The sequence below is a fragment of the Medicago sativa genome, chromosome 1 (assembly GCF_051527215.1).
Source record: "Medicago sativa cultivar Bolivia chromosome 1, Bolivia_mono, whole genome shotgun sequence".
NCBI classification, from domain to species: domain Eukaryota; kingdom Viridiplantae; phylum Streptophyta; class Magnoliopsida; order Fabales; family Fabaceae; genus Medicago; species Medicago sativa.
In genome coordinates this window covers 50,493,552-50,565,640 of record NC_140749.1, presented here as the reverse complement: position 1 = coordinate 50,565,640, position 72,089 = coordinate 50,493,552, and the positions used below count along the sequence as shown (strand labels likewise).

General features: G+C 34.2%; 3 protein-coding genes, 1 long non-coding RNA gene and 1 other non-coding gene across 16 annotated transcripts; 1 reads left to right on the top strand and 4 right to left on the bottom strand.

The window, feature by feature from the left end:
- Nucleotides 1-2,011: 2,011 nt before the first annotated feature.
- On the bottom strand, nt 2,012-4,917 carry LOC146955134 (uncharacterized). The gene is made up of 7 exons (XM_085720234.1): nt 4,557-4,917; nt 4,049-4,299; nt 3,743-3,956; nt 3,571-3,662; nt 3,392-3,493; nt 2,981-3,298; nt 2,012-2,331 (listed from the first exon to the last, which is right to left on the bottom strand). The coding sequence occupies exons 1-7, from the start codon at nt 4,915-4,917 to the stop codon at nt 2,260-2,262; spliced, it is 1,410 nt and encodes a 469-aa protein (XP_085576360.1). The 3' UTR covers nt 2,012-2,259.
- Nucleotides 4,918-5,041: 124 nt separating this feature from the next.
- LOC146955133 (uncharacterized) lies at nt 5,042-19,755 on the bottom strand. The gene is made up of 4 exons (XM_085747757.1): nt 19,598-19,755; nt 6,724-6,889; nt 6,460-6,473; nt 5,042-5,757 (listed from the first exon to the last, which is right to left on the bottom strand). Exons 1-4 carry the CDS (start codon nt 19,753-19,755, stop codon nt 5,067-5,069), a joined length of 1,029 nt encoding a protein of 342 aa, XP_085603883.1. The 3' UTR covers nt 5,042-5,066.
- Nucleotides 19,756-26,417: 6,662 nt separating this feature from the next.
- Nucleotides 26,418-28,280, bottom strand: LOC146955132 (uncharacterized). The gene is made up of 3 exons (XM_085747743.1): nt 28,216-28,280; nt 27,523-27,943; nt 26,418-27,446 (listed from the first exon to the last, which is right to left on the bottom strand). The coding sequence occupies exons 1-3, from the start codon at nt 28,278-28,280 to the stop codon at nt 26,418-26,420; spliced, it is 1,515 nt and encodes a 504-aa protein (XP_085603869.1).
- Nucleotides 28,281-42,436: 14,156 nt separating this feature from the next.
- Nucleotides 42,437-47,978, bottom strand: LOC146955131 (uncharacterized). 12 transcript variants are annotated; one of them, XR_015016263.1, is made up of 10 exons: nt 47,573-47,976; nt 47,337-47,466; nt 46,785-46,862; nt 46,063-46,680; nt 45,799-45,966; nt 44,815-44,891; nt 44,108-44,711; nt 43,956-44,018; nt 43,802-43,865; nt 42,437-43,712 (listed from the first exon to the last, which is right to left on the bottom strand). It is a non-coding gene; the product is annotated as an uncharacterized LOC146955131 (long non-coding RNA). The 12 variants fall into 12 exon arrangements; XR_015016261.1 differs by having other exon boundaries at nt 47,337-47,976; XR_015016262.1 differs by having other exon boundaries at nt 46,791-46,862; nt 47,337-47,975.
- A 22,151-nt stretch (nt 47,979-70,129) lies between these two features.
- LOC146955130 (small nucleolar RNA R71) lies at nt 70,130-70,236 on the top strand. Its single transcript, XR_015025163.1, has one exon. It is a non-coding gene; the product is annotated as a small nucleolar RNA R71 (small nucleolar RNA).
- Nucleotides 70,237-72,089: the final 1,853 nt, after the last annotated feature.

Here is a 72,089-nt window from a genome sequence, read left to right as displayed (position 1 = left end):
AAATACAAAACAACTAATAGAGTCAGGACAAATCTGAAAAACATTTCACAAAGACAGGGGCCATTTTGAGTTATTAACAGAGTCAGAGAGCAATTTGAGAATTTGGTCCAAAGACATGGACCAATTTGATGGTTTACTCATTTTCCCACTTTTCTCTTGATTCCCTCACAACAATTTTGATTCTCTTGATTATGCATGATATTTGAAAGCTCAATTTGACCAATTACTTCCCGTATATCATAACGTTGCCGTGCCGTTTTGCCATTATTTTTGTAACGCCTTTTGAATTAATCTACCTATTTAATCGGCGATATTTGTTAAACTTAAATTATTTTCAGTGTGCTTTGGACCAAATTTTTTTTCCAGTGTGCTTTAAATATGCTAAAATAATTTAACTTGATATTTTCTCTGAGTAAGTAGGTGTCCCTTAAGTTTACTGATCGGGCACACTACTTTCATTTTCCTTTCCTAAATTTTTTCCTCTATTTGTGTTGTTATTGTTATTATTATTAACTAGTATGGAGTCCGTGTCAATTACGGGTAAATAATCCGCTATTAAAAAAATAATTTTTTTTGTGGGGAAAGGGATAATAATTTGGTTATACATGTTTTAAAAAGTCTTTGAATAAAAAAATATCAATGTTATAAAACATGTTCAAAATTAAATATGATAGAGTTTGAATGGAAAGTCTATGTTAGTTTCATACAAAATTGATTGGCGTGCAGTAACATATTTGTGTTTGAATGAAATTAGATAATAATTATATACCATATTAAATAAATTAAAAAAATTATAAATAATTTCGTCTAAACCAGTAGATAATTATTAGGAGGATGATTCAAGGTCTACATAAAAAGCAAAACCTTTTCTTTCCACAACCAATTTATATCTTAGGGTTTGAGATAAATCAATATCAACGAAAACCCTAGCAAACTGGCCAAATGTTCTTTCAATTATAGGCTTAGTAGTGATTAAATTAGTACATATTGGAGAACCAATACCACTCACAATTGAAAAAAAAGGATATTCTTTCTCGAATACTCTTGGGATAAGCCATGGATCCTAACCCAAACTTGAGCTCAAGGGCATTCAGATTAGAATTTGGAAGAGTTTTGGCATAGCAAGGAGTAAGAAAAGTGTGTGAAAAACGCAAGGTAACTCACCTATTCATAATATTTCAATCTGCATTAATTCGCTCAGCAGAATCTATTTCTCGTGGGGAATTCAACAATACAACACCATCCCCTCCATGTGGCCTCTGCCAATAACCCCATACAACATGTGCCACATGTTACTTGCAAATTGCTGGTTCGACGCCGTAAACTACCCTATTTCGCTTAGCGCTATAGAGCTCATCTAAAGAATCTACCCAAGCTGGTTTAACGAATTGCAATTCGCTTAGTCAAATATCTTTTTTCTCTCACAAACACTTTACCTTGTAAAAGTTCACTTCAACCTACTTATCTAAGATACTCAAACCATCACACACACTCCCACAAACCCTATATAAGATGTAATGCACCATTTGATCAATTAATGAGAATCTATTTCATTCATTTCTTCTTTGATAATATCACTACAAAAAAACGCGCCTAATTGCGGCGGTTTTAAGCATAGTTTGCGGCGGTTTTTAACCTCCGCTAGTTATTTTGTGGGATTTTTCAAAACCCCCGCATATACTAATCCCACAAATTATTTGCGGGGGTTTTTCGCGACTGCTGGTATTCATATCAAAAACCTCTGCAATATAAGTGTTTTATTTGCAGGAGTTTTTAACCTCCTTAGATACATTGTTTTTAATTTTTTTTTTATTTCCTTTTTGTTTGTTTTGTGGGAGTTTTTAACCTCCTCTAATACAGTGATGATATAAATTTGATTTTTTTTTTATCATTTTTTTCTGTATCTAATCTAAGTTGTTTTTAATTGCAATTAAAAGGTATTGTAAGATTTAATTTTTTGATTTTATCAATACACTCAATTCAAAAATAAATATCATCAATAACTTAAATATTTTAGTCTAAAATACCCATATATAATCTAATATCAATTGTGGCAATACAAAACATAATTAATAATAGCATAAAATATGTCTTCCTCTAAAAGGGATATATATCATCATAACAAAACATAGAGTCATTATCTCTTGTTCTACCATTATATATAATAAAATATGTCTAACTCTAAAAGGAATATATATCATCATAACAAAATATAGAGTCAGTATCTCTTCTTCTACCATTATATATAATCTAAAAACATCAGATGTTGCTTCCACCACATGATCCTCTTGCGTTCAAAGGCGAATTAGGCTCACTTGGAAGATTTGTCGACTGAAATTAAAAAAGAAAACACTTCGTTAGTTAAAATATTTGACGAAGCTTCCACAAAATTACCGAAAAAAAAATTAAAACAAACACCACACTAAACTGATCGTGCTCTAAACCAAACTGCTCAAGCGTAGTTGGTAGTATGAGTCAGAGTACAGTTTCATTCCAAGCTGCTCAATTTTTGCAACTCAAATATGAACACTTCAAGTATCAATTATGTGATAAAAGATTCTGGTTACTTAAATTAAATAAGTAAAGAAACAAAATCAAAAAGATATACACCGTCACTAAAAAAAAAAAACTAGTAAATAAAAAGACTCAAATCACAGAAAGTCACAAAAAGTAAATTGAAGAATTTCCCTGCAACAGAAAATAGTCAAAAATATTCTGCTATGGAAGGAAGATGGTTCAGCAGTCAGTCTGCAGGTGCAGAATTAAGTATTTAGGGTGTGCAGATACAGTTTATAATAGGATTATGGGTGTATTTTCTACAAACTCAGGGTGTGCAGGTGCACACCCTCACTTGTACATAGCTCCGCCAGTGCACATGATGTATTATTTAGTTAAAGAAAGGAAAAAATCCTTCAATCAGTTCACATGATGTATTATTTAGTCAAAGAAAGGAAAAAAGAAGGATCATAACAGAACTTACAATTGGACCAAAGAAGCTAGCTACTTCATCAGGAATCCTTCCTTCTTTCATTATAATGTAAGCTTTAAATGCTGATTCCAAGCTTGTAAACTTTGTTTTCCAATCGGTATCAGATGATGTAGAAGCAGCAGCTGAAATATTACTCAATTTTGAAAGTCGAACTCCTTTATTTCTAAATGTATTAGAAGGAACTGCTCCCATACCCATGGACCGCACTCTTCCAGAGTGCTCAGGCCCAAACACTCTTCCAATAACATCATCCGGAGAAATCTCAGATTCATCAACACTACTTTGAGTCAAACCCGTTTGAATTTGTTCCTGTTAGTATGCAAGTGATCACCAAGTCAAAAACATGCATAAACCAGATATACAACCATGCATAAACCAATAGTTTATTCCAATTTATCTTACAATTGTAGCCATTGCTGCATCATTTGCTGATGACTCTTTATCTGGTGGATGGGTTTCAAGGTATATTTCTCCACGATTTGGTTGTCGTCCCATTTCCAAGAACTAGAATAGAAAGATGTTAGAATAAATAGTAAATTGTATTAAATAGCAAAACATATGAAGTTAATTACTAAAACTACCATCTCATGTCTTTTTCTCGAAAGAGCTTTAGAACCACCCCTATGAGGAATCACTTGCTTGCGTCGATTTTCTTCATTTTTTTTTACAACGTGCCTATTAAAAAACAAATACAAATACATTTATTAATCATATAATTAACTGCAATAAATGTGTCAAACTAATCCAATTTTACCTGTGTTTCTGGTTTCAAACGATAGTTCACAAAATGAGCCCATTGAATTCGGTCTACACCATCGGGAACGCTGCTTATAAGTTCAGCCCTGGTTTTGGATCGATTATATATTTCTTTCCACATAGTTTGTCTATGCGCAGCCCACTTCTTTGAAATGTTAAGATTGCAATATCTCTTTGCTAGGTCTTCAGTGGTCATAAATTGGAATCGAGGCTTCAAAAAAGATATAACAATCACATTTTAAGCATTTGAATGATTATTTTAAATTAATATATAAATGAAAATCTATAAATGTATAATAATACCTTTAAGTCTGTTGCAAAGCAATTATCCTTGTATGCTTTTGGCATACCCGTTTTTCCATTCCACCTTTCAAAATTAATCGAAAATAATTGGTGATTTGTTGCTAAAATTCCACAATATCCTGAAAGCAAGGCTTGTGCTTCACCATATGGAGCATTTTGTTCATCAAATGGGACAATCACACGTTCTGCAATATGTAAGTTAACGACATCCCAAATCTGGAGTTTTATCCTTTTAGTAGCTCCTTGTGGGTCTTTTGCAATAAATACAAACACAAAAAGCTTCAACAAAGTTACAACAGAAACACACAACAAGAACACCAAGAACAACACAACATCATTCAGCAGTTTACATTTTTAAATTTGCATTCCAGAGGCCAGAAAGTGTAGTTAAATATTTAAATTTCGTAGTCCTACGTTGCACAACACAGCAGAAATAGCACAACACAAAAACTTAAAAACAGAAAACTAACAATAGAGGTATATTATTAATAAAATACAATGCATATACCTATTGCATCAACAGTCCAATGTGACGGAGACTCGCGCCCAACATGTTGCCTAGGTCTTTGAGATTGTTGTGGAATTTCATCATTTGAGGACGAATCTACCGGTGATGAAACATTCGTTGTAGCATATGATGAGCCTTCAATTGGTGAAGAGTTAATTGGAGCTTGAGGTAAAGAATTGGATGAACTTGAAGCTTGAGTTAAAGAGTTGGCTGGAGTTGTATTTTGAGGTAATGAATGGGCAACACTTGGAGCTTGAGTTAAAGAATTTGTTGAAGTTGGATCTTGAGGTAAAGGGTTGTCTGAAGTTGGAGCTTGAGATGTTGATTCAGTTGGAATTGTGAAACGCTTTCTCTTTGCCATGTCTGCATATTCATAAAAATGAGAAAACATATAGGTGAAATACAAAATGAACTATATTATGGCAAAATAAAAAACTGTATTTAAAAACTATTTACCTCAAAATAAAAAACAAATTATGAAAAAATTATCTACTAATATATGTGGGTATATTATTCTAAATCATCAACCACATCATCCATGGCCAATTCTACATACTCATCATCAATGTTATTGAAATGCTCAAGTACTTGCGCTTGATTTGGGACATTTTCATAAACTTCCTCGTCTATTTCTTCCCCCATTTCATACAAATCCCTTGGCTTTAAATGCACAGCAACACTCCATCCTTCATTAACCACATCTTCTACATAATATACCATTTGTGCTTGAGATGCCTCAATGTAGGGATCATGTTCTTCACGATCTCCAATATGAATCAATCTATCAAAATTTACACAGTTAAAATTCCAATTATCCTTTTTATAGCCTCTATCTCGTGTCGTATCTGCCCATTTGCATTTGAAAAGAGTAACCTTGAAATGACCAAAGAAGTTAATCTCAATGATGTCTTCCAACTTTCCATAATAAGGCAAATCTGCTTGTCTTAAGTTCCCATCAACACTACTTGAAACACAAGATGTGTTGGATGTCAAAAAAACTCCACTGTTCTGTGTTTTCAATCCCTCTTCTCGAGCTAAAGTTCGAAATTTGAACCCATTAATGTTGTAACCAGTAAATCTCCTTGCTTTGTCCATAGGGCCACGTGCTTTGTCCATAGGCCAAAATGCAAAATTGGTAAAATAATGTAAAACAGCAGGTTGGGGAGAGAAAATAACATAAAATTGGTTTCCTATGTCATTGCTGCCAGCATTATCAATTCACCATTAAGCAACAAATAATGTAAAACAGTGTAAAATAGAAGCATCAGACTTCATACATTCAAATATAGAATGTGAAGGAAAAACAAAGAGAGAAGTTTTCAATATTAACACCAAATCCATTTTAGCGTTTGTACGAAGATTTATTTTAAATATTTGATAAAATCTCAATGTGCAATAGAATGTGAAGGAAAAAGAAAGAGAGAAGTTTTCTACAAAACTGAACTATGACATTCTGAAAAATATAGTAGTAGCAGTAGTACAACTTACAATTATTTACAGTGAACAAAAAGCCTTCTACAATGATAACTATATCTGTAAACTAATAACTAACTAAGTAAACCAAATCTAACTAGCCAACTAGCACAAATGTAAAGAACTACTGCAGCGACGGTGATCAAGTGATGTGCATGACAGCATGAGTGTACTATGTGTGTGTGCTCCTAAAAGCCTAGGCATCAGTACATAAGCCAAAGTAATAAAAAGTGGAATAGGCTGAAAGAGGAAAATTTAGTCAAAAAAACAAACATCTTAATACAAAAGAACTTATGCCTAATTAGTCATGATGCTTAAACATGTTTGCAATGATAATTCATAAAATCAAACTTCATACATTCAAATACAAGTAACATATATAGAAAAATAATTTTACAAACAGTTAAATAAATTAGTATTAGTAGCTTACAAATGACATAGAACCTATGAAGCATGGGCACAAACAACAGTATAGAAAAGCAAATTCAACAGAACAAACAATGTCAAGAGAATCAATTCCAAATTTTTAATCCAGAACTATTATTCATTTAACACTACAGATAATTTACAGGTAGGAATTATCAAAACCGTTTCTAATTTCAATACTACTAGTTCCTTTCACCGATCAGTAAATCGAACATTACACAATTTCATACAAAATTAGAATCATAAAAGAAAGAATTAAAATCAATACCTTCTTTTCAACAGCGGTAGGTTCGACAGCAGCTGCAGCTCCACCACCAGCAGCAGGTGCAGAACCGAAAACGGCAGCACCACCAGCAGTGTCGGAGTTCAAAACGAGATGAGAGAGAATCAGCAAATGGTTCAAAACGTTATGGCTCAAATTACAATCCAAATCCCTAAAATTACAATCCAAAATTAGAATCAGCAAATGGCACAAAATCAGAACCAACAGTGAAACCCTAATCCCCAAAATCCCCAAAATTACAAGGCATGAGAACTGAAAAAGGAGAAAATACCTTTGAATAGAGAGAAGTAGAAGGCGACCTTGAAGGAGGAGCAGAAATTGCTTCCGCAGATGAGAGAGAGAGAAGGTCGCGTGAACCGCCGGCGAGAGATGTTCTTCGTGAGAGAGAGATCGTGAGAGAGAGAAGGGGCTTGTGAAAAAAGAAGGTCGGGAGAGTGATTGAAAACTCCACTGGTTCTAAGCTTGTGAACCAGGGGCTTGTGAAAAGAGAAGTTTAGAAGGGCTTGTGAAACTTTGTTTTATTTTATGCGTGAGAAAAGGAAAAAAGAGATAAGTTATTTGTTTTATGGAGAAATAATATTTAGATGGAAAAAAAAAGAGGGAAAAGGAAATAAATAATGAAATATTTAAAATCAGGAGCGGGTATGTGAAAACAAGGTCGCGGGAGAGTGAAATTGGAAAAAGGGACTTTAATTTGTGGGGGTTATTAAACTTAATTTGTGGGGGTTATTAAACTCCCGTAGAATAAGAGCCATATGTTGTCTCATATTCCCTTTTTTATTAATTTGCGGGGGTTTTTTATAACCTCCCTTAAATAACCGCCGCAATCAGGCGCGTTTTTTGTAGTGTATGGTATTAGATTTTTCTGTCAAGTGAGAGAAGTTTGTTACGATCTACATTGGGATTCACATCTTTTCCATTGCGTTCTTCCTTTCTTTCTTGCATTTTCTTCTTGTTTGCATCCTGTTTACTCACGGGTCTACCTTCTTTTTCTCTGCAATTTCTCTACATTAATGTATCTTTTCGTTTCTTCTTTAACAAGAATTTTTCCTTGCTATTTTCCCCCAAGTAAATCACTAAATTGTTCCTTGCCTTTGTACCGAATTCTCAAATTGTTCCCTGACTCTATTAGTTATTTTGTATTTTAAGCCATTAATGCACTAAATAAGATCCAAAAAGCATTATGCCATTAACCACTAAATAATATCCAAAAAACATTAAGCCATCAACACTCAAAATACAAAACAACTAATAGAGTCAGGACAAATCTGAAAAGCATTATGCCATTAACCACTAAATAATATCCAAAAAACATTAAGCCATCAACACTCAAAATACAAAACAACTAATAGAGTCAGGACAAATCTGAAAAACATTTGACAAAACAAAACAACTAATAGAGTCAGGACAAATCTGAAAAACATTTGACAAAGACAGGGGTCATTTTGAGTTATTAACAGAGTCAGAGACCAATTTGAGAATTTGGTCCAAAGACATGGACCAATTTGATGGTTTACTCATTTTCCCACTTTTCTCTTGATTCCCTCACAACAATTTTGATTCTCTTGATTATGCATGATATTAGAAAGCTCAATTTGACCAATTACTTCCTGATATCACAACGTTGCCGTGCCGCTTTGCCATTATTTTTGTAACACCTTTTGAATTAGTCTACCTATTTAATAGGCGATATTTGTTAAACTTAAATTATTTTAAGTGTGCTTTGGACCAAATTTTTTTTCCAGTGTGCTTTAAATATGCTAAAATAATTTAACTTGATATTTTCTCTGAGTAAGTAGGTGTCCCTTGAGTTTACTGATCGGGCACACTACTTTCATTTTCCTTTCCTAAAACGTTTCCTCTATTAGTGTTGTTATTGTTATTATTATTAACTAGTATGAACTCCGTGTCAAGCAGGGGTAAATAATCCGCTATTAAAAAAATATTTTTTTTGTGGGGAAAGGGATAATAATTTGGTTATACATGTTTTAAAAAGTCTTTGAATAAAAAAATATCAATGTTATAAAAACATGTTCAAAATTAAATATGATAGAGTTTGAATGGAAAGTCTATGTTAGTTTCATACAAAATTGATTGGCATGCAGTAACATATTTGTGTTTGAATGAAATTAGATAATAATTATATACCATATTAAATAAATTAAAAAAATTATAAATAATTTTGTCTAAACCAGTAGATAATTATTAAGAGGATGATTCAAGGTCTACATAAAAAGCAAAACCTTTTCTTTCCACAAGCAATTTATATCTTAGGGTTTGAGATAAATCAATATCAACGAAAACCCTAGCAAACTGGCCAAATGTTCTTTCAATTATAGGCTTAGTAGTGATTAAATTAGTACATATTGGAGAACCAATACCACTCACAATTGAAAAAAAAGGATATTCTTTCTCGAATACTCTTGGGATAAGCCATGGATCCTAACCCAAACTTGAGCTCAAGGGCATTCAGATTAGAATTTGGAAGAGTTTTGGCATAGCAAGGAGTAAGAAAAGTGTGTGAAAAACGCAAGGTAACTCACCTATTCATAATATTTCAATCTGCATTAATTCGCTCAGCAGAATCTATTTCTCGTGGGGAATTCAACAATACAACACCATCCCCTCCATGTGGCCTCTGCCAATAACCCCATACAACATGTGCCACATGTTACTTGCGAATTGCTGGTTCGACGCCGTAAACTACCCTATTTCGCTTAGCCCTATAGAGCTCATCTAAAGAATCAACCCAAGCTGGTTTAACGAATTGCAATTCGCTTAGTCAAATATCTTTTTTCTCTCACAAACACTTTACCTTGTAAATGATCATTTCAACCTACTTATCTAAGATACTCAAACCATCACACACACTCCCACAAACCCTATATAAGATGTAATGCACCATTTGATCAATTAATGAGAATCTATTTCATTCATTTCTTCTTTGATAATATGGTATTAGATTTTTCTCTCAAGTGAGAGAAGTTTGTTACGATCTACATTGGGATTCACATCTTTTCCATTGCGTTCTTCCTTTCTTTCTTGCATTTTCTTCTTGTTTGCATCCTGTTTACTCACGGGTCTACCTTCTTTTTCTCTGCAATTTCTCTAATTAATGTATCTTTTCGTTTCTTCTTTAACAAGAATTTTTCCTTGCTATTTTCCCCCAAGTAAATCACTAAATTGTCCCTTGCCTTTGTACCGAATTCTCAAATTGTTCCCTGACTCTATTAGTTATTTTGTATTTTAAGCCATTAATGCACTAAATAAGATCCAAAAAGCATTATGCCATTAACCACTAAATAATATCCAAAAAACATTAAGCCATCAACACTCAAAATACAAAACAACTAATAGAGTCAGGACAAATCTGAAAAGCATTATGTCATTAACCACTAAATAATATCCAAAAAAACATTAAGCCATCAACACTCAAAATACAAAACAACTAATAGAGTCAGGACAAATCTGAAAAACATTTGACAAAAACAGGGGCCATTTTGAGTTATTAACAGAGTCAGAGACCAATTTGAGAATTTGGTCCAAAGACATGAACCAATTTGATGGTTTACTCATTTTCCCACTTTTCTCTTGATTCCCTCACAACAATTTTGATTCTCTTGATTATGCATGATATTAGAAAGCTCAATTTGACCAATTACTTCCTGTATATCATAACGTTGCCGTGCCGTTTTGCCATTATTTTTGTAACACCTTTTGAATTAATCTATCTATTTAATAGGCGATATTGGTTAAACTTAAATTATTTTCAGTGTGCTTTGGACCAAATTTTTTTTCCAGTGTGCTTTAAATATGCTAAAATAATTTAACTTGATATTTTCTCTGAGTAAGTAGGTGTCCCTTGAGTTTACTGATCGGGCACACTACTTTCATTTTCCTTTCCTAAAACTTTTCCTCTATTAGTGTTGTTATTGTTATTATTATTAACTAGTATGGAGTCCGTGTCAAGCACAGGTAAATAATCCGCTATTAAAAAAATAATTTTTTTTGTGGGGAAAGGGATAATAATTTGGTTATACAAGTTTTAAAAAGTCTTTGAATAAAAAAATATCAATGTTATAAAACATGTTCAAAATTAAATATGATAGAGTTTGAATGGAAAGTCTATGTTAGTTTCATACAAAATTGATTGGCATGCAGTAACATATTTGTGTTTGAATGAAATTAGATAATAATTATATACCATATTAAATAAATTAAAAAAATTATAAATAATTTCGTCTAAACCAGTAGATAATTATTAAGAGGATGATTCAAGGTCTACATAAAAAGCAAAACCTTTTCTTTCCACAAGCAATTTATATCTTAGGGTTTGAGATAAATCAATATCAACGAAAACCCTAGCAAACTGGCCAAATGTTCTTTCAATTATAGGCTTAGTAGTGATTAAATTAGCACATATTGGAGAACCAATACCACTCACAATTGAAAAAAAAGGATATTCTTTCTCGAATACTCTTGGGATAAGCCATGGATCCTAACCCAAACTTGAGCTCAAGGGCATTCAGATTAGAATTTGGAAGAGTTTTGGCATAGCAAGGAGTAAGAAAAGTGTGTGAAAAACGCAAGGTAACTCACCTATTCATAATATTTCAATCTGCATTAATTCGCTCAGCAGAATCTATTTCTCGTGGGGAATTCAACAATACAACACCATCCCCTCCATGTGGCCTCGACCAATAACCCTATACAACATGTGCCACGTGTTACTTGCGAATTGCTGGTTCGACGCCGTAAACTACCCTATTTCGCTTAGCGCTATAGAGCTCATCTAAAGAATCTACCCAAGCTGGTTTAACGAATTGCAATTCGCTTAGTCAAATATCTTTTTTCTCTCACAAACACTTTACCTTTTAAAAGTTCACTTCAACCTACTTATCTAAGTTTGCCGTTTCACGTTTTGCCGCTTTTGATAAATTAAAAAAATAAATGAATAATATCATAAACCTCCTTGAAAACACGCGTATAATGAAACCTTTCCAAGTACTCCTACTTGATTAAAAAATACAAATAAAAAAATAAAAAATTAAAAGACAATTAAGGAAACATTACTTTAAATAGCAACTTTAAAAGAAATAACTACTCTTATTTGCTTGACAAACGTCATACTTGCCAAATAACTATCTTTACCTTATTATATTGTATGATTAACTTTTTGTTATTACGAGAGTTAAATAAATTTTTGCATCCCGTGAGCTTAGTTTAGTTGGTAGGGATATTGCATATTACTCCATCCGTCTCACAATAATTGTCACTTTAAAATACCAATGCAGCATTTATTATTTTTTCCATTAATATACCCTTATTTATTGAATTTCATCCAACTTAACTACTCCACTAACTACAATTAATAAGGGTGTTTTAGTAAATGACACTAATTTTACTATCAAAATCAACCCAACTAATCATTTCCTTAATAACCGTGCACAAAGCTTAAACGGCTATAATTTAGAGACGGATGGAGTATATGCAAGGGTCGGGGTTCGAACCTCGGACACTCATCTTCTCCACATTTAATTGTGTGAGCTCTAGCCACTAGGCTACTTGACCGGAACTTTTTTTGATACATAATATATACTCCCTCCGTCCCAAATTGTAAGAAAAAATAATCACACTTATTAAGAAAACTAAAACATAAGAATTTGGAGTATAGTTTTTAGTGTTTTGTTTGGAAAAAGTTTTAGAGAAAAATGTAAAAACAATTTTCACTAACTATTGATTATGGAGAAAAGAAAAGAGAGAAAAAATTGAATGTAATTTACATTTAATTCTATAAGAATAAACAAAAGTTTTTTTCTTTCAAAAGATGATCTTTTAGCACCATTAATCTTTTAGCACCACTGCTGTCAACCAACACTCGCGCATATGTAATGCGATGTCTCCTTCTCAATAAGAATCACACGAAATAACAGCAAAGTGGACTTACTTTATAGATTTATTCAACCAATCTACCAAATATTATTAACATCACGCAAATTTGATACACACTCAATATTAAGATAAATTGGTCTCATATTATAAGAATCAATCAAAGCAATTGCCTCTAGGAATGAGAGAAAAGTATCCTTCGAAAACTTCATTTTTCGTGTGTGTTCGGCAAGTAATTGAAAGAAGAAGAAAACTGGGCAAGCCGGTTATCAAGTTCAGATTTTAAAATGTTACACGACGTGGCTTCTTAATCTTGTGTGTGTTCGTCTGCGTGGGTGCAATCGTTTGTCGCTAGCATTCTCCTTGATGTTTCAAATGTTTGAACGATGTTTTACAGGCTTATTTAGATCCATATAGAAAGTTCTTCCATAAAAAATTTGAATTTTTTTAACATGAAATGAATTAGGAAAATGATCAAATGCACGACAATATTTGTCGTTGAGTATGCACAAATGGCTTTATAGTTGTCATTTAGCTTTTTCTCTTAACTTTGATTTGATCCAAAATGATAATTGTTGCCTTTCTTGAATTTTTCTTATGAGAAATCACAGGAAAACACTTTCTTATGCGGTGGTCTTTATCCAATTCACTTATACTTGTGTCTTATGATTGGATGGGTGGATTATCTATGTATTTCTTTGGTAACGGTATTTTTTTAATATATACTACATGCAAAAACACTCAAAAGCATCTAAGCTATAAGGAAGTGTTGTTTTTGGATTTCCAAACTGTTGTATTTGGATTTCCAAATTCTATTATCTACCGAAGTTGTTAATAGGTTGAGTCACGACCAGGTCGCTCTCTTTAAGACGTTTCGTGGCACTACCCAAAATTGTGCAAGGTAGACTATCAACCACGCCGCCTCCAGGATAAAACAAGCCCAGCTACAACTGTGCGGTTAACTACTGCACCGTAGAAAACCGTTCGAGAATTACACCTTCAAATATGGTACTAAGACCACTCATTAATACTGAAACCAATTTAATATGGTATTATTACCATTCTATATGGTGCTAAGACCACTCAAATATGGTGTTTCCACCATTCTAACTTTTAAGTTCTCCAAACTTTCAATATGGTACTACGACCACTCAAATATGGTGTTACCACCATTTCTCATCAAATAGAAAATTATTGAAATAATTTATATACTGTTAAGATCATTCTTAATTCCGACGGGACATTAGTATTACGAAAAAGGGACTATGATCTTAATAGTACTCTATATTCCGAAGGGACTATGAACTTAAGACCACTCTTAATTCCGAAGGGACATTAAACCGAAAAAGGGACTATGGTCTTAAGAACACTCTTAAAATATGGTTCAATCGATTGATCGAAGCCACTCGATACGGTACGTAACCGCTCTATTTGAAACCGAAAGGGACAGAAAGGAGTAGAAGCAGAAGAAACTTGTTAACACAAGTCGGAGGGAGAAGAGAAGAAAAGAATTCCCGACAACTAAATGAAATTCTTTTTGGTGTGTGGAATGCACTGTGTGAGCTCTCTATTTATAGAGAAAATTCACAACTAATAAGTGAGAAACTTTGGGAACAAGTAATATGAGAAACTTTGGGAACAAGTAACATATTACTTTGCGATTAAGTAATTCACATATTAGATCTAGTACAAAAATATCTTAATTGAGTACTAAAATATATTAAATTTAGTACAAAAATATATCATATTATGTACCAAAATATTTTAGCAAAACTTGGGGACTAAGAAAGCACTTTCTAATAATGATTAAATTAATTATTTAATTTATCATTTCCAAATAATAAAATATATATCAATATATATTTTTTCTCTAGTGCTTATGTACCCCCCATTAATTAGAGGTACACCCCCCACTATATAAACACTACTAATGTGTGTGTTCCATCCGATGTGGGACTTCCACTTTTTTCAATTCACACAACACTAGTTCTACCCGACATGGGAATTTGTGTTTAGTCTTTTTTTACTCAATTTCCAGACATGTTCCAACAATCCCCCACTTGAATTTAAAAAATGGTTTCAGAAATAACGTCAAAAACGTCTCCATAAGATTTGCTAGTAAACAAAGGTGTCGCCTACAACTTGAACCTCAGCATAGCGAGTAAAATTCTGATTAACAAGAGTTGCTTACAGCGTTGAACTCTATCTCAGACATAGAACCCACACACAAACCTTTTCATAAGGTGTATTCTAAAAGCCCGTGCGTTTATGGCCTTGCACGTGTATCCTGGTTTAACGAACGCTCTAGGTATTCTGCCCCGAATCCCATAGGAACCGGCCCTTAGTTCCACATTCGTATAGGTGAGTCTATCAAGAGTACTCCTGTAGCTATGTACTCCACTCCAAATAGAGTATAGATCTCATTAAGAGTTTCTATTATCTCATCCTTCTATCGCTGCAGGAATCATGCTTTCTTACTTTTAAATAGCATGTTCTATCACTTGTGACTTGTTATTACCCATTGAACCTATTTCTTGGGATCTCCAGTCATGTAGGTCGGGTTACCATCACTTATGACCTTTGGGCATTAGTCCCATCCTATTGGATGTGTTTAGGACTTTCTTTCTAGTAATTCCTTTCGTCAAAGGATTGACTAATTCTTAATCAGTACATACATGATCTACTTTAACCGTTCCTTTTGAGAGTAGCTAGCTCTCTAATCCTTTATGTGTTCATGCCTTAATTATCGTCTCTAACGATTCTCAATTTTTGTAATAGCTGCAGACTATCACAATGATTTAACACTTCTGGAAACGGTTTTATCCACTAAGGGATCTCAATTAGCAAGCATCTTATCAACTTGCTTCTTCACTAGTTTTCTCTAGTGTTCTCATCTCAGATTCATTCCATAGTGGACTGAGTCAATATCATCTGTTTTAACAAACAACTCCTCTAGTGATGCTCAATGTGCAAACACTAGTCGCTAAATATTCATCTGAAAGATGTTCTATTTTATATCTTGTACCATTTAAGTACAATAGGTTACTCCTCATGAAGTAATTCTAGAGTCATAGTTTTCTTAAGGCACCTCATGACTCTTTCTATAGCATGGTAATGCTTCTCATCCGTCTACTAGTAAACTTGCACAAGAGTTTCACGACATTAGCAATGTCGGGTCTAATACATTCAGTGGCATGCCTAAGTATTGCCAATGATGCTCACATTTGTTTTTCTAACTCCATCTCAAGTGTTCTTACACTTGGATCATAATATATGATTGCAAGTTTACGGTGAAATAATAATATTTCCTTAAGATCTTCTCAACTTTGTGAGATTTATCAAAAAAGTTCTCTTTTCTGATCTAGTAATCTTGAAACCAAGAATTACTTCAACTTTGTCTAGGTCTTTCTTATCAATGTTATTGATCAACAATGATTTCACATAATTCATAACATGAATCTTTAAATCAAATATGAGCAAGTCGTCTTTATAGAGACTTATGATCGTGCAAATATTATTTGTCACTTTCATTCACTTTATACTCATTCGATAGCATTAGAATGTCAAATTTTTCATGTCATTCCTTAAGAGTTTATTTTAGACCATACAAATAATTATCTAACTTACAGACCTTGTTTTCTTGTCCATGAATCGCAAAACTTTCAGGTTGTTTCATATAGATTTCTTCTTCTAGTTCACCATAAAAAGAGGCAACTTTCACATCCATTTGGAGTACTATCGAGTTATGAACGGCGGCTAAAGGGACTAGTACTCTTATGGATATGATTTTCGTGACTGGTGAATGAATGTCGAAGAAGTCTATATTTTTCTTTGTCTAAAACCTTTGACTACAAGGAGAGCCTTGTATTCATCAACCGTACCATCAGGTTTTAGTTCCTTTTTCCAAAATCCAAATACAACCGATTGATTTTGCAACTATGAGACAAGTCAACCAAGTGTCATGTTTTGTTAGACTCTAGAAGATTCATTTCATAGTTTATTGCTTTTTGCCATAATTTAGCATCCAATGAGGATATAACTTCTTTAAGGCTTAATGAATCTTCTTCTAATGTATAAACCAAGTTCATAAACTTTAGCAATTTTAGCTTTCTTACCTCCTTGAGGTTCTATGACATCTCATATGATGTTTTCATAACTATTTCTGATTAATGAAATATGATCAGATATAGTGCCCCCACTAGTTCTTAATATACAAGGGTAATTTAGTTTACCCCCACTAGTGCCCCCACCATTCTTTAATTTACAGGGGTACTTACTTCATAGAAATCAACATTAAATTCTATGATCACTTTAACATTTAGGTCATAAAACCTATATGTTTCGTTATTTATCGCATACCCGATGAATACACATTCATAGGTTCTACTAGTGAGTTTAACTCTCTTGGGGTCTGTTAGCCAATATATTTTACTAGCTGTAATAAATGTGGTCAAAGTATAGTTGACCTAGATTTAAAGAAGATTCGAACAGAGTGTTGTATTGAAAGCAAATATGGGTTCGAAGATGGTAGAAGACTTCGATAAAGCAGTTTTCGAAGGTGGTTATCAACGGTTATTCTTTAAGTCAGTTTGTATTTTAAGTTTGTTTTCAAATAAGTAAAACTGTCGACTTGTGGCAGTTGTAGTTTGAATTTCAAAGAAGTGTAGTTATTTCTAGACTTAGTATAAATAGTAGTTTTTCATAGGAAAAACGGGTCACAATTCCATCATACAAACTTACACTCAAAGTATCCGTATGGAAGCGAGAAACGAGTCACAAGTTGCAATGTATGAATCTGTGTACCAACTCTTATTTAATCAATGCAATTTACCCTTTTTTCTTTAAGTGTTCTTGCACTTTACTTTGTTAAGTTCGATTGAGTTCAAGTGGATTGAATTCGATTGTTTTTATTGTATTTCTTATATTTTCGACACCAAAACACAGAATTTCTAACAACAAGAACAAACACAATATGTCCTAAGATTTACTGGTTGATCTTGCAAGTTACCATGTGTAAACCAGCGGTTGTTTACGAAAATCCAACGTAAACAAATTGGCACGCCTGGTGGGACTGTTTGTGTTTTTTTTTTTTTTTTTTGTTTATAGTTTTTGTTAGAGTTTCTTTTAATTCTGGTTTGTTTTGTTGTGTATGCAATTAAGAAACAAGAAATTGCTTCTTAATATGACACGCGCTAACAACCAAAAGAAAACAAATCCAACATCTTCAAATGAAGATGTGGATCAATTGACGGTTGAAGATGATGTTTCATCCCCAGGGAATGTTAGAACATCACAGGCTGTTCCGATTAGTAATACAGTCACTCAAACATCGTCTCAGGCCATGCCTTCGATGGCCACAGTAATTTCTCAAGCCATACCTTCGATGGTTACCCAAACTTCCCATGATTATCCAAATAATACTTCTATTCAAGGAGTTTGGGATCATAGATCAATGCCATATGGTATGCCATCATCATTGATGCAAGGCTTACAAACTAGTGGTAATATGTTTTCAGAGAATTTAAATGTATCATTACCACAACTTTTTGGTCCTGGGATATCTACAACATATAGAAGTTCCCAACAAAATTTAACCAACGCTTCTATGGCTGCCATTAGGCAAACTATGGAAGAAACTAATCATGATATGGTTAATATGATGACCCAACAAATTGGTACTGTCATAAATCCTTTAATTCGAGACACCAATACTAGTTATCAACGGTTGTCTGATCAAATGGAAAGAATTGCCAATTTCTTTGGCGCTCCACCAATCCAAAATACCCAATTGCCTCAAAATCGAAATTTGAGGGCAATTGAAATAATTGCTGATGAACCAGTGGTTCGAAATCATGAAAATATTGTCCAACCACAAGTAGTACAACCACAAGTTCAGGCAGAACCTGAAAGACAACCCATTTTGGTTAACAGAAACCAAGATGCCGATCAAGTGGTTTTACATGCCCATCGAAACAATTTCGATGGTCAGAATAATATAGCGGGTATTGTCGAGGCTTTGTTAGCCCAAAATGGTTTGAATATGGGTTTACATAGACCAAATTTTGTGTCTCCTTTGTCTGAGTATGTTTTAGACGCTGAATTGCCTAGAAATTGGAAAATTCCGAAGTTTACCAAATTTGCTGGAGAAACTAATGAATCTACTGTCGAACACATTGCTAGGTTTCTCATGGAAGCAGGAAATATTGCAGAAAATGAAAATTTGAGAATGAAATATTTCCCAAGTTCTTTGACAAAAAATGCTTTTACTTGGTTTACAACTTTACCTCCTCACTCAATTTATAGTTGGAACCAATTAGAAAAAGCCTTTCATGAACAATTTTACATGGGTCATTCTAAGATTAGTTTGAAAGAATTGGCCAGTGTTCGACGTAAAAGTCATGAGACAATCGATGATTATCTCAATAGGTTTCGTCTCCTTAAGGCTAGATGTTTTACTTCTGTTCCAGAATATGAATTGGTCGAAATGGCTGCTGGTGGCCTCGATTATTCTGTTCGAAAGAAATTAGATACCCAGTACCTAAGAGACATGGCCCAATTGGCAGACAGAGTTCGACAAGTTGAAAGACTTAAAGCTGAAAAAACTAGAACTCATAACAAATTTCCTAAAAAGGAAAAAATTGCCTATATAGAAACAGGAGATAGTGAATCCGAATTCGATTGGGGTTTAGATATCATTGAAGACAATGATATAAACCTAGCAGAATTAAAAGATGGACCTCCATATGCTTGTAAAATGTTGAGGCCATCCAATGGAAAAAATCCTGAAGATCCCAAGAGTGACAAATATCCTTCTAAAACTTATACTTTTGATATTACTAAAAGTGATGAAATCTTTGATCTTTTAGTTAATGATGGAATAATATTAGTGCCACCTAATATGAAGTTGCCTCCTTTGGAACAAAGGAAGAAAAGAGGATTTTGTAAATTCCATGGGTTTTTAGGTCATAACTTATCTCGATGTACTCGTTTCAGGGATTCTGTACAAAAAGCTCTTGACGAAGGGAGGCTGAAATTTGGAGAGAAATCAAAACAGCAAGTGGATGGAGATCCTATGAAAAAGGCAGAGTCCATGTTTGCTGATGTTTCTGCCAATGTGGCAGAATCCATGTTTGCTGGTATTTCTATCAATATGGTGGAAATTTCAGATAATATTGATACAGAAATGGTTACTGAGGACCATCAAATTGAAGAGCCAGTGGTTACTGAAGATCAATTGGCCAAGGAAATGGAGAAAGCATATCCAAAGGCTGAAGAAGATTTGGTTGATTTTTTAAACCGATGTAAAATATCTAACACCAATGCTATGCTTTGTCCTCGATGCAGTGCAGTGTTCGATAAAGAAGCTGCAAAAGCAGTTGAAGGATATCAACCTCAAACAAAACGTAAAGGAGGGTGGTTCGAGAACCGTTCTAAATTTGGCTTTAACAAAAGAGGTGTTCCTTACAAGATGAAAACTTCAGAGAAGTATCAAGTGAAGAATCATAAGAAGACGTTCGTTCCTTCATCGAAGTCTCCTATTGATACTTGGGTTTTCTCTGGGGGCAAGAAAACTGGTCATTCTGCGCCTCCAGCACCACCAACAAAATGGGTAAAAAGAGCTGTCAAAGTTCCGGACCAACCGGAGAGTTCTAATCCTAACAAGTATGCTTACAAAAATAACTATAAAGGTAAGAATCCTATGACTAGAACTCAATGGCGCCGTTTTCAACGCCAGAAAAAGGAAGGAGTTTTGAAAGATGTCACTAATGATGACAAAAGTAAGGGAAAACAACCAATAGTTTTCGAAATGGTTAAAAAACCAGCTACTGAAAGAATTTTCCCGCCATTATCTTCTGCTTTAAACATCCCCAAAGGGGATGATGATATTCTAACTTCTACTTTTTCAGATTCTGAACCAAGTCTTGACATTATATGTGTGGTTTCTGTACTACCAATTGAATATGCGTATGATGTATCTTCGAAGACCAATCATGATGATGAATGTGATTTCACTGAGGAAATGGCTCGTCATAGGCCTCTGTGTTATTATGTTATGAATAATGGCTGCATCGAAGATCAACATGCAGTGTTCGAGAAACCTGATGATAGCATGAAGCTTCATTTAAAGCCTTTGTTTATTCAAGCTAAGTTAAATGGTGTTGGAATTAACAAAGTGTTAGTAGATGGTGGTGCTACTGTTAATCTCCTACCACAATCTTTTCTAAGGAAACTTGGTATTTCTGAATGTGATTTGAAACCACATAATGTAGTGCTCACTAATTATGAGGGCTCTACTGGACAATCTCTTGGTGCTATCGAACTAGAATTGGTAGTAGGAAGCATAACCAGAGCAACTGTGTTTTTGGTAGTTCCTTCTAAAGCCAATTTCAATGCATTATTAGGAAGGGAATGGATCCATGCTGTAGGTGCAGTTCCTTCTACAATGCATCAAAGGATTGTGATTTGGAGGAAAGATGGTTTGGTAGAGAATATTGAGGCTGATCAGAGTTATTATTTCAAAGCTGAAGTTGATAATCAAGATATCAACAAAAAGAACTTTGACAAACAGCTTCAATATATTGCACCATTCATGGAAAATGATGCATCAAGTTCTATGACTAAAGAAGAAAAATTCTTTGTAAAACTTGCACCAGAATGGGGTTTTCGTTGGAAAACTGCATTCGATGATGACTTCGTAGTGGTGAACAATGAAGATTGCCATGAGAAGATACCTGTAAAGGAAAAAGATTTGCTGAAGACAAGAAGTACTTCGTACAAGAGGGTTACTGATGACCAAGAATATTCAGCAAATGGAATCTCACCAACTGGGTGGGATATCAATAATTGATCGATGGTTGAGCCCAGCATATGGGAAAAGATTACGGCTTATGTAGCCGAGAAAAACTTCGATTTGGCTGAAACAGCCAAAGAAGAAGAGGTCTTCGATGCTTCAGTAGAAAATAATTCTGATGACCTCATTGATGATAAAAAATTAGACTGTATTTATGATGATGAACCTTTGGGTTTTGAAGAAGATCCAATGGGATCTACAATAAAAATGAAGGCCCAAGATCCTCTTGAAGAAGTGGATATAGGAGATGGTTCTGTAAAAAGACCAACATACATAAGTTCAAAGATTCCTAAGAGCTTCAGAGATCGAATTGTGGCGCTGTTGAAAAATTACAAGGATTGCTTTGCTTGGGATTATCATGAAATGCCTGGTTTGAGTAGAAAGGTAGTAGAGTTGCAATTGCCAATCAGGACAGACAAGAAACCAGTGAAGCAAATTCCAAGAAGGTTTGCACCAGAGATTCTACCAAAAATAAAAGAAGAGATCGAAAGACTCCTCAAATGTGGCTTCATCAGACCTGCAAGGTATGTTGATTGGTTAGCTAATGTAGTTCCTGTTAAAAAGAAAAATGGAAGTATAAGAGTTTGTATTGATTTTAGAGATTTAAATCTCGCCACTCCTAAAGATGAATATCCTATGCCAGTAGCAGAAATGTTGGTAGATTCTGCAGCAGGTTTCGAATATTTGAGTATGCTTGATGGTTATTCAGGTTATAATCAAATATTTATTGCTGAAGAAGATGTTTCTAAAACAGCATTTCGATGCCCAGGGGCATTAGGATGTTATGAGTGGATAGTAATGCCATTTGGTCTTAAAAATGCTGGTGCTATATATCAAAGAGCAATGAATTCAATGTTTCATGATTTTATTGAAGATTTTATGCAAATTTACATTGATGATATTGTTGTGAAATCATCTTCTGAAAACAAACACTTAGAACATTTACGTTTATCATTCGAAAGGATGAGACAATATGGATTAAAAATGAATCCATTAAAATGTGCGTTTGGTGTTTGTGCAGGTGATTTTTTAGGATTTGTTGTCCATAAAAAGGGCATCGAAATCAATCAAAATAAGACTAAAGCTATAATGGAGGCTAAAGCACCCTCTACCAAAAAAGAGTTGCAGTCTTTATTAGGCAAAATAAATTTCCTCAGAAGATTTATATCTAATCTAAGTGGCAGAGCGCAAGCATTCTCGTCATTACTTCGATTAAAGAAAGAGGAAATTTTTAGATGGGAGCCTGAACACCAAAAGGCATTTGAAGACATAAAGTCATATTTATCTAATCCTCCTATTCTTTCACCTTTGTTGAAAGACAAAAAGATGAAGTTATACATAGCATCATCTGAAAGAACTATAGGGAGTATGTTAGCACAAGAGGATGAAAATGGTGTAGAAAGAGCCATTTATTATCTTAGTAGAGTTTTAAGTGATGTTGAAACAAGATATCATCCTAGTGAGAAATTATGTCTTTGTTTATATTTTTCATGTATGAAACTTAAGCATTATATAAAGCCTTTTGATGTTTATGTTTATTCCCATTTCGATATTATTAAGCACATGTTATCTAAACCTATTCTGCATAGTAGAGTTGGTAAATGGGCTTTGGCACTCACAGAATATTCTTTAACTTATCAATCTTTGAAAACTGTGAAAGGCCAAATAGTGGCTGACTTTATTGCTGATCATTCCATTGAAGAACCTGTGACTGGGGGCATCGAAACATTTCCATGGACATTATATTTCGACGGGTCTAGTCATAAAAATGGTTCTGGAATAGGTATAGTTATTGTCTCACCAACAAATGAGGTAACCAAATATAAATTTCGAATTAGCCAATATTGTTCGAATAATGAGGCAGAATATGAAGCCTTAATAAATGGTTTAGAGATTTTGCTCGAACTGGGGGCGAAATGTTTAATTATTAGAGGTGATTCTGAATTAGTAATAAAGCAAATAACAAAAGAATATAAATGCCTCAAAGAAACTTTGATAATGTATTACACTATAGTTAATGCATTACTTAAACATTTTGCTCAAATTGAAGTTCAACATGTTCCTAGAGCAGAAAATCAAGAAGCTAATGATTTAGCTCAATTGGCTTCTGGGTACAAACTTTCGAAGGAACAAGAGCAAGAGGTTATTGAAATTAAAACAAAGCGTAATTCGATAGATATTGTGCCTAACAAATTGTTAAGACCAAAACTTGGGGGCATGGAAGCATCTCAAGGATACCTTCAGAGTGAAAAATTTTCTGAAATTTTGGTCATTAACAATTTGGATGATAATGATTGGCGAAAACCCATAGTCAATTTTTTGGAAGATCCAGATGGCACAACTTGTAGGAAAGTCAAGTATAGAGCCTTGAGTTATGTGATAATAGGCAATGAATTATTTAAAAAGACTCCAGAAGGAGTTTTACTTAAATGCCTTAGTGAAGCAGAAGCATATTTGGCTGTATCGAATACTCATAGTGGTGCTTGTGGTACACATCAAGCAGGCCATAAAATAAAATGGCTTTTGTTTCGACAAGGTGTTTATTGGCCAACCATGTTAAAAGATTGCATAAATTTTGCTAAAGGTTGTAAAGAATGTCAAGAACATGCTGGAATTCAAAAAGTACCAGCTAGTGAATTACATTCAATAGTGAAACCTTGGCCATTCAGAGGATGGGCTTTAGATGTAATTGGGGAAATCAAACCTAAGTCATCCAAAGGCTACAAATATATTTTGGATGGAATAGATTATTTCACTAAATGGATAGAAGCTGTTCCACTAAAAGATGTTACTCAAGATGAAGTTATAAACTTCATTCAAAAATTTATTATTTATAGATTTGGCATACCAGAAACTATTACTACGGATCAAGGATCTGTATTTACTGGTCGAAAGATGGTAAAATTTGCTGAAGAAATAGGATATAAGTTGTTGACTTCAACACCATATTATGCTCAGGCAAATGGTCAGGTAGAAGCAGCAAATAAGAATTTGATTACTATAATCAAAAGAAAAGCTAGCCAAAAGAAAAAACCCAAAGAATGGCATGAGTTTCTTTATGAAGCTTTATGGGCAGTTCGAACTTCTCCTAAAGAATCTATAAATACTACTCCTTTTCGATTAACATTTGGCCATGATGCTGTATTGCCAACAGAAATCTTACTTCAATCTACTCGAATTCAAAGACAAATCGAAATTCCAACAAATCAATATTTGGATATGATGTTGGATGAATTAGTAGATATTGATGAAGAAAGATTAATGGCTTTAGAAGTGCTTACAAAGCAAAAAGAAAGAATAGCAAAAGCCTATAACAAAAGAGTTAAATCGAAATTATTCCTGCAAGGGGACTTGGTTTGGAAAGTTATCTTGCCGATGGATAAAAAGGATCGATGTTTAGGAAAATGGTCTCCTAGTTGGGAAGGACCATGGAAAATTCTAAGAGTTTTTTCGAATAATGCGTATGAGATCGAAGAATTACAAGAAGATCAGAGAATTATACGCATAAACGGTAAATATTTGAAAAAATATAAACCGATGGGCTGGTTACATCGAAATGCTTAAAATGGAAAAACCATTACAAAAGAAAACACAAAGTACTTAAAGACTAAAAGCATTTAAAGATGGTTTTCACCATTCAGTTACAATCCCAAAACGATCGAGAAATCAGCGAATTTCTGTATCGAGACGACACTTGAAGCAAGCATTGACCAAGTAGTATTCATGATCTGGCCCAGGTAGAAGTGAATACCAACCTCCAATTCTCCCATCTCCTGCACAGTTGTGGTAGTTGTTGCAAAAACGACGCCTAGTAAGCCAAATAGGCATGGGCCTATTCCACCAAGGACAGCGAAATCGATAAGTTGAAGTTCCTCCCAAAATGTCGCTTCGAAATCCTGCCAATCGATGTGTCCATGCAAGATCTTCGAAGTTTTCGAGGATGTTTTCTGGCATAGGCATGGAGAGCGCATTGATGAGAAGAAGGTAGTACCTTGCACTCAGAGAGCCAGTGGCGTTGATAGCAGTAGTAAGGAGGCGTTTTATTTCTTCAATGTTTGGATTAGCATCCAACATGTGTTGAGTGCTTCGAAGAATACAGAACATGGCGTTGCCATGATTCCAGAGTCTAAGTTTAAAAGCAAACTTAGAATGAGCCACCATAGCATTGTTGTACCATTCATTGGGGTCGTAGAGGAAGTAGAGGACATCATTTCCAAAAGCCCTAGAAACTTCAGAATCCTCACTGACGCGCCAATGCCTGCTATTGGTATGGCGAAAAGCGAAAAGATCTTTCCTGCTTTGAGCAGCAATCTTTGCAGCAATCTTGACTAAAAGATCATCACTCAGATTATCAATGGTGGTCATGATGATTTAAGAAAGAAAAAGCTTTGAGTAAGAAGGATTTTTCAGACGAAGACGAAACAAAGAAAAGAGTGATTTTTATAAAAAGGAAAATCATATTTATAGTGGAGGGAAGTTGAAAGAAGTGGCTCAATCAAACGGTTCTTCTTGCTTTGAAGATGATGACACGTGGGAACAGTTATTCCGATGGCCAATGGTTACTTAACTTTGTAACCTGAGGGAAGTTTTAAAGGTTTTTTTTTTTTAAAAAAAAAGGATTAATCTGTGTTAAAAGGTCATTTATTTGTTTTATTTCTTTTCAACTTCATAGGCAAGTTTAACTTGTTGGGTTAAACAAAAAAGTTACTTTTTTGTTTCCTCATCATTAAAATGTCTTGGAAATTGTTCCAATCTTATTTGGATTTAAATAAAATTTAAATTCGATATAAGAAAATAAGAAAGGAATTTCGATGATTGAAAAGAAATTGTCGTTCGAAATAGAAAATGGTCCACGAATTGTTATAAAGACATTACAGACCAAGATATTCGATAAGGCTGAAATAAAATAAAAGTCTTAGAGAATAAAATAGAAACAGAACTAAATCTCAAATGATGAGATGAGTTTCTCGATTTGGCTCTTGTATTCAGCCAGTTGAGTATCGAGAGCATGGTTGTCACTTGCAAGTTGAGCAATGGTAGACTCTAGTTCCTTGGAGAGCTTGAATTTGTTAATAGCTTCATTGGCTTCTCGATTTCTAGCTTCATCCTTAGCCAAAATTTCAGCTTTTTGAGCTTCCAGTTCTTTAATTTTGGCATCGATGTCAACCACTTGCTGCTTCGCATTGTTTCTTTCTTGCTGAAGAGTTTTAAATTTCTCTTGGAAGGATGACAGTTCGATTACAATTTGATCATGATGCGCTTTCTTCTCTGCCATTTGAGCTTGATCAGTTTTCCTCTTCTGGAAGTTTTGATTAGCACTCTCCAACATTGGTTCAAGATAATTAAACAGGTTTCGAAATTTCCAACCAGTTGGGAGAGCACCAAGTTTTTCAAATAAACTCCTGATTTCAGCAAGAGCTCCAGCATCTTTTTCAATCAACTCTAGCAAGTTGGCTTCGATGATCTTCTTTTGAAATTCTGCTAGCAGGTTGTTCTTTGAAGTCTCAGAGGGATTTCCCTTGGATGAATCAGAAGTTTGGCCAGTGCTAGTTGAGAAAAGAGTATTACTCTTAGCTATCAAGGCAAAGGCATTGAAAGGATCATCTTTGGCCAATCGATCGATTTCTTCTAGATCGATCATAGGGGTATCTTGTTGAGCAATCATTTCTGCATCACCAGGAGCATTTTGTCGAGTAGTTATGTTTGTATCTTCAGTAGCAAAGTTTGATACATTATCTCCAAGGGTGGGTGCAGAATAAGATTGATCATTGTTGAGTGATTCATCATTTACCAAGTCATCAGTGGGTGTTTCTGTTTGTTGTTGTTGAGGAGGATCCACTTTAAGACCTTCTGGACTGCTAGCATCATCATGCTCATCTTCTTTGTCTTCAGCAATTGGTGAAGTGGTCTTCGAAGAAGGAAGAACTTGCCCATGTTGTGATGGATTAGTTTGTTCTTGTTCGATACCCTAAAAAGAATAAGATCAATGCTTAAAACAAGATACTTAGAAACATTGCGTATAAAATATGGTTTTGATAAAATACCTTCGAACCATTATCACCAACATGTGAATGAGCACTAGAATGAGAAGTCTTTCGAAGACGTTTGAATGGTTTAGATGGTGAGATGGGGGGAGAACCTTCAGAAGCTTCCACTTCGACTTCCTTTTCTTGGACAAGTGAAATTTGTTCTTGTTTTCTTTTCCTTCTTCTTTCAGTATGGACTTTGGGAAGTGTTACTTTGGAAGCTTCAATCTGTTCTTTAGTTATCTCCACCTCGCTATCATCATCAGAGAGATCGACAGTTGCTTGTTCTTTCTTGTTCTTTGATCTAGAAGATCTTTTTGATGAAGTTGTTTTCACTTTGGGTTCCTTTGATTTAGAAGGTTCCTTTGATGCAGTCTCAGATTTCTTCGATTCAACTTCTTTAGTTTGGGAATCTTTCTTTTTCTTCTTGTCAGACTTGCTTTTCGAAGTGTTCTGGGTGCTGGCATCATCGAGCTTTGCTTCTCCTGGAGTTAAAGGCAAAGCTGAAATATGTGATTATACAGATAAGTACTATTTCTTCTAAAAATAGTATTAATATATTTTAGTAAAAGAAAAATCATACCCATGATACTGGGAGTTTCGATTCGAACTTGGGATAATTCATAGCCAAGTTCACCATTATATTGGTATAAATGGCATTTAGCATAGGTTACTAAATTATTTTGTGGGAATTTGAAATTATAAAGTAACCATTTTGGGTATGGTGGCCTAAAGGCCAAAGCAAGATTACAAGATGGAAGTTTTGCTAGTTTCATTTTCTTTTCTAAAACATAAAGATATTTATTGGGTGTTCCAGGGGGAAAAATTGTTTCTGGAATTTTTTCTCGAACTTTATCTCTCAGAGTTTGAGCAGCATAATATACTGTCCTCTTTGGATGTAAAGGGTCATATGTTGTTTGATAATATCTTTGAAATTGCTGAATTTCTTTAATGTGCGTACCTCTAGTCTTCTTGTCTTTGTTCTGCAAAGTGTGAAAAGTACTGGTCAGTTGAGGCAGCAATTCATCAGGATTCCCTCGATTGGATTGGCGTGTGTAATAATTTCGCCACCATCGAAAGAATGCTTCAGAGCATGCAAATGATGTTGAGAAATATGTAGGCTCGAACACAGTTGTTTTCCTGGCTTGAATTATGGATTTCCACACAGGTTCGATCAGAGGAATTTTCCATTCACTTATACTTTTGAACAAAGAGCTGGGTTTCGATTGAACCATACCAAACTGTCTAGCTACATGGTTAGGTTGATAACCATATACTCCATAAGGACTACCAGGTGTAAGTCTGCTAGATAGATAGGTAGGGGTCAAATAAGCTTCCCATATAGCATTGATTTCTGTTTTGTTGGCTGCTTTCGAAGTAGTGGGAAAGTCCTCTTTGAACCAGTTAGGTCCATATTTCCTAGTGGTAAATGGTGCCATCATAGGGGTGAAAATGGGACAATCAAGCAGGGTTTCATAAGCATTCTCAAAAAGTTGTTGTGAAGACTTATTCCCATCGGGGTGAAACATAGCTAAGCCTATACCTTCAGTGGTCTTGTCTGAGTATGCTGATGTGTAAGAGGAACAGTGAAAGTGAAAATGAAATGGTGAAAAGTGAGAAGAGTAAAGGTGAGTTTGTTTTTATATGGACCTTTGATCATGACACATGTCAAGATCTTATTTTGACAGTTTTACCATTAAAGTGTTGTCTTTTCCAATGTTAGAGAACGTGGCCCACTAACTAAGATTGTGGGGTCAGTATTTAAAGGAAATTTGAATTAGTTTTGAATTAAATACTGACATCATTCATTTCGATGGAGAATGTTAGTTATTTTTTTTCAAAAACGTCTTTTTCTTCTTCGGTGAAATCGAAAATGGCGTTTCTGGGGGGCAATTTGTTAGCCAATATATTTTACTAGCTGTAATAAATGTGGTCAAAGTATAGTTGACCTAGATTTAAAGAAGATTCGAACAGAGTGTTGTATTGAAAGCAAATATGGGTTCGAAGATGGTAGAAGACTTCGATAAAGCAGTTTTCGAAGGTGGTTATCAACGGTTATTCTTTAAGTCAGTTTGTATTTTAAGTTTGTTTTCAAATAAGTAAAACTGTCGACTTGTGGCAGTTGTAGTTTGAATTTCAAAGAAGTGTAGTTATTTCTAGACTTAGTATAAATAGTAGTTTTTCATAGGAAAAACGGGTCACAATTCCATCATACAAACTTACACTCAAAGTATCCGTATGGAAGCGAGAAACGAGTCACAAGTTGCAATGTATGAATCTGTGTACCAACTCTTATTTAATCAATGCAATTTACCCTTTTTTCTTTAAGTGTTCTTGCACTTTACTTTGTTAAGTTCGATTGAGTTCAAGTGGATTGAATTCGATTGTTTTTATTGTATTTCTTATATTTTCGACACCAAAACACAGAATTTCTAACAACAAGAACAAACACAATATGTCCTAAGATTTACTGGTTGATCTTGCAAGTTACCATGTGTAAACCAGCGGTTGTTTACGAAAATCCAACGTAAACAGGGTCCTGAAGCCAAATATAGTCCGGACAATCCCAAGTTCAAAAATAAGACAAGTTGAGTTGTCTTTTCTTCAAAAAATTCTTAATTAGAATTTTTGTTCTTAGACTTGGGTACTCAATAAATTTCAATTTTTGTTATAAAAATTGAACATATCAAGCATATCAATTTTATTTTTCCAACATTGACAGTCATCAATAAATATGATAAAAATATCATTTTATCATTTCTAATTTATGTGTCATCAAATTCACACATATCATAATTTATTATGTTTAGAGATTCATATTCTCTAAATTCTGATTTATATGAACTTTTGGTTCATATATCTTGACTGCAATAAATAAAATTGTCTAATTATAACGTTGGAATTAAATCCAAGTTACTCAAATTTAAAATTAAAAGCTTGTTCATGATCAATTTTGATGTGTCAAATATTAAAATCACCCAACTTATATAGAAGGAGAATTTAATTTTGATCATGTCATCAAAGTGCAGTCTTTTCTCATAAGAATGCATAGAGTATAAGTCACTAGACTTGTTCTTATAGGATTAACATCCTAACATAATTGAGTGCTCAAATTTATATCCGTCTGTCTACCAAAATTCGGTGCTTCAGCCTATAGTTATTATCAATAACATAAATATATGTTGTTGCATTAATTTACCAAAAAATAGTTCATGTGCTGAGCTTTGGTAGAGAGGGCACGTGATGCTTCCAACATACACTCAACTTTCAAATTAGAACCTTAGCATAATTATGCCACTGCACTGTACACAAATTTCCAATACATGACCGCCACACTTTACCGACCTCGATATCTTTGTCAATTGTCATGTATTAAAGAAAATTCAGGACGATGCAGCAACACTCAAGGATTCTATTCACTTAACAGTTAAAGTTATTTATTCACAGTTTTGATTTTGAAAATAAATTTCAAACAAATTCAAAGTTGCATAAGTGAATTTCTTAGTGTTGTTGTTATAACAACAAACACTTCATCGTTTCAGTCAAAAGATGTATTTATATAGCTTGATTTATCCTTAATGTGTTTAGGGACAACTTAACCTCAATATGTAACTTCTTCAGTAGACATAGCAGATCGAAACGTCTTAAAATTGTTGTTTTTGGATTTCCAAACTGTTGTATTTGGATTTCCAAATTCTATTATCTACCGAAGTTGTTAATAGGTTGAGTCACGACCAGGTCGCTCTCTTTAAGACGTTTCGTGGCACTACCCAAAATTGTGCAAGGTAGACTATCAACCACGCCGCCTCCAGGATAAAACAAGCCCAGCTACAACTGTGCGGTTAACTACTGCACCGTAGAAAACCGTTCGAGAATTACACCTTCAAATATGGTACTAAGACCACTCATTAATACTGAAACCAATTTAATATGGTATTATTACCATTCTATATGGTGCTAAGACCACTCAAATATGGTGTTTCCACCATTCTAACTTTTAAGTTCTCCAAACTTTCAATATGGTACTACGACCACTCAAATATGGTGTTACCACCATTTCTCATCAAATAGAAAATTATTGAAATAATTTATATACTGTTAAGATCATTCTTAATTCCGACGGGACATTAGTATTACGAAAAGGGACTATGATCTTAATAGTACTCTATATTCCGAAGGGACTATGAACTTAAGACCACTCTTAATTCCGAAGGGACATTAAACCGAAAAAGGGACTATGGTCTTAAGAACACTCTTAAAATATGGTTCAATCGATTGATCGAAGCCACTCGATACGGTACGTAACCGCTCTATTTGAAACCGAAAGGGACATAAAGGAGTAGAAGCAGAAGAAACTTGTTAACACAAGTCGGAGGGAGAAGAGAAGAAAAGAATTCCCGACAACTAAATGAAATTCTTTTTGGTGTGTGGAATGCACTGTGTGAGCTCTCTATTTATAGAGAAAATTCACAACTAATAAGTGAGAAACTTTGGGAACAAGTAATATGAGAAACTTTGGGAACAAGTAACATATTACTTTGCGATTAAGTAATTCACATATTAGATCTAGTACAAAAATATCTTAATTGAGTACTAAAATATATTAAATTTAGTACAAAAATATATCATATTATGTACCAAAATATTTTAGCAAAACTTGGGGACTAAGAAAGCACTTTCTAATAATGATTAAATTAATTATTTAATTTATCATTTCCAAATAATAAAATATATATCAATATATATTTTTTCTCTAGTGCTTATGTACCCCCCATTAATTAGAGGTACACCCCCCACTATATAAACACTACTAATGTGTGTGTTCCATCCGATGTGGGACTTCCACTTTTTTCAATTCACACAACACTAGTTCTACCCGACATGGGAATTTGTGTTTAGTCTTTTTTTACTCAATTTCCACACATGTTCCAACAATCCCCCACTTGAATTTAAAAAATGGTTTCAGAAATAACATCAAAAACGTCTCCATAAGATTTGCTAGTAAACAAAGGTGTCGCCTACAACTTGAACCTCTGCATAGCGAGTAAAATTCTGATTAACAAGAGTTGCTTACAGCATTGAACTCTATCTCAGACATAGAACCCACACACAAACCTTTTCATAAGGTGTATTCTAAAAGCCCGTGCGTTTATGGCCTTGCACGTGTATCCTGGTTTAACGAACGCTCTAGGTATTCTGCCCCGAATCCCATAGGAACCGGCCCTTAGTTCCACATTCGTATAGGTGAGTCTATCAAGAGTACTCCTGTAGCTATGTACTCCACTCCAAATAGAGTATAGATCTCATTAAGAGTTTCTATTATCTCATCCTTCTATCGCTGCAGGAATCATGCTTTCTTACTTTTAAATAGCATGTTCTATCACTTGTGACTTGTTATTACCCATTGAACCTATTTCTTGGGATCTCCAGTCATGTAGGTCGGGTTACCATCACTTATGACCTTTGGGCATTAGTCCCATCCTATTGGATGTGTTTAGGACTTTCTTTCTAGTAATTCCTTTCGTCAAAGGATTGACTAATTCTTAATCAGTACATACATGATCTACTTTAACCGTTCCTTTTGAGAGTAGCTAGCTCTCTAATCCTTTATGTGTTCATGCCTTAATTATCGTCTCTAACGATTCTCAATTTTTGTAATAGCTGCAGACTATCACAATGATTTAACACTTCTGGAAACGGTTTTATCCACTAAGGGATCTCAATTAGCAAGCATCTTATCAACTTGCTTCTTCACTAGTTTTCTCTAGTGTTCTCATCTCAGATTCATTCCATAGTGGACTGAGTCAATATCATCTGTTTTAACAAACAACTCCTCTAGTGATGCTCAATGTGCAAACACTAGTCGCTAAATATTCATCTGAAAGATGTTCTATTTTATATCTTGTACCATTTAAGTACAATAGGTTACTCCTCATGAAGTAATTCTAGAGTCATAGTTTTCTTAAGGCACCTCATGACTCTTTCTATAGCATGGTAATGCTTCTCATCCGTCTACTAGTAAACTTGCACAAGAGTTTCACGACATTAGCAATGTCGGGTCTAATACATTCAGTGGCATGCCTAAGTATTGCCAATGATGCTCACATTTGTTTTTCTAACTCCATCTCAAGTGTTCTTACACTTGGATCATAATATATGATTGCAAGTTTACGGTGAAATAATAATATTTCCTTAAGATCTTCTCAACTTTGTGAGATTTATCAAAAAAGTTCTCTTTTCTGATCTAGTAATCTTGAAACCAAGAATTACTTCAACTTTGTCTAGGTCTTTCTTATCAATGTTATTGATCAACAATGATTTCACATAATTCATAACATGAATCTTTAAATCAAATATGAGCAAGTCGTCTTTATAGAGACTTATGATCGTGCAAATATTATTTGTCACTTTCATTCACTTTATACTCATTCGATAGCATTAGAATGTCAAATTTTTCATGTCATTCCTTAAGAGTTTATTTTAGACCATACAAATAATTATCTAACTTACAGACCTTGTTTTCTTGTCCATGAATCGCAAAACTTTCAGGTTGTTTCATATAGATTTCTTCTTCTAGTTCACCATAAAAAGAGGCAACTTTCACATCCATTTGGAGTACTATCGAGTTATGAACGGCGGCTAAAGGGACTAGTACTCTTATGGATATGATTTTCGTGACTGGTGAATGAATGTCGAAGAAGTCTATATTTTTCTTTGTCTAAAACCTTTGACTACAAGGAGAGCCTTGTATTCATCAACCGTACCATCAGGTTTTAGTTCCTTTTTCCAAAATCCAAATACAACCGATTGATTTTGCAACTATGAGACAAGTCAACCAAGTGTCATGTTTTGTTAGACTCTAGAAGATTCATTTCATCGTTTATTGCTTTTTGCCATAATTTAGCATCCAATGAGGATATAACTTCTTTAAGGCTTAATGAATCTTCTTCTAATGTATAAACCAAGTTCATAAACTTTAGCAATTTTAGCTTTCTTACCTCCTTGAGGTTCTATGACATCTCATATGATGTTTTCATAACTATTTCTGATTAATGAAATATGATCAGATATAGTGCCCCCACTAGTTCTTAATATACAAGGGTAATTTAGTTTACCCCCACTAGTGCCCCCACCATTCTTTAATTTACAGGGGTACTTACTTCATAGAAATCAACATTAAATTCTATGATCACTTTAACATTTAGGTCATAAAACCTATATGTTTCGTTATTTATCGCATACCCGATGAATACACATTCATAGGCTAATAGTAGCATTACAAAGGAAGGTAGACTCAATTGGTAAAGAATTGACTTAACTGTAAGGTAATTGATATAACTTATGGTGTCTGCGCGAGGACTTCTTTAGTGAATGATTTACAAGTACCTCTCTAAATGCTCTTTGAGCCATGAGATTTGTTCTGACCCTGATGAGCTTCCGAAGCCTAATTCATCTAAATATTTTATCATTTTTTTTTTAAAATTGTAAATTAAAAAAAATGAAAAATCTCAACCTTTTGATTCAAAATGAAAGCCTAAATTTTAACATATTCTAAAAGAAAAAAGATTAATCGAAAACATTTTTTAGGAAAGATTATTCAATAAAATTGAAAAATCATATAATTATGGAAATAATAATAACAAAGTTTTGAAGAAGAATCGAATGTTACCCAAAATTAAATTTGAGCAATAACCGATGATTTTTTAAATTCCAATTTTACTAATTTTCTACAAAGTCTGTATTTCAAATTTTTTTAAAGTATGTCGTGTCCTTTTAATAGCATAATGCATGTAAATGTCTTTTAATAACAATTTTTTAATGCATTTATGTCTAATTTTATAAATAAAAATGTACATGGGATAACTCTTTAATGATCATTGCACTAACGATTTTTAAGGTATAATATTTAACGAAGTTAATAAAATAAAGAGTAAATTACACTCCCCTCCCCTTAAAGATGCTTGAATTACACTCCCCTCCTCTCTTATGTTAAAATATACACTCCCATCACCTCTTATTCAAAACATATTAGAAAAAAATTTCACTCCCTTTCCCTAAGAGAAGCTTGAATTACATTCTCCTCCCCTCTTATGTTAAAATCTACACTTTACTCCGTCAATAATTTTTTTTATTTCTAATAATCTAGCAAAAAAATAATTTTGAAAGGTATGAAATATGATTTCATCTATCTCCAATGATACTAGCAGTGTTCAAAATTCGGAACCTCTAAATCTAAAGTTTGTCTTTTTACTACTAGACTAAACCTTGAGAGTTGGAAAATCACAATTAACTAGACTAAATCCTGAGAGTTTATCATTATGTCGGGATTTCTGGTGAAGCCTACATTGGATTGGGTAATCATGTTAGGCCAATATCAATCACGCAAGTTAATTTGACACTACATCTTCACGCAGAACCTTATAGCCCTAGACATATGGGTCATCTCATTTATATGTTGATCAAATTCTACTCTTTCTTTCAATATGTAGAACGCTAACTCACACTTCATACATTAACGTATTTTAATCAAGTGTGTGATTTTATGCATTCATAATTATGTGACGTAGTCATATAAAAAGTAAAATAGAGACACAAACATGTTTAAAAATGTGGGTTAGTGGTGATTTCATGGATGTAGGTTTATGTTCCTTTCATTCATGAGAAGGGATAAATGAAATTAGAAGCAAAATGAATACGAAAAAAGACATTGAATATGAGAGAAATGATAAGAGAAAAAGATATGTAATGTGTTTTCTGTCATGAGTTGGAACCTCTACATCCAAAGTTTGTCTTTTTACCACTAGATTAAACCCTTAGGGTCGGAAAATCACAATGAAATAGAAAATGCATTTTTAATTCAAATTAATCATGATAAATAGCATATTCATTATACATGAACCATCTCTCATCTTGGTTTTTTACTGAAAAAATTTATTGGTTTAATTGTTCTTAATTATTGTAATTACACGATTAAACACATTTTTCAAAAGTTGTTGAAAATTTTATGAGTTTCTTCAAAGTGTTGAGAGTTTCTCGACAATTTATTTACCAAAACATTAGACTCAATTAAAAACACACATCTTTTTTTTTTTTGAAAGAAAAAACACACATCTTTTAAAAACATATAATAAACATGTATGTTGTCAACTTAGCATAACATAAAAGTGCTTTTCCAAGGTTAAATCCTACCTAAGACCAAAAATATTTTTTTTTTTGAAATAATACAAGTTGAATGAAATAAATGGTATGAAAGAGAACAACATGGAAAAACTTAAATTTAATATTTTCCAGAAGAAGAATTACACTAAACCAAAAAAGCATCACATCATTTTAAAATTTTTAATAAGCATGTATTTTATCAACTTAGCATAATACATCTGCATTTGTCTAATGTAAAATCCCGTCAAATGCCAAAAGTAAATGAATTTGAAAAAAAATTAAGGTTGAATAAAAATATAGCATTAAAGCGAATGACATCTAATAACTAAAATTTAAGATAAAAAAAATCAAACAAATGACATTTAAAAACTAACAAATCAGTTTATCATAACGTTAGGCCTTCCAATAGAGCCTACATTAGGTTGGATAATCGTGTTATGCCAATAGCAACCAAATAAGTTAGATTGACACTACGTCTTCACAAAAACCCTTAAGGCACTAGGTAAATGGGTCATCTCATTTCTATCTTGATCAAAATCTACTCTTTAATCCAATATGTAGAATGTTAACTCACACTTGAAAATGTTACCATATTTTAACCAACTGTGTGATTACATGTGTTCTTAATTATGTGACCCAACATGTTAAAAAATTTGGGTTGATGATGATTTCGTGGATGTATGTTTATGTTCCTTTCTTTCACGAGAAGAGATAAAGAAAATTAGAAGAAACAAAATGAATACGAAAAAGGACATTGGATATGAGAGAAATGATAAGAGAAAAAAATATGCAGCGTGTTTTGTCCATAAGAGAATAGTGAATAATACGAGTTGTCGTTAATTTTGTAGATTTGTTGAAGGAATTGAGGAATCTTGAGTAATTATTTTACCAACAAATTATACTTAATTAAAAAACTCAATATCATTTTAAAATGTTAAATAAGCATGTATTCTGTAAACTCAGCATAACACATCTGCATTTTTTCATTGTTACATCCCACCAAATACCAAAATTAAAGGAATTTAAAATAATAGAGGTTGAATAAAAATATAGCATGAAAATGAATTTTAACATAAGAGAAATGATAAGGGAAAAAAAATAAGGAGTGTGTGCTTTGTCTGTGAGAGTATACATAATACATTGAGTTGTTGGGGGACTACCGGGGATCCAAAAACTAACAAAAAAATTCATCATAATTTTGGAACTACCGGGGAATCCTACACTGGGTATGATTCCCACAGTAGGCTAGAAACCACACGAGTGAGATTGATACCACATCCTTACAAAAAATCTTATAGCATCAAGTATATGAGTCTTTTTACTGATACCTTCTTCGATATCTACTATTCCATCCAATATAGAACTTTAAGGAATTAGCTAGGTATATGGATATATCATTTAAATGTTCTTTAAAATTTACTCTTGCGTTCATGCAAAACTTTAATTCACATTTGACTCATTAACATCTCTTCCTCAAGTATGAGACTCTTTGTATCTGTGATCTATCACCTTGAATCACTCCCGCTTTCCCCACAAAGTTGAATCGAATAGAGATGAACCACACAAATAAGAACGATACCACATTTTCACCCAATATTTTAAGGCACTAAGTGTGAATTTTTTCACTTATATGTTGTTCAACCTTCAATCTTCTACTCAATGTTAGACTATAACTTACATTTGATACATCACAACATTATCTCCCTCAAATATGAAGAAATTCTAGCCCGTGCTTGGCACGGGTATCCATACTAGTAAGTACTAAAATAAATGAATGTTATTGAATTATAATCATATATATAGTTATTTCTGGGATCCATTTTATAATTTTTTTTAAATGTTGAGTTGAAGAGATTGAATGATCATTAAGTAGTAACATTAAAAAGTACTATAAAGTTTTTTTTTATTTTATGAAAAAGTAGTATAAAGTTAATAATAATGTGTACACGTGAGAATCATTTAAACATTTAAAATGAGACGCTCAATTGTGGATGGTGTAGGAGTTCTTCCTTCAATAAACTACTCTTGAACTATGTTATACCTCTCTCATTTTTATTGTATTCATATACCTCTCTCATTTTTATTGTATTCATGGGTGTGAATAATATGGTATTTGGTATCACAGAACAATGACATCCGACACCTATCAATTTAGAATACATTTCTAAATTCAACTCTTTATTTATGTGCATTTTTAATTTTTTTTATTTATGTGATAAAATTTTATTCCAAAATTGCTCAACGTTATTAATATATTGATATACAATATTAAATTAAATATTAATATATTTCCAAATAAAACTAAGTTGCATCCAGCAAATTAGTCTCTTCAGTTGAACATAAAGTATACTTTGGTTTACCAAAAAACGATATTTCAAAATTCAAAACAATAGCTTAGCATTCTAAGTTTGTATAATATGTTCCTGAAAAAAAATCTCTAATAAGAAACTGCATGTGTAACTAATTAACGTGTTCTGCTTGAAATATATAAAGATAAAGCTCATATTATTATTTTGGGTTAAATAAGTTTTTAGTCCCTATATATTTATCAAATTTTATTTTTAGTCCTCATAGAAAAAGTTGCATGTTTGAATCTCGATAAAAAATTTCAATATAGAATTTAATCCATGTTAAACTTAAATTTGTTTAATTGTTCTTTGAATTTTAAATATTTTGATAATTTTTTTTCAAAATTGTTTAAAACATAATAAATAAACCAACCTTTTAAAAATGAGCTCAAAGTATGATTTATAGCTCAAAATTTTCATTACTTTTATTTTGAAGTGTTTAAAGTTTCAAAATATTCAACGACAAATATTGCCGTGCATTTGATAATTTTCCTAAACAAAATTGTTGCGCAATCATATTTATTGTTTTTGAAATGTAACTATTAGTAGGACCCACTTAGGAATTTACCTTTGAAAATTGATTGAATAAGCTACGTGTACGCGTTGGGGCCACTTTAGCTACATCTTTTTTTATGTGAAGTAGCATAGTGGCGCTAGATCACATACTTTTAAAAGTGTGGATAAGTTGGGAATCCGGAGTTCGAACCCCTACACCTACAAATATTGTCCATGGTAACTACCAACTGAGATACGCTTACGAGACGACTACTTGACAAAATAAATATATTTCACTAGATTTGTTTTTTATTTAGTTACTAATGATACGCAAATTTCTCAAAAAGCAAATGATCGATCTTTTTTATAAGCATCAATAAAATTGATTTTTTCTTTGGTGTTTGGGATTCAAACCCCGGACCGTGTATGCATTATGCTTTGTTTTATTAACTGAGTTAAACTCATGGAGACCCGATAAAATTTATAATGATGTATACAATATTCGGAAACCATTTATTTCATCAAAAATGTTATTAAAATCAACATTAAATATTAATGAAACGCTAATTAATATGAGATTGATGAATTCGAAATAACATTAATTAGCAAAGCAAAAGTGGAATACCCCTGTTAAACATAATTTTTGGGCATCTCACTACATATTTTTTATTTTAGTCTTTTTTTTTTGTTTATTTTAGTCTTTTAAGCAGTCTATTATGACCAAATTAATTTACATATCAATGTATGAATTAATTAACAATATAATATTTTTTTAAAAAAATAACTTTATAAATAGTATTCATTTTCTCTCAAAAAAAAAATAGTATTCATTTTTTTTAGCATAATTGTAGCAGGGCCTTCCTATAAGTTTCGGTAGCCACACCATAATGAAAAAATTGCCTTAAATAAATATTATTAACCTAATGACCTAATAACACTTAGTACGGTTAAAAAAATAATCTATTTTTAAGATAATTAAAATAAACTAATATAAACTAATGAACTAATAAAGAAAAAGCGTAAATAAAGAAACAATCCTACTTTAAGAAAATTTACTTATTACACATTAACAAAAACTCCAATGATTATGGGCATTAGCTCCTATAAATAAATCAACCTCAAAGTCACATTCTCACAACATTCCATAACACCAACATTACTTCTTCTCCCTCTCTTTCAGTACTACTTTCTCTTGCACAAAAAAAAAATGGTCAAATTTTTTACGTTGTTGCTACTCTTACTCCACCTAACATGTTTCACCGCATTTGCTGAAGAGTTTGAAACAGGTCTTTACGAAACTGATGGTTTTAAATTTAAGCCTGCCCCTGTTAAGCCTAGTGTCCCTGTTAAGCCTATTGTCCCTGTTAAGCCTGCTCCTGTAAACCCTCCCGTCATTGTTAAGCCTCCTGTCCCTGTTACGCCTCCAACACCTGTTAAGCCTTCTGTCCCTCTCACACCTCCTGCCCCTGTTAAGCCTGCCCCGATTTCCCCACCTACCCCTGTTACCCCTCCTGTCCCTGTAACACCTCCTACCCCTGTTACGCCTCCTTCCCCTGTTACACCTCCTACCACTGTTACGCCTCCTTCTCCTGTTACACCTACGCCTGCACCTGGTAAGCCTGCTCCTGTTAAGCCTAGCCCTTTTACGCCTAATCCAATTTCTATTGATGTCCCTGTTGTTATGCCTGCCCCTGTTAATCCTATCCCTATTACACCTACCCTTGTTACGCCTCCTGCCCCTGTCACGCTTCCCTCAATTGAGCCTCTTGCCCCTATTAATGTTGCTCCTGTTGAGTCTCCTGTTGTTCCTACATACCCTCCATTGGATGCCCCTTCTCCATCATACTCACCATTGCCGTTGCACCCCTTCTCTAGAAGATTGATGAATTTTCACTATTAAGCCTCTTGCATTAGAATCTACGTGCGTTCATTGAGAAAATAATAAATAAAATAATTTCGAGTTTATATAGATTGTTGCAATTTAGTGTTTAGGTCTTATTTTCACTTTCGTGTGAAAATATGGTGTTGTGAGCTTGTACTTTCAACTCTAAACAATAAATAAGAGAGCTTGAATTATCAATAGTAGTTAAAGAGTGACATTATGTGTAACTCATGGTTCATGTAAGAGTTTAATATTACAATAAATAATATTTATCGTTTTTGCTTAAATTGTTTGATAAAGAATTATTAACTCGTTTAATTGTGTATTCTTTATTGCGTGAATAATATGTGTGTTATTATTATACTATTATTATGGATGCTACACATGGTAAATACTAAAAACAAAATAATTGAAAATTGTAAGTTTCAATATTAATGTATAAATTTCATTTAAATGTTTATATATACTAATTTATATGAATCTGCATCAATATAATATATTCTTTCAAATTTGAAAATTCAAATATTTTAACCACGTAAATTTCATTTAAATGTTTATATATACTAATTTATTCAAATATTTTATACGACTACTACACTTGCAGAAGAATTGTACTAGCTCACGTAAAATAGGTCACGTGACTTTTATACAATTTGTTTAATTATTTTTTCTAGATTTTTTAACCATCCAATTGATATATAATTTTTATTTTCAATAGACATGAATCACTTAGTAGCTTCTTTTTAGTTTTAAATAATCTATCGGCTAAACTCGCACACACCATTGAAGATGCTCTTAGCCACTATGTTATACACAAACACAACTAATTAGAGTACCTTTCTGGGTTGTTTGACTGTATAATTTTATTTTTGTTGATTTATGTTTTGTCTTCTATCATTCAAAACATATGTGTAGTACAATAGCAACTATGAAGTTTAATGCTAAACTAGATCTCCTTCCCGTGCTGTCGCACGGGTCATATATAGCGTGTAATAAAATAAGTCAGGATATAAACATATAATATTGGCTGCTGTTGAAGGAAGTCAAGTACAAAATAAGCTCAAAGGCTCTCATATGTATTGTGTAATATAAGAAAGCAGAAGATGACATAAAATATCTGTAGATGTAGGAGAAAGTCAAGTACAAAATACAACAAAAAAGACTCTCATGTTTTTATATACTTCTTTGTATACAACATTGGTTGTATTATCAATGCAATAACCATTTTCATCGGTTATGAGAATGTTCAAACCATTCCTTTATGTTACCCTTAAAATTGCGACATATAATTAGCCGTGAGAGAAGACTGATTGTGGTAGGTAGATGCCTACTTGTTTTAGTGATTGACCTTGACTTTTGTTAATGGTCATAGCAAAACAAACCATAATAGGGAACTGCCTACGTTGGAACTTGAATGGAATTCTGGTGTCTGAAGGTTGCAATTGTAGTCTCCGCACATACGCCTTATCACCAATGTTGCTTCCTGATATCACCCTTCCTTCTAAAACATATCTACCCATTCTTGTATTGTCGGTATATCATGCCAATGTACAAATTTAAATCAAAGAGAAAATAATATAGGATGCAATGTTTACTATCATTCCAAGAATAAGAGAAGAAAAAAAAAGAGGGGAAAGACAACCTTACTGTTGTCTTAATAAATGTTCTGTCAGTTTTAGCTAGTAGTATCTACCTCATAGGCACTTACTTTTACACATAGAAAGTCGCCAAATTGGCAAAACATATGGATATAGCATGAACATTAGTAATAACTAAATTAGTAGTGATTAGTAATTAACAAAGAAAGAATATTTCTCATGGAGAATAAGAATAAAAAATATAGGCAAAGAATCCAAATAACTTATCCAAATAAAATCTCGACGAGGAAAAATCAATTATAAAGGTTATAATTATTAGAACACATGTCCATGTGTTTGAAACTTAGATCAACTGCATTCATTTCTAAGCTTTAAAAAGACACCATTTTTCTATCTAAACTCTTAAAGAACTCTAAAAAGACACCATTTTTCAATCGAAACTCTTAAAGAAGAAAAATACATGATTAGAGTCACATTAAAATAATGATTGAAACATAGTTATTGATACATTATAGTTTTATGACCACATATAGACTTCATTTATAAACTTTAACAGCAAAACATGCAGTACTTTGGTTGATTACGCAAAAACATGCAGCAATTGCTATCTCTTATCAGTACTGCTCCTGTCCCTATGGTTGTTTGGGAATAACCGAGTATGATGTCGTTTTTGTCAATAATGAAAGTTACTGGAGGCTGATAATTTGGTTCTAAGGAAGCGCATGCCTGCAAAGATATGGATTATATCAGAACATATTTTTGTTATGAATACCATTTTAAATGTATGATAAGAGATAGCAATTGACAACATTGACCTTCCGGATTGCATCCAACTCATAAAGCAAAACTTGGTAAAATTGTCCCTCACTTACACCATCCCTATTTAAGTTTCTTTGTTAGTATACCAATAAACTAACACTTTCATCAACATGTATTATATATATTGAATCATAAATTAAACATAATGACCTGTAAAATATAATTCGTAGTGGCTTCTGTCCCGTGGCCTTTCTAAAAGAAATCAGTAAATCTCTGCACAAGAAAAAGGTACATAGCCACATTAGATAACCAACCAAAAACAACATTCAGAATTAGCAGAGTGAAATTCATATTACTATTACCTTATCATGCCACCACTAACTGTGCCGCGAACAGGATCATGCCAAGTTTTGTATAAATCTTGTATAAGTTCCTGTCTATGAGCTTGAGCACACACTAAACCAGCATATTTTGTCACTTCAGGCCAATCTTGGCCACCCGTGCTATCGCACGGGTCATAAAAGTTTTAAGCATAACACATTGGTCTAGTAAATTCACATAATTTATTTAATAAGTTACATTGATCGACTAAATTATGATCACGTATACACATTTTATCGAATAAGAATAATTTATTATAAACGGGTGATATATTTATTGAATCGTTCACAATTGTCTCGGCCATAGAAAATAAATGCAAATACCCATGCATAATATAACAATGGATTGATAATGTTGTAACACATACAATCAAAAGACTTTTAGAAGGATAGTTATAGCAACAATATTAGTTGTTATTAGTCTCAATTGAAGACGGGCTCAAAACTATTATACATTAGTAGTACCAATGAGATCATTTTATAATTAAGCAAGAATGTAATATAACAATGTATGAAATAATCATTTGATGGTTGTTCCAGCAACGAAAGGGTACCAAACAACATGCAGACATTCCTTCACAACAACCTGACAAAAAATAAAATGGTGGAAGTTTAATATGTATGATATTTGATATTAACAGACATTAATTGTTTTACATATGCAAAGATCTCAAATATGGATAATATACCTCAACATACCAATTGGGATAACTTCATTTTAATCGACAACAGAAGCTAATACCAAAAAGTGCATACCTAAAATAACCTGAAAATATGGATTAGAAATTTAAAAAATTAAGCAACATCCATGTAATTACCAAATTTAAGTATCAAATTAAAGTAATATAACCAAGAGTCCATGACAGCAGCACAACATTCAATTGGAGAATTAATCAAACAATAATACCAACAAAAACATTGGCTTTTAGCAGATAACAGTAACACTGAAAAAGGAATCTATTCATTCTCCATGGTGAATGAAAAAGTAGCTTATTTGTGATGCTTCTTCAAATACATGTAAATTCTCACCAGAATATCATAAAAGTGAAGTAAATTGTGAAGTATTATAAGGAATAAAACAATATTTAGATAAAACTTGCAAGGTTTAAAATCAAGGTTCAAAAAAATAACCAATACATATTTATTCATTACCAAAATTTGGATTTTGGGTTCTGATCAAAATCAATTTCATGGTTCAATGCAGTCCACAAATATACAGTCAGTGAGAAGCACTCCTTTCTATGAACATCTATACATTAAAGCACAAATCATCCATATGAAGGCACCACGAAATAGAAAACTACAATAAAAAATGTAGCAAATTAAACACTTTCATCTAACCATATGTTTAACTACACGAACCTTCAATGCTAGAGTAGGTTAAGGTAGAAGGCATGAATTCAAATAACTACATAAGGCAAGTGAATGGCAGATAAACACACAAAGGTTAAAACCAAATAGTCATGTATGTAAAATAGCCATGATACCTCACATTGTTGAATCTTCCAAGATTAGTATATTATAGTTTATATGAATGGAGGAGTTGGAACTAAAACTCAAAAGGAAGTGGTTGCCCGTGAACTCAACAAAAGAGTAGTAATCTTTAAATTTCACAAATCTTGCTTAATATAACAAACCTTTATTTGAAATAAATAACAAACATTCATTTGCACCTTGTCTCTAGAAACACGCCACCCTCACTGACTCCAGGAAAGCGACATTGATTTCAATCTCTCTCATCCTCAACTGAAGCATTCAATCCAGCCGATTCAAACTGGTCAGCCTCATTCATCCTCCAATTATGTCAGTTCAACAAATTTAGCTTAATAAGGAATCCAACTCTACAAAAAATCACAAACAAAATTAAAATCAACCAAAACAATTAGTGGAATAATTAAAATTGAAATTCGGATACTGAATTTTGATTATAATTTTACCTTGAGTTGGAATCGGTGACTGATTCAGTTGTGGTGCCAGAGAGATGCAAATGGTCTTTGTCGGAGCTATTTTTGTTGAAGCAGTTACAACGGTTACGACCACATCTTAGAGGCGGTGGTTGAAGTTGTTTGGATATTCCTCCAATCACAAAACTCTTAACCATTTTTGCTAAGCAAACAGAGCTAGTGCACGAATGATATCGGGATCAACTGAAGGTTCGTCGTCTTCAGAAGCACGACTGATTTGAGCGTGAGGAAGCTGATCAATGTTGAAACAGGAAGATGGAGATGTGTGTGAATGGGTAGTTGATGCATATTTTGACTCCATGATTACCTTATCTTCTTTAACTATGAAATTGATCAATCTTGAAACAGAGCTCGTGCACGAATAAAATTGGAAGTTGAACAAAAATTAGAAATCAAAACTCAAATCTTACTTTAACTACAAATAGCTTGTTTGGTTGAAGAATAACAGCCTTAGCATACCTCAAAACACATACGAACAACTAAAATGCAAAATAGCTTTCATCAAAGTGAATGCTTTTAAGGGTCATCTATCCTCCAAATAGCTACATATATTTCACTAACAGCAGATGAGAGGATACACCGAACAGGTACCTGATAGTTAAAGTAAAAACAATTATTATACAAATAACATAAGCATCACAAAAATAAGATATGGCCATATCATTTAAAAAAAAATATGAATCCAATAGGATGACCAGAACATTTTTTTAATCTTTTTTTATCAGGACAACTGAAAATATTCAACTGTGCTGCGGTAGCTAACTTCTTCCCACCTGATGCAAGTAAAAAGGTGATTACCAAAATCAGGAATCATCTTCATAAATCATAATATTACATACACATTGCAGATTCATCTAAAACATGACTAACTGAAGCTCTTTTGACCAGAAAATTGTGTTTATGGTTTAACATCCAATCAACAAAAACATAGAGCAAAAAGCAAAAACTATTTTCATTCTAATTATAATAATAATAATAACAAAATAAATTTTGCAATGACATTGTCAAATAAAATGCACGTGAGGGTAAGAAAAATTCTAGTTAACCTCAATCAAATTGTACAACACAATGCAAAGTAACTTATCTCCATTGATAAATCAAAAATTCAAGTAAAAAAATAGAAGAAAATGAAAATACCTAATGCATGACCTAATAGAAACAAACGATTTATCCCTCAAAAAAAAAAAAAAAAAGAAACAAACGATTTAGTTGCTATATATCATAAGAGAAGCAGATTTAAGGATTACCTCAACCGTTGAAATCACATCGTCACCGAAATGGATCGACCACCGCGAATCAGAAAAATGGTTTCCGAAATTCATTAGAATGCAGGTACCCGGAGAAATTTCCCACTTTTCCTCCAAAATCTAAACCCTACTGAGAGAAAAAAGTGAAATTTTAGAAATCAAATTCAGAGAATTGGATTTTATCTATTTAATTGAGCACCAATTAGAGATTCAGAGAAAAGAAGAAAGAAGGTAACTTAAATGGTGGAAACGTGGTGGTCCGGTGGATGAAATGGTGGATGAAAATAAGAAAGAAGGTAACACATGACACCCAATTAGAGGTTCCCTCACTGTTACCATCGTGATACGTTGCCATGGATTGTTCCGATGCATTCTCCATATCTGTAACATAGGGAGAGACGGGCTCCGAAGGAGATTCGATGGAGAGGTAGAGGCGGAGGTTGGTGTTGAAAGGGTGCGAGAGAGAAGAGAGACTGGAAACGGGATGAAGGCCTTGGAAAAACAGAGGGCGGTGAACGTAGGAACTTGAAAAGGATGGATGTCTTGGAAATTAACACGCTAGAAGGAAAGAGAAAGAGGTTGGTTGAGCGGTGCATAGGAATTGTGATAGCATTAATCACGCCGCCCAACAAAAAAAACTATGGCATAACGTTTCCAAAAAAACTAGACTCTTGACCCGTGCTATTGCACGGGTCCTACTGAGAAGTTGTTAAAAGAATAAGTCGCAGCAATGTAAACATATATAGTTGATAGAAATTTTAACAACATTTAAACATATGCTCCCTTCTACGACAGCAATAGAAACAAAATGAAATGGTAGCATACATAAAAAAAAGGTTTGAACTTTAATATACATTACGCTAAAAGAACAGAAGAGTTGTATTCTCACAACCAAGATACAACTTATATAGTTAAGAGTTTTAAATGGCATGGACCATAGTCTTCTATTGGTAATATTTCATATTCATTACAGCCATAAAACCAATTACTGCATAATGTTTATTCAAAAAAAAAAATTACTGCATAATGCTTTGTAATGCATTATGACGTTTCCAATTCCAAAAGCTGTTAGTGTCAATCATAAATACCAATAGTTGACATTTGGCGTGGACATTGTTTACTACTGAACCATCTATTCATTATTCGAATTTTCGATTAGCAATAATAAGTAATAATTTTTCTTTTATTCAAAATCATTAAGTTCCATAAATATTTGAAATTTGACTTGTTATATAGATGACAGTCAATTTCAAATTCGAATAGCAATAATAAGTAATAATTTTTTTGTAATAACAATGAAATATCATTAAGTTAAATGAATGTCACAAAATTTGACTTGGTATATAGAAATCAATGCACAATTTCAAATTGGAATAGCAATAACTACCACTAATTTTTATTTTAATCACAATGAAATATCATTAAGTTACATGAATATCATTAAGTTCCATAAATATTTGTAAACTGTTTTATGTTGACAGTAAAGTTTTAAGTGAAAGGGTAAAGGTTTATTCAGATGCATTAATTTTGATCATTTTTAGGCATGCCAGGCGCACCAACATTTACGACATAGAGGGAATTGAAAGTCTGTTTTGATTTATGGCTGAAATCATGCATCTCTATAGTCTTAAGTTTGACATGGTATATAGAAATCAATGCACAATTTCAAATTCGAATAGCAATAACTACCAATAATTTTTCTTGTAATCACAATGAAATATTATTAAGTTAAATGAATGTCACGAAATTTGACTTGGTATATAGAAATCAATGTACAATTTCAAATTCGAATAGCAATAACTACCACTAATTTTTCTTTTAATCACAATGAAATATCATTAAGTTACATGAATATCATTAAGTTCCATAAAAAACTTCAGTAAAGTTTTAAGTGAAAGCATAAAGTTTTATTCAAATGCATTAATTTTGATCATTTTTAGGCATGCCATACGCACCAACATTTATGACATAGAGTGAATTGAAAGTCTGTTTTGATTTATGGTTGAAATCATGCATCTCTATAGTCTTAAGTTTGACTTGGTATATAGAAATCAAAGCACAATTTCAAATTTGAATAGCAATAACTACCACTAATTTTTTCTTTTAATCACAATGAAATATCATTAAGTTAAATGAATGTCACGAAATTTGACTTGGTATATAGAAATCAATGCACAATTTCAAATTCGAATAACAATAACTACCACTAATTGTTCTTTTAATCACAATAAAATATCATTAAGTTACATGAATATCATTAAGTTCCATAAAGAACTTCAGTAAAGTTTTAAGTGAAAGGGTAAAGTCTTATTCAAATGCATTAATTTTGATCATTTTTAGGCATGTCAGGCGCACCAACATTTCCGACATAGAGGGAATTGAAAGTTTGTTTTGATTTATGGCTGAAATCATGCATATATATAGTCTTAAGTTTGACTTGGTATATAGAAATCAATGCACAATTACAAATTCGAATAACAATAACTACCACTAATTTTTCTTTTAATCATCATGAAATATCATTAAGTTACATGAATATCATCAAGTTCCATGAATATTTGTAAAAGGTTTTATGTTGACAGTAAAGTTTTAAGTGAAAGGGTAAATTTTTATGTTGACAGTAAGACAGTAAAGTTTTACACGGTGCATTTTTAGAATATAACAGCTTGGCAATAAATTCAGAAAACACCTGCTTCAAATGCATTAATTTTGATCATTTTTAGTGAAAGGGTAAAGTTTTGTTCAAATAGATCTGCACTTGCTGACTGTATGCAATCCGAGAATTATAATATGTGGCTTATTAAAATTTGAATATGTTCCATTGGAAAGATAATAACATTAATTGCATTAAAATGAAAAGATAATTCAAAACATCAAAATGGATCTAAAAACATAAACCCTAAGAACTTAACTCTATCAATTGCACTGCAGACATCAAACTCTCACAACAACCGTCATAAAAATACGCTACCACTATAAAAACATAAACCCTAAGAACTAAACTCCATCAATCACCCCATTTCAGCCGTCATAAAAATACGCTACCACGATTCCTTTCAACCATAACCTCAAAGTGGTTGTTGTTTGGGTCGACAAAAGTGGCGTAATCACCTAGTGATGCACCAAAATCAGAGACAAAGGTTTTTGGCAACATAAGTGCACCCTGGAAAACATATATATCCAAAATTAGTAAGAGAGAAAAATGATCAAATGAACTTTTAATTTGAAACGTCACAACTTTAAAAAAACAGTATCAGTAATCTTGCACTCACATCTGTTACACGGAACTTAAGTTGAAGAGTTCTAATCCGTTATAGGATTTGGATCTAATGGAGCTGAAAAAGATCAAAGATACAAAGAAATTAGTGCAAGCTGAAAAATATAAACGAAACAACACATAAGAGATAAAAAAAAGCGAAGATGAAACATTGTACCTTTCAAGCATTGCAATGCTAAGAGAGTTAGTGCATCACTTTCCATTGTTAAGTCTAAACTGTTTTGATGTAAAAATGATGGTAGGAGAGGATAATTGGTATGCAAGCGTTAATATTGAAAGTTTCTCAAGTTAACATGAGGAGAGGATATGGTTAAAAAGTTTGTAGGGGATTGTTAATCGAATTGGCATTAACTCCGTTTTCAATTGCCATTAAAAGTGTGTTATTCGTTTTCAATTGCATTAAAAGTGCATTATTCGTTTTCAATTAGCATTAACTAAGTTACATGAGAGAAAATGAGGAGTTTGAATATAGAGATTGAATCAACGGGTGAGATTAAATTAGCATGTTTAGGAGGGAAAAATGCTAGGGATTAGGGCAAATTAGGGCAACATGTTTGCTAACCAAGTGGCGTAGGAAAACATATATATCCAAAATTAGTAAGCGAGAAAAATGATCAAATGAACTTTTAATTTGAAACGTCACAACTTTAAAAAAACAGTATCAGTAATCTTGCACTCACATCTGTTACACGGAACTCAAGTTGAAGAGTTCTAATCCGTTATAGGATTTGGATCTAATGGAGCTGAAAAAGATCAAAGATTCAAAGAAATTAGTGCAAGCTGAAAAATATAAACGAAACAACACATAAGAGATAAAAAAAGCGAAGATGAAACATTGCACCCTTCAAGCAGTGCAATGCTAAGAGAGTTAGTGCATCACTTTCCATTGTTAAGTCTAAACTGTTTTGATGTAAAAATGATGGTAGCAGAGGATAATTGCTATGCAAGCGTTAATATTGAAAGTTTCTCAAGTTAACATGAGGAGAGGATATGGTTAAAAAGTTTGTAGGGGATTGTTAATCGAATTGGCATTAACTCCGTTTTCAATTGCCATTAAAAGTGTGTTATTCATTTTCAATTGCATTAAAAGTGCATTATTCGTTTTCAATTAGCATTAACTAAGTTACATGAGAGAAAATGAGGAGTTTGAATATAGAGATTGAATCAACGGGTGAGATTAGATTAGCATGTTTAGGAGGGAAAAATGCTAGGGATTAGGGCAAATTAGGGCAACATGTTTGCTAACCAAGTCTAGCTTTTATAATAAAGGATAGCAACAGCAAGGCGCCAATTTTAGTAGAATTAGGGTTGGCACACTTTGTTAGCAATGTTATTCATATTAGAAATAAGTATGATATTTACGTTTTAAAGAATTGAATTTGAATATGGAAAGTGAAAAACACACTCCATTGATTGCTATGCATTTAATACCATTCATTAAGATCCATGAATTTTAACCATCAAATTATTTTGGAAAATGTTCGGTGGACATCCTATATTGGCATATATTTATTGAGAGAAAGTGTAATGTACCAAATTTTGATCCAAGACATTATGTCTAATTCATTTTTTTTTATTCGAAAAACACTACTTTTTTTTTTTTTGTAATCATCAACGATAAATTCTTAACATCAACCTATACAAAAAAAAACTCTTAAAATAAATATCCTTCCAATTATTTTTACAATTACAATTCTATCGAAACTCAATTTCATCCCCGTAAGCACTTCAAGCAAAACACCAAAGTATACATCATCTGAGCTTCGATACCTAAAATGTTGGTGTAAGGGGTCAGCTTCCGTAAACCACAAACCATACAAATCAAACCAAACATACGGTACAATATTATAAAATAAATTGTACAAGACATAAGTTGCCAACAAGAAAAGAAATACTTATAAATCATTTTCTTTTATTTTTATTTAGGTTCTTATGCAATGCTATGCATGCTCCTAAAACTAAATGATTCGGATATGACTCGCCACAAAGGCACACACAATATTTTAACCGCCACACATGCAAACGATATTATTTAACCGCCAGAAATAAAGTGGTTTTGTAGTGTACTCAGCTGGAAAATAAAGTGGATTGCACTTTTTTAGGGTGTGGCTGTGTACATATAACCGATAGAGATAACACCAAGTCATGAGATGCACATACACTATTCAATCATGGGTTGACTAACTACCAAATTCTTAGCAACTACCCTTATTTTAGTACACGTAACAAATACTTAAGCCTCGCTAGAACACTTAAATTATTTTGATGAATAGGCATACTTGGAATTCAAATAAACTAAAACGTGGTCATTTTAATTGGAGGAAGGAAACATGAGTATAAAAATAATTATTATAAAATTTAATCACTAAAATTAACTAAGTAATTCATTGTAATAAATAAACAAAAGATTATAATTAATTAATTAAAAATAGAGAATGACAATTTTTAAAATACTTTACCCATAAAATAAAACGCTGAATATATCATAAACTAAAAAAATTATTACATGACATATTACATAAAATATCGGGATGTTACATTATTACCCCTTAAAATAGTTTCGTCCACGAAACTAGAAATTCAGAAAACTAATTAATGTAGAGTTTCTTCATAAAAACAAGATCTAAGGATACTAGAATAATTTTATCACAAAGAGAGACAAAATAATTATGAATAAAATTTTGGGGTCTTACATTCTATCCACATAAAAATAGTTTCGCCCTCGAAACTAAACAAGAATAGGTTATAGATTTAACAAAACAGCTGCAGTAAAACCTTTCAACATTTTTCTTTTTCATAAAAGAAAATATACAATCCAAAATATTTTTAAATAATTTTCGAAGGATGATAATTAATGTAAAGTAGCCACTCAAATAGCTAACGACAGATAAGAAAAACTAAGAATGAAAATAAACAATCAATGTCGATAAAATAAAATTCCATGGTTTCGTGCGCACTCTGATATCAACTAGTTAGTCGTCCATCATAATGGTGGTACATACTATCCTACCCCAACAATCATCCTATTCTCTACAACTTGCACTTGGTGTTTGTAACACCCATACTAGACGTATCTAGAAAGTCTAGCATGTGCGTTAGTTTAGTACTGGATACATTAAAAATTTACAACAATAAAACTTCGAATGAATATATCATAAAACCAAATGCGTTCGTACATAATATTACAACATAACTTTTCTAAAGTATAATAGATGCATCCTTGAATATCCACATCGTCCTGCAGCGGTACAAACGAACACTTGGCGCAACATCCATTCGGCTACTAGCTTGCTAATCCATCCTGATATCTGAAACAAATAAGGATTGGGATGAGACATAATGTCTCCGTGAGTTCCACCTAATCCTAGGCTATAGGTAACCTCAGGGGAAACCTACAGTCACCACGTGTCTACAATACAACCTGCCTGTTGATTATACGTGTGTGGGGACATGCTTTCCAAGACGGTCGTGCATACTAGACCCGTCATAGGTACTTCTTAATTTGTTATAGGCTTCTCTTCTTATACGTGTCATGGAGGTTAAGGGGAATCTAAAACCGCAATGCCAAGATACGCTCTACGTATCGAGGCCTAAACATAACATAATCATGACACGATTCTAAACCGGACGATTAGGAGAAACCTAAGATGGTCATCGGCATAACTTTCTTTACTTGCTTCTACTTGCTTGAATACGATGTATCTAACCACATATCATATCTTATCACAAAATGTGATTTTTGCTATCTTACTATTCTTGACGATCTACGTCAAGGCTCTATGACATAACATATAAATGTATGAACAATATGCATAGTCAGCTTCATTAATTATGTTAGCGTTTAACAAACAACATTATCTGCGTTCACTTTACGGATTAGTCCCGGGTGGAGTAACCCCAGAAGTTAATCCCTTACTACCGGTGGTATGCCTAGCTAGGGAGCACCGGACTCCCTTAGTGACGTGCGGGTCCCTTAGGGCTTACCCCGTTCCCCTTGGAGAACCTTTTATATCCAACCTTGGAAGGAATACAAAAGACACGGCACCTACTCTTACTTAATGGTCTTGACCATATATGATTCTTGTCTTAAAACTTGCTTAAAACTTTCTGGTGAATATGATATCTAATCGCATCACATCTTTAACAAAGTCTTGGTCTTATGCATGAATGAAGGTTAAATTTAAACGTGCTATCTCTTTTACGTCGGATCCTTAACGATCCTACAAGAGGTAAACTTAATGCTTGCTTAACTTACTATGTGAAGAGATATCTAGTCAATTCATGTCTTGCCATACTCGTATGGTCACTCTAGCTCCTATACGAATAGAATACTCTATATCACTTCGCACCTTATCAAGCATAAAACTCATGTCTAGCAGTCTATTTCTTTATAAGCTATTCTAGTTCTTGACAAGCTATGTCAAGGCTCTACTTTTATTCCCCATCTTAGTTCATCACTACCCCATCATGCTTAAACTCTCTTGAGCCATCCTTGTGATACATGCTAAGATTGCCATGATTATTGATGCAAGGATCAATTGATGATATGTGCAAATTTCCAATAATTTCTGAAGACCGAAAATGCCATAAACCCAAGTTTCAAGCCATTTATAAATTCTAAGATTTGATAGAGCCAAGTTTGTTCTAGTAGAAAAATAAGTGAAAACAGCAAAAGAATACTTCAAAACGATCGCTACGGGCGCCCACACGACTGCCCCCAAGCACCCGAACGCAAAACAACGCGAACGTTGTCCTGTCTGGGGCGCCCGACGCCAGGAGTAGGGGGCCTAGCGCTAGCTCTCTGACTTGTGGGTGCCTAGCGCCCTTGTTCAGGCGCAGTGCTCTGTAACTTGCGTTTTCACGTGTTTCGGCCGCGGGTTTTCTCCATTTCCGACCCAAAAGTCGTCCAATTCGACCCTGTAATGCACCAAATACATCCAACAACATGTATAGACTTACTTAAACACATCTCATGGCAATTTTAACATATAATCAACAAGAATTACTTTGGGGGTACTAAAGTTTCATAAAAGCTAAACTAACATAAATCATGATTTCTTCACAAGATTGAACAAACCCAAAGGTAGGATATCTATCTATGGAACTCACCTGAATAAGATTGCACAAGCTTAAGCTTCCAAAGATCAAACTCTAACTCTTGCTTCATCCATGATTCTTAGCTTAACAATCAATCCGCTTTCTAGTTGTTACTTGAAGGAGAAGAAGAAGATCATGATGCTTGCTACATCCCCAACCAAAGGATTCTTGAGAGAGTTTGAGTGGATTGGGAGAGAGGAAGGGGGCGATGGCCTAGAGAGTTTCAGTTATACAATATTTGATCAAAACATGTATCTCATTAAACCAAAATCTACCTCCTTCGGTTTCAGTTATACAATATTTGATCAAAACCACTCCAAAGAGTTCGAAGCATACCTTACTCATCAAACATGTATCTCATTCTTCTTCCTTAATCCGCATTAACAATTATAGTCTCTTCGATCTTAATATCTTACTCAAAATCACAGAACTATCTCTAAACATTGTGATTGAAACTTACCTTTTTACTGCAGACGAATTGGTTATCTTGAATCTATAACTTATCCACTTAACATGAACCATACATTAACTATGACACTCAGAATTTGCCTTTAAACTGGGGTCTTACTAGAATCCAGGTTTGCCTTGCAGTGCTCACTTGCACCTAAAACATTGATAGGCCAAACTGCAAGTGCACGGTCTATCGAAGTAGTAGTAAAAAGAGTATCGTTCCGCTAGGGAGTTATGAATTCGATTAAATTTTAGAGAATGATTAGAAGAGAAGAAAGATTATAAAATAGGGGGTTTTAAATAAGAGAAAATAACAATAATAAAGTAAAAGGAGCCTTGGGATTATTGGTTCATCCTAATGATAAGTCCTTCGCAAGCAAAGCCTTAAACTTATAACTTTACGTTGGTCCTAATTTCTAAAGACAAATTTCTCTTTAGCCTATCACATCTCCTTTCGGTCTCAGTGAGTGTGTTCCTCCAACAACCACACCTATTTTCATGGGTGATTGCCTTTGGAATCCTTGAAGCTCGAAACTTTATATGTCTCAAGGTTTGCTAGACTATTTTCATGTTTCGGAATCCTTGTCTAGATTCACTTGTTCGAATATCAAAACTCCACTTTCGTTTTATGAATTGATATTTGGAATAATGGATTAACAATTATCAAACCCTCCATTTTCGTTTCCATAGTTTGATAATGGTTAATTCATGTTAAAATGGTGAATCTAGATTAGAAATTAGGGTTACATAAGATTAAGGTTTAAGGCTTAGCTTGATCTGGATTATGTCATTAGACTTATCCAACAATCCCAAGACAAAGAAATCTACTCACTAACGTTCATTGTAGATATGGAGAAGAAGAGGAAGAAGAACATAAAATAAATAAATAACAAGAAAATAAAGATGAACTTTTATTCAAAGAAACAATTGTCACATATTATTTCCAAGAACAAAAGATGAATATTTGTGATGAAGAGCTACTCTACTTATAGCTTTACAATTGACTTAAAATCTAAGCAACTATAAGGGTATTGTAACACCCATACCAGACGTATCTAGAAAGTCTAGCACGTGCGTTAATATTAGTATTGGATACATTAAAATTTACAACATAAACTACATACGAGTGAATATTTATACAACAAATTGCGTTCGAACATAAATAACATATACATCTACACCATACATATATAATTCATCCTTAAAATCCAAAGCATCCTGCAGCGACACGAACGCACACTTGTTGAAATATCCATCCGACTTCAAGCTTGCAAAACCAACCTGTTTATCTGAAACAAATAAGGATTGGGATGAGACATAATGTCTCAGTGAGTTCCCCTAAATCCTAGGCTATAGGCAACCTCAAGGGGAAACCTACGGTCACCACGTGTCTACATTACAACCTGACGGTTGATTATACGTGTGTGGGGACTTGCATTCTTAGACGGTAGTGCATACTAGAGCCGTCATAATCACATCTTACTTGTTATAGGTTTCTCATCTATACATGTCATGGCGGTCGAAGGGAACCTAAACCGCATTGCCAAGTGTACACTTTACATAACAAGGCCTAAACATACAAGAACATAGCATATCATGACGTGATTCTAAACCGGACGATTAGGGGAACCTAAGATCGTCACCGGTATCATATTCTTTACTTGCTCTAATCCATGCCTTATACTTATCATGTAGCATCTAGTGCTCTTGTTCTTAAACATAAATGTGCATAGATTCATTCTTGCATAATCATGAAACATAATCATAGTCATATCGTGCATAACGTATCTAAGTTCTTTCATGGGTTAGCGTTGAACAAACAGTTATTATCTTGATTCATTTTACGGATAGTCCCGGGTGGAGTAACCCCGAGATCAATCCCATACATGACCGATGTACGTACATCAGACTCCCTCGGTGTCGTGCGGGTCCCTTGCGGCTTAAATCTTTCCCCTTAGGTCGAGAACCTCTTGTATCCCCCTGACGTGGATATCAAGAGACACGAGCACCTACATCTTGTTTACTCGGTGACATACGGGTCCCTTACGGCTTAAATCGTTCTCATCATGAGAACCCCTTGTATCCCCCTGATGTGGATAGCAAGAGACATGCCAGCTACACTTATTAAGTCATAGTCTTGTCGTTCGTATAGGTTAAACCTAATCATGCATACTTGTTTACCTCGAAATCTTGATCGATCCGATTAGCGGTAAAACATACTTGTTCATGCTTGTACATACTTATTCATAGTGGAGAGATTAACTAATCAATCCATGACTTAACATACTTGCTAAACATTCTTAAACATATGCGAAGAGCTTGTACTTCGCATCTTGTCATTCTAAGAATTCTTGCTAACTATCTAGTTCTCGACGACTATGTCGAGGCTCTAGTTTTCCCTTGCTTAAAGTATATCTTGCTACCCCATTCATGACATATTTCTCTCATATGTTATGTCTTATTACCTTGTTAAATAATTGCCCCTTACAAGAGATTTACTTGAAAAACCTATGCCTTGGGGTTTAGTTATGAAGGTTTTACATTTATAAAAGTTTATGTGAGAGAAAGTCGAACCGAAACATGATAATCAGGCAAGATGAGCGAACAGGGCAGCAGCCACCATTCACTCGCCTCGCGAGCAAGCTTACTCGCAGTGGCGAGTTGCTACTCGCAGTGGCGAGCTTGGGGCGAACAACCACCCCCATTCGACTTTTCCTGCTCGCATCGCGAGCCCTGTACTCGCAGTGGCGAGTTAGTGCAGTTCAGAACCTGCACAAATGTAGTTTTAAGCCATAAATCATCATCACTAAGTGTCCCAAGGCATATGACATCTCTAGTGGTCATAGGAAACCTGAAAAACAGTCTGGGAGCAAGCATTCACAAGCATAGCAAGCATAACAAAGAAAAGGGCAACATAACACTAGATAAAAACCCTAGAGTTTCATAGTTTTTATAACATTCTAGCATGACATAAACATAATCCCAAAGGGTAGGATAGCTATCTATGGAACTCACCTAGAAAGGTTCTTGCAACATCTCCAAGTTCCAAGCTCAACAAGCCAAAACTCTAGCTTTTGTCCCACTTGCAATCCTTTGATCAAAACATACCATCTTGTTCTCCTTTCTTGCAAACTAAGACACCTTGTTTCACATCCATGAAAAATCACCTCCTGAACCATGTTTGAACTTACAACAAACAAACCCTAACTTTTGCTTTCAAAGCAAACTCATAGTTGACTCTTGCTTGCTTCATCAATCCCTTGCAACATACTCATCAAGAGCTCCCAAAACAAAGCCCAAAGCCCTAACTTCTAAATCAAAACCAAACCCTAGATTAAATCCATTAGAGAGAGAACAAACAAATCTCAAGCTTCTAAGAACAAAAGATCTTGAAGGAACCTCCTAAGACATGATTCTTGATAGAGAAAAACTTGAGAAAGATTGATGGAGTGAGTGAGAGAAGAGGGCGATGGAGAAGAGTAGAGAGAAGGAAGAGCACTTCTTTTTCCCCAACCTAGAGAGAGGAAAGATGAGAAGAGAATGAGATATTTTGGGATAAAACCAATTAAATATCCTTCTCCACGTGAAATTACCATATTGCCCTTGCCTTAAGCGTGTTTAATACAACACTGATACTTTATCCGTATTATACTGACTTGTCATAAAATATTAAGCATTAACTTACTTTCCATGAATTAAATTCATCTGACACGGTCAACGGGTAATATACCGATATTGTCAGACGGGATATTACATTCTACCCCCCTTAAAAAAATTTCGTCCTCGAAATTTAGAGATCACCTACCGATCATCATGACAAAGACTTACCATCTATGGTCTGATCCATACATCTTCTATTCATACATATTCATAGGGTTTGTCGTATCATGTCCCCATCTTGTTCCTTAACCCACATGCAACTGAACATAGCCTTCTTGATCTTAATATCACTCAAAATTTAGAGTTAACTTGTTACATCATAATTTATAATATCCCTTACTACACAAAGACTTGTCGTCTCGGACTCGTACTTTACCCGCTTAACATAAACCGTTCATAAAATTACCTTGTCATAAACATGAACACTCAGGATTTGCCTTTTAACTGGAATCCTATCGGAAACCAGGTTTGCCCTGCAGTGCTTACTTATATCATTGAGACATCTTTTTCATGCATACATAAGCTCATCGGGTAACCATATCATTCATAAATCAGTTTATTTAATGTACATGAAGACATATATCTCTTATTTGCATTACTCATCTAGACAATTCCACGAATCTCTTAACGAATCTTAAGAAATCTTCCGTTCTCATTGCAATCTCGTTGCATCTTATCGCATCTGAACTAATGGGTATCTCACATAGCTCGATATAAAGGAGTACAATCAAATTGTTACTTCATCTGACAATTTAATAACCAACGTCATGGTTAACGTGTTCTTGAAACTTTCTAACAAATATACTTGCACATACATCATACAGTCTTAACACATTTCCGTGTATCCCGTAGGATATTGGCTTCATATGAACATTGTCGTTTCCACAACATGTGCATACTTTCAAGTGCCACCTCTTGTTAAATGATAGCGATACGTGTTCTAAAATCCTTCTTGAAGAAATTTTTCTCAAACTTTGGTATTCGGGTTCTTGGAACGAATATATACATGACTAAAAGATTTTATCATTTCCAAAACTGATTGTATAATGGTACCACAGAACCACCGGACGAGTTTCTATATTTTGAAAAAGATTTAGCAACTCGCCCCAAACTTGTCCACGACAAGTTGGTCCTGAAGCTGGTACGTCTTAAGAGAGTTTACTTATGACGTATCTCATCAGTTTCAAAAATGTATAATTCCATGAGTTTAAAATAAGCATCGTTCCCACGTTCCATAATACCAATCTTAACTTTTAAAAGCTTTAAAATCATGACTTAACATATTTCAACAAGTATCGCATACGAAAGTATGATTCTCATTGCACAACTCGAGAGTTGCATCTCCTTTCATAATAACATACTTAACTCCGAAGGTAGATTCTTACATGCTTAACTGATATACATACTCACAATACCGCTTACATATTCGTAGGAAATCCTTGAACCTCTTGACATTAACTTGTCTTATGATGCTTCTGCTAAACTTGCCTTACCAACCGAACATTCTTCAAGAAGCTTCATACATACTAGAACTCCCATGTGTTCCATGGCGCTACTCTGATTCCCACCGGTTGGCTTAAACTAATACTCTAACCCGTTCGAGCAATTAAGACTTCAATTCATGCTTATCACTTGAATACTTACTTCTTGAGATCTTCCATGTTGCAACCACATCACAACCTACACTTGTCTTGTAAAACAAAATTTGTGATAACTTATCGTATGCTCATAATACTTAACTTGGGGTAAACCTTACATTCTTGTTTGTTGGATTTACCTACTGAGGTGTACATAACATACTTGAACTTGGTTCTGATCAAACTTGAATTCCTTTAACAACTTATCTAGCACTTGAACATATCTTTCTTAAACCTATAGCGTGGTACCTTCGTATCTTTGCATACTACATTTTGCTTAATCTTACCAATGCTTGCTCGTTAACTTTTCTTTTAAAGAAAACTTCGTAAACTAACGCATGGGTTATTGACATTGGTGATTTTCTACTTTATAAATATATTGAGTTTAGGCCTCGACCGTTGCTCTAAAATCATAGAACGAGTTGATAACACATACGTGTTGCCAAATCTAGACTCTAATAAGTCTAGCCCGCCCTACGAATGTAGTAGCACCCCGGTTCCTAGAAAATCTCGTGGATTTTCAAAAGTCAACTTCAATCACCCATACGCGTAAATTTTTCTAAAATTATTTAGACTATATGATCCAACATCATATCGAGCCCTAGCATATCCGTTAAGCAAAACATAGGTTCGAGAGATACGCCATAATTCCACATAATCCGAGAACCCTGTGATTTCTTTTAACCTTGCTCTGTTTTAACTTCTTACTCCATTCCTCATGCATAAACATCAGCGACTTTCCTTCTAAATACCGGAACTTCTATACTCTTGATCTTGACTCTTGACACATTAACTTTCCAAGTTACCTTAAACCGTATCGTTTTCGTTGATGGTTGCCCACGCCTTTTTCCTTAGAAATCATAGGATGTGATATGCATTCGTTACTTGATGTCATAAAAGATTTTCTCCACATCAAAGTTTATTGTGAAGATATCTCCCCAATAGCCATTGCAAACCATAGGAACAAACTAGTAAATTTTATAAAAACGGAAAGTTTCGTCCCAGGCTTGCTATTGGTGAGCTTCCCCAACTCTATTTTTCAGAAAACATTTATTGCATAAAGTTCTTTTTCTCAAGTATACAATGCACATCATTCATTCCTATTATCATGAAATATTCTATAACATATGCATGGCAACATCAACCTTTTTCGATACAATTCTTGGCACGTCGGAAATCAATGCCTCACTCCTGATAACATAAAACTTTCACTTGAGTCCTTAACTTCCTCTACTACGAATAACTTACCTCGTTACATTGCCTCTTATGCAACTTTCTGAGCATTCATGTTCTTAACTTCATTCCCATATTGCTATTCCTGAGAACCTGCTGACTCTGTCATCATATGCCGACTTCTCACTATCTTGTGGCCTTGCTCTGACATTCCAGAATATCATAACCCGTTCCAACAACAACTCTTACCGAATCTTTCGGTCATGATTAGATATATATATCCAACTTCTTCACTTATGGGTACCCGAAGTATCAATAACATCTTACCCAATATTGTTGGAACGTTCCTTCCTAACTTGTCTTACATTCCCAGAGGATTCACACTTCTACTTGATTAGTTCACCGGCCACCTTTTGCCACGATCAAACTACTTCTTCACATACTTCGTTCCTCCTGGGTCCTATTCAGCTCTCAGGCATCCGTTCTAATCGTCGAATGTTAAATTGAGTTGATCAGGCTCAACTAACAACAACAAATAGAACATCTACCCGGAACCCAATGGTCCCACTACCTTAGTTGTAATTTAATGACCCAAGACACGATCTGAATCGACCAGCTCTGATACCAAATGTAACACCCATACCAGACGTATCTAGAAAGTCTAGCACGTGCGTTAATATTAGTATTGGATACATTAAAATTTACAACATAAACTACATACGAGTGAATATTTATACAACAAATTGCGTTCGAACATAAATAACATATACATCTCAACCATACATATATAATTCATCCTTAAAATCCAAAGCATCCTGCAGCGACACGAACGCACACTTGTTGAAATATCCATCCGACTTCAAGCTTGCAAAACCTACCTGTTTATCTGAAACAAATAAGGATTGGGATGAGACATAATGTCTCAGTGAGTTCCCCTAAATCCTAGGCTATAGGCAACCTCAAGGGGAAACCTACGGTCACCACGTGTCTACATTACAACCTGACGGTTGATTATACGTGTGTGGGGACTTGAATTCTTAGACGGTAGTGCATACTAGAGCCGTCATAATCACATCTTACTTGTTATAGGTTTCTCATCTATACATGTCATGGCGGTCGAAGGGAACCTAAACCGCATTGCCAAGTGTACACTTTACGTAACAAGGCCTAAACATACAATAACATAGCATATCATGACGTGATTCTAAACCGGACGATTAGGGGAACCTAAGATCGTCACCGGTATCATATTCTTTACTTGCTCTAATCCATGCCTTATACTTATCATGTAGCACCTAGTGCTCTTGTTCTTAAACATAAATGTGCATAGATTCATTCTTGCATAATCATGAAACATAATCATAGTCATATCGTGCATAACGTATCTAAGTTCTTTCATGGGTTAGCGTTGAACAAACAGTTATTATCTTGATTCATTTTACGGATAATCCCGGGTGGAGTAACCCCCGAGATCAATCCCATACATGACCGATGTACGTACATCGGACTCCCTCGGTGTCGTGCGGGTCCCTTGTGGCTTAAATCGTTCCCCTTAGGTCGAGAACCTCTTGTATCCCCCTGACGTGGATATCAAGAGACACGAGCACCTACATCTTGTTTACTCGGTGACATGCGGGTCCCTTACGACTTAAATCGTTCTCATCATGAGAACCCCTTGTATCCCCCTGATGTGGATAGCAAGAGACATGCCACCTACACTTATTAAGTCATAGTCTTGTCGTTCGTATAGGTTAAACCTAATCATGCATACTTGTTTACCTCGAAATCTTGATCGATCCGATTAGCGGTAAAACATACTTGTTCATGCTTGTACATACTTATTCATAGTGGAGAGATTAACTAATCAATCCATGACTTAACATACTTGCTAAACATTCTTAAACATATGCGAAGATCTTGTACTTCGTGTCTTGTCATTCTAAGAATTCTTGCTAACTATCTAGTTCTCGACGACTATGTCGAGGCTCTAGTTTTCCCTTGCTTAAAGTATATCTTGCTACCCCATTCATGACATATTTCTCTCATATGTTATGTCTTATTACCTTGTTAAATAATTGCCCCTTACAAGAGATTTACTTGAAAAACCTATGCCTTGGGGTTTAGTTATGAAGGTTTTACATTTATAAAAGTTTATGTGAGAGAAAGTCAAACCGAAACATGATAATCAGGCAAGATGAGCGAACAGGGCAGTAGCCACCATTCACTCGCCTCGCGAGCAAGCTTACTCGCAGTGGCGAGTTGCTACTCGCAGTGGCGAGCTTGGGGCGAACAACCACCCCCATTCGACTTTTCCTGCTCGCCTCGCGAGCCCTGTACTCGTAGTGGCGAGTTAGTGCAGTTCAGAACCTGCACAAATGTAGTTTTAAGCCATAAATCATCATCACTAAGTGTCCCAAGGCATATGACATCTCTAGTGGTCATAGGAAACCTGAAAAACAGTCTGGGAGCAAGCATTCACAAGCATAGCAAGCATAACAAAGAAAAGGGCAACATAACACTAGATAAAAACCCTAGAGTTTCATAGTTTTTATAACATTCTAGCATGACATAAACATAATCCCAAAGGGTAGGATAGCTATCTATGGAACTCACCTAGAAAGGTTCTTGCAACATCTCCAAGTTCCAAGCTCAACAAGCCAAAACTCTAGCTTTTGTCCCACTTGCAATCCTTTGATCAAAACATACCATCTTGTTCTCCTTTCTTGCAAACTAAGACACCTTGTTCCACATCCATGAAAAATCACCTCCTGAACCATGTTTGAACTTACCACAAACAAACCCTAACTTTTGCTTTCAAAGCAAACTCATAGTTGACTCTTGCTTGCTTCATCAATCCCTTGCAACATACTCATCAAGAGCTCCCAAAACAAAGCCCAAAGCCCTAACTTCTAAATCAAAACCAAACCCTAGATTAAATCCATTAGAGAGAGAACAAACAAATCTCAAGCTTCTAAGAACAAAAGATCTTGAAGGAACCTCCTAAGACATGATTCTTGATAGAGAAAAACTTGAGAAAGATTGATGGAGTGAGTGAGAGAAGAGGGCGATGGAGAAGAGTAGAGAGAAGGAAGAGCACTTCTTTTTCCCCAACCTAGAGAGAGGAAAGATGAGAAGAGAATGAGATATTTTGGGATAAAACCAATTAAATATCCTTCTCCACGTGAAATTACCATATTGCCCTTGCCTTAAGCGTGTTTAATACAACACTGATACTTTATCCGTATTATACTGACTTGTCATAAAATATTAACCATTAACTTACTTTCCATGAATTAAATTCATCTGACACGGTCAACGGGTAATATACCGATATTGTCAGACGGGATATTACAGGTATCCCGGTAAAACTAAAACAGGGTAACTTGGCCTTCAAGCAAAAGTAGTTCTGGGAGGTGGCACGGCCGTGCCACATGTTGGTACGGGCCGTGCCAAGCTTTTGACTTGGGGGAGAGTATTTTAGTCTCCGAATCTTTCGTATTTTTACTCCAAATCAGCTCCAGACTCCTTTCTTTTGCTCCAAGACACCTTCCATCATATATTCCTTCCTGAAATATAAAATATGCAATTGTAGTAAACAAGCTCAAAAAGGAAACAATATTTAAATAAAATAAAACTTAATCTAATTAAAGCGAAACTAAATAATGCATAAAAATAGACTAAATATAGACTCATCAAACTCCCCCACACTTGAATCTTTGCTTGTCCTTAAGCAAAAGGCAATAGACATAGTAGCAACAAGAAAGATTAAACATGGCAACACAGTTGAAATACTCATGCCTCTCCTAAGGTTTTGTTTCAAGTACACTAATCACGACCTCAATCATCCCTTGTGAACCTATTCAACCTAACAACAAGTCTTAAGTGAGAGTGTGTGTGCAGTCCAACCCTTTTCTTGCTCCTGTATAAGACATATATTATGAGGAACATGTTCTATCTCTAATGCTAAAGCAACCGAGAAAAGTCATTTCTTCATTTCATATAAGAGTGATGGGAATTTAGTTAAAATTAAATTAGATTAACAGTTTAAGCACAAAGGGGCTGCAGGTGCTTAGGGGCTATCTATCCTCGTAGGAAGTCTTTATGGATGAGTTGTCCTTTCCCCCTAGATTCAAAATCACACTAAGTAGTGCTGCAAAATTTTTATTCATCTCCGCGTACGAAGTCTTTTTGGATGTGTTGTCCTTTCCCCCTAGCTTTGATGAATTTATTTTCCTCATTTGAGGGATTTGGAATTTAAGTTCAATTAGGGAGTCACCACCACAATTAGGAAGTTAGAGAGGGAGTGTCCTTTCCTCCACATGTTGGTGCCATTCTCCCGCCCCATTTTAATTCAACAATTTATAAAGAATAAAACAATAAAGCACATTTATTATTTCCCACACAATCTTATATTACTTTTACTCTAAAGACTTTTAAGGGTCTAAGTTACCACTAAAGATAGAACGAGTTCCTTAAAATACCTACTCATACACTTGCTCAAAGATTGCAACTGGGTGCTTTTCTCATTGGAGAATTTTTCACAATAAAACATGATGTGGGTATAGCAAGAACACTAGAAACACAAGAAATTACTTTCATGTACAAGAAACAACCTTTTTAAAGAGAAGACAACAAAAAAAAATTTATGCCATGATTTTACATTAAAAACAAGCTACTTAATCATGCCTTTCGCTATAAAAACAAAACAAAAGAATAAAGTTCAAGGGAGTTTGAAACACTACGACTCTAGACACTTTATTAGCCCCCCCCCCCCCCCCCAACACTTAGGGGGAGCATTGTCCTCAATGATTCAAAAGAAAAGAAAATTAAAAGAAGAAGAAGGAGTAGAAGAAGAATGAGGAAGAATGAGTAGTTGAAGAAGAGTTGGAGAAGGAGAGAAGAGAGAAGAGATAAGGGAAGAGAGGAAGAGGAAAGCTCACAATTGTTCATTGAGGTCCAAAAGAAGGACCTTGGAGATGAAAGTGTTGCATCATCCTTCAGAGCATTTCATTGTGATCTTCCATTATGCGGTTGCCCCTTTGGACATCATTTCTTAGTCCCGATAATTCAACACCTTTCCTTTGTTGCTCGGTGCTTATCCTCTCAAATTCAGTTTGCATTCATGCCCATCTTTCTTTGTCATTTAGCTCACTGGTTTCTTGGTCATGGTGCTCTCCCTCATGGTGCAAGTTAGCACCTTCTTCTTCATCAAGATTTTGCTCTTCATGTACCTGGTCATCATCAACATACAACAAATTTGCTTCCACCTCGATACTAGTTCGAGATGGGTTAGGAAGTAGTAACAAAATAGGCACATTGAGCTTAAGTTGGTATTATATGGGTGGATGATGTTTTATGAAATTCATAGCTATGAGGGTGTCTATATTCAGCCTATTGTTTCCCTCAATTGTTTTTATCCCCTCATCTTCACCCACTTCAAATTGCCTAGCTATGTATGTTATGATTCCACCCACCACTATCTCTACCTTACCGTCAGACCTATTACCTACATAGGAAAAATAATCAAGCAAGTAGAAACAAATATTCACATGGTGGTTATATGGCATAGCCCATATCATGAAGAGCTCATATGTCCTAGAGTTCCCTAACTCGGTTCTACCCCCAAATGGTACAAGCCATAACCCTCTGAAGGTACCTAATCACAGGTTATGTTATTCAACAGCTTAATCACATGTTCCTCTATTTCTAGTCTATCCATTAACATCAAGGTACCTGCAAGGAGAGATAGTTCTAGAGATTAGAGATTTATACCTATTCATTTGCTCAGAATCCTTGAATTGGATCCCATGATTGCGGACTGTTGTTTGCTGCTTGCACCACTTCAATTTCCTTTCCTCTTGGATGCCATTGACCTTGTTGATTTTGTTTTGGTTTGGGTTAAGGTTAGGTTTTGTGTGGGAAAGGTTGGTTTTGATTGGTGGCTTATGTTTGGAATGATGAATGAGGATGATTTGGTTAAGAATTTGTTAGATTTGGTGGAGTTATAGAGGTTTGAAGGTTGGGGGTTAATGGAGTTTTTAGAGAGAAGTGAGTGAATGGGGAAGGAGAAATTTTTTTTGGAGGGTATATGGTGCAGGAGCTTGGCACGGGCAGTGCCAACATTCTGCCATTTTTTTGGTTTTGGGTTGGCACGGCCGTGCCAACCTTAGCACGGGTCGTGCCAACATTCTGGCATCCTAGGCTCAAATTTTTTTCATTTTCTTGAATCATGCTCGGACAATTACCTACAAAACAACTTAAAACAACAAAAAACAAACAAAATAAAAGCAGTTAAATGTGTGGGTTGCCTCCCACGAAGCGCTTGTTTAGAGTCATTAGCTTGACGGTAAGAAAGTGGTTTGTCTAAGCTATACCCAATCTTTCAGAAAGGGACAATGACATCAAACTTACATTCTCTCCCAAATCACACATGGCTTTTGCTATAGTTTCAGATCCTATGACACAAGGTAGGGAAAAGCTTCCTAGTTTCTTAAGTTTAGGTGGCAATTTGTTTGGAAGTATTTCAATAAAATTTCTAAACTGCTCATCTAACTTGGATTTAGCAAACACTTGTGTTAAAGGAATTTTAGGCTCATGAGATGGTGAAACGAATGACTTTTAATTCTCTCCTATGGTTTTCTCACTTTAAGGCTCATTACTCCCTATCTCTCCTTCATTGTTCTTAGCTTTCTCAATGGAGTCTTCTAATTGTTTACCATCCCTAAGAGTAATAGCACTTATTTGGTCTTTGGGGTTGGTTTCAGTTTTGCCTAGAAGGACTTCGGAGGATTGAGAGGAAGTAGCCACCTGTTGTTGCACTTGAGAAGTCTGAGTCTCAAGCATCTTATCGTGAGTAACTATGGAGTTTTCTTTCGATGTAAGTTTGGCAAGAGAGTCCTTCAAAAATTCAGTTTGATTTTTAAGCTCTTGGAGCTGCTCGGATTGATTTATACAATAATTTTCTAAAAAAAGTTCCAAGCTGGATTTTTGAGGGACTTTTGGTTGTTTGCATAATTGGGTGGTGTTGTTTGTTGTCCAAAAAGATTTTGACGGGTTTGAAAAAAAATTTGGTTGTTTCTAAACCCTTGATTACATTGAGCATAGTTTACTTGCTCATGACCTCTAACAACACTACCTAGTTCACAATCAATGCCAATATGGCGAAATATTCCACAAATTCACAAGGTGGTGAAACAGGAGTAGGTGCGACAACACTTACACTTAATTTATCAAATTTTTGAAAAAGTATGTCCACCTTAGCAGATAGATGATCAAGGGGAGAAATTTCATACATACCTGCCTCTTTTTTAAAGGGTGAAGAAGCAGTAATGACTCTCTCGCTTGTCCACTGATATTGGTTTTGTGCCATGTCCTCGATCAAAGCATATGCTCCTGTGTATGTTTTATTCATCAAAGCTCCACCTGCAGCTGCATCAACATAAATTTTTGTGGGATACAAAAGACCATTATAAAAAGTGTGAATAATAAGCCACTTCTCTAAACCATGATGGGGACAAAGTCTAAGCATTTCCTTGAAACGCTCCCACGCATCGTAAAGAGATTCTCCATCTTTTTGAGTGAATTGTGTGATTCGATTCCTTAATTTAACAGTTTTAGAATGAGGAAAGAATCGGGAAAGAAAAGTTTGTCTCATTTGATGCCATGAAGTGATAGAACCAAGTTCCAATGAATGAAACCAAGCACTAGCTCTTCCCCCTAAGGAAAAAGGAAAGTAGTGCTGCCTTACGACCTCTTGGTTTGCATTCACGGTTCCACTGAGTCTTAAAAAGGTTGAAATATGAAAATTCGGATCCTCAATGGGTGATCCGAAAAATTGATTTGGCGGCACTAAGTAAACAAGTGCAGGTTCTATTTCAAAATTGTCCTCAACCGTTGGGTACACAATAGCATCGTATGACTCATTTGAAGATGGGATTGCATACTCTTTGAGAGAGCGTTCCTTAGCCATATCGTTATTATCTTCCCAAGAAGTTAAAGGCAAAAGAAGAAATAGAAAAAGAAAGAAATAAAAAAAGAAAATAAAATAAAATAAAATAAAGAAAGAGATTTTTTTTTTCAATAAAATATAAAAAGAAAAGAATAAAATAAAATAAAATAAAGAGAAAAGATTTTTTTTTTCCAGTCTAATCCTTAAAAAAAAAATTATCAAATTGCAATAACTCCCCGGCAACGGCGCCAAAAACTTGATAGGCCAAACTGCAAGTGCACGGTCTATCGAAGTAGTAGTAAAAAGAGTATCGTTCCGCTAGGGAGTTATGAATTCGATTAACTTTTAGAGAATGATTAGAAGAGAAGAAAGATTATAAAATAGGGGGTTTTAAATAAGAGAAAATAATAATAATAATAATAATAATAATAATAATAAAATAAAAGGAGCCTTGGGATTATTGGTTCATCCTAATGATAAGTCCTTCGCAAGCAAACCCTTAAACTTATAACTTTACGTTGGTCCTAATTTCTAAAGACAAGTTTCTCTTTAGCCTATCACATCTCCTTTCGGTCTCAGTGAGTGTGTTCCTCCAACAACCACACCTATTTTCATGGGTGATTGCCTTTGGAATCCTTGAAGCTCGAAACTTTATATGTCTCAAGGTTTGCTAGACTATTTTCATGTTTCGCAATCCTTGTCTAGATGCACTTGTTCGAATATCAAAACTCCACTTTTGTTTTATGAATTGATATTTGGAATAATGGACTAACAATTATCAAACCCTCCACTTTCGTTTCCACAGTTTGATAATGGTTAATTCATGTTAAAACGGTGAATCTAGATTAGAAATTAGGGTTACATAAGATTAAGGTTTAAGGCTTGGCTTGATCCGGATTATGTCATTAGACTTATCCAACAATCCCAAGACAAAGAAATCTACTCACTAACGTTCATTGTAGATATGGAGAAGAAGAGGAAGAAGAACATAAAATAAATAAATAACAAGAAAATAAAGAAGAACTTTTATTCAAAAAAACAATTGTCACATATTATTTCCAAGAACAAAAGATGAAACAATTGTCAACTATAAGGGTATTTCGGTAAAACTAAAACAGGGTAACTTGGCCTTCAAGCAAAAGCAGCAAAAGTAGTTTTGGGAGGTGGCATGGCCGTGCCACATGTTGGCACGGGCCGTGCCAAGCTTCTGACTTGGGGGAGAGTATTTTTGTCTCCGAATCTTTCGTATTTTTGCTCCAAATCAGCTCCAGACTCCTTTCTTTTGCTCCGAGACACCTTCCATCATATATTCGTTCCTTAAATATAAAATATGCAATTGTGGTAAACAAGCTCAAAAAGGAAACAATATTTAAATAAAATAAAGCTAAATCTAATTAAAACGAAACTAAATAATGCATAAAAATAGACTAAATATAGACTCATCAAACATCTTATCATGTATACATCTTACCATGCATACATAATCTATCTTATCGCACCTTGCGACTTAT

What these genes read in the sequence shown, in the direction of transcription:
- LOC146955134 (XM_085720234.1), bottom strand. Translation starts at nt 4,917, where the DNA reads ATGGCAAAGAGAAAGCGTTTCACAATTCCAACTGAATCAACATCTCAA. An exon ending in TTGGACTGTTGATGCAATAG is followed by an intron (nt 4,300 to 4,556) that starts GTATATGCATTG and finishes TTATTGCAAAAG; the next exon opens with ACCCACAAGGAGCTACTAAA. An exon ending in CTAGCTTCTTTGGTCCAATT is followed by an intron (nt 2,332 to 2,980) that starts GTAAGTTCTGTT and finishes TTTTAATTTCAG; the next exon opens with TCGACAAATCTTCCAAGTGA.
- LOC146955133 (XM_085747757.1), bottom strand. Translation starts at nt 19,755, where the DNA reads ATGGATTCTGCCACATTGGCAGAAACATCAGCAAACATGGACTCTGCC. An exon ending in AAACGAGTACATCGAGATAA is followed by an intron (nt 6,890 to 19,597) that starts GTTATGACCTAA and finishes TTGTAATTTTAG; the next exon opens with GGATTTGGATTGTAATTTGA.
- LOC146955132 (XM_085747743.1), bottom strand. Translation starts at nt 28,280, where the DNA reads ATGAAACTAGCAAAACTTCCATCTTGTAATCTTGCTTTGGCCTTTAGG. An exon ending in AGGCCACCATACCCAAAATG is followed by an intron (nt 27,944 to 28,215) that starts GTTACTTTATAA and finishes CACTTCGAAAAG; the next exon opens with CAAGTCTGACAAGAAGAAAA. An exon ending in TTGGTGATAATGGTTCGAAG is followed by an intron (nt 27,447 to 27,522) that starts GTATTTTATCAA and finishes TATTCTTTTTAG; the next exon opens with GGTATCGAACAAGAACAAAC.